Source organism: Synchiropus splendidus, chromosome 3, assembly GCF_027744825.2.
Source record: "Synchiropus splendidus isolate RoL2022-P1 chromosome 3, RoL_Sspl_1.0, whole genome shotgun sequence".
In the NCBI taxonomy this organism is placed as follows: domain Eukaryota; kingdom Metazoa; phylum Chordata; class Actinopteri; order Syngnathiformes; family Callionymidae; genus Synchiropus; species Synchiropus splendidus.
Window position 1 is genome coordinate 13,426,750 of NC_071336.1, and position 59,059 is coordinate 13,485,808.

The 59,059-nt window shown below is 41.6% G+C and overlaps 1 protein-coding gene across 1 annotated transcript; it reads left to right on the forward strand.

Annotated features, from left to right (window-relative positions):
- Nucleotides 1-339: 339 nt before the first annotated feature.
- Nucleotides 340-53,478, forward strand: tnfsf10l (TNF superfamily member 10, like). The gene is made up of 7 exons (XM_053860019.1): nt 340-793; nt 21,127-21,276; nt 47,258-47,294; nt 47,369-47,476; nt 48,594-48,742; nt 49,033-49,143; nt 50,279-53,478. Exons 1-7 carry the CDS (start codon nt 572-574, stop codon nt 50,462-50,464), a joined length of 963 nt encoding a protein of 320 aa, XP_053715994.1. The 5' UTR covers nt 340-571; the 3' UTR covers nt 50,465-53,478.
- Nucleotides 53,479-59,059: the final 5,581 nt, after the last annotated feature.

Consider the following 59,059-nt stretch of genomic DNA (forward strand, 5'->3'; position numbering starts at 1 on the left):
GAACACAAAGCCTCTAATTTGTGAGCTCTTGAAACTGAGGCACCGACGATGTTCCCCTCAACAACACCAGCGATCAATGGGCGAAATTAAAAATGTGCGATTTGACCCGTCAGAGGTCATAACGCGCCCCCTGCTGGGTCGCGTCGCAACTCTCCAACCACCAGGGATTAAGCATTAACGAATGCTCCCCAGAAACAAAGAAATGTCATCACCCACACGCCGAGCGTCTTCCCAGCGTGCGCCTTCATTGAGGACGCGGCGGTATTGGGCCGAAGCAGGAAGGAGAGTGAATGAGAGAGAAGGCGAGCGAGGGAACATTCCTGCTGCGCTCCAGGGTGATGAGGAGGTTAGGCCAGCCCCCTCCTCCTAAACTCGCTTTACATCAGTCTTCTCACAGAGCCGGCGCGCCTCACACTGTGCTGCACCGAGGCGGCATGGCCACATCCCAACTTTAACTCCAGTAACCGACCGAGAGTGGGAAGCCTGCGGGACGCATGGAAGTCTGAGTCTCTCCCGGACCGTCCACTGGCTGCTGTTTGTTCACTGGGGTTACTCATGCGTCGGGAATGCCATGGCCACTCCGAGCGCACACCAGCAGCAGCAGGATTATTTCCGATCCGTCAGCAGCGAGTCCACCACGTACATGATGGTACCGACCGCCGGACCGAGCGCCGTCGGACGCCGGGATGCGCCCTCCAAGATGTGGGTGGCGATGGTTGTGATTGTGGTGGTGGTCCTGCAGATCGCATCTACTACGGGGCTTTTTGTCTACCTGAACATGTCCATATCACAGGTAAGAGAGATGGTTCACTCCTCTGTAACTTTATGGAGTCGCTCCCACTTGACAGAAACCAGTAAATAAAAGCGTCTAAGCGGTAAACGCGAGCTGAGACGGGTTATTATTAAACTGGACACTGCGCTGAAGCGCATCTGGACGTTTTGGCAACGAACATTCACCCACGCTTTTTGTTGTTAACTAGGGCAAACTCGTTTTCCTGCTTGGACTTGTTGCTCACTGCGATCAGGAATTTACGAGCCCCGAATTAGAAGGTTTTAAAGCAGTCGAAAGAAAGCCAGTTTCCAACTAAATGGTTTCATTTGTGCGTGGAGTTGAGGAGGTGTTCGACGGTGGAGGTGAGTTAGTAAGTTTGGCTGAAGGTGGAGGAGGTGGGGGGGCCGCAGGAGGATCAGATAGAGTTCAGTCTGCCATGAAGGAAAACTAGAAAAGATTGTAAGAAAAGAGAAAAAAGCACATGAAGAAAAATAAGAAAATATTCTGAATTAAATTGAATTGATGCAACAAAAAAGCTAAACAGTGACTCACATTTTCTCTCATATTTAAAAGAAATTGTGATTATTGTGAATAATGTTTGTCAAACATTAATAATAGGGTACCACTGACACCTTCTTATTCACTGGTTCTAATTGATACCTATTTTTCACGTCCGATTTCAATACTGCAGCCTTGAGGATCGGTCGATTCTGATACGCTACCTTTTATTTGTCACTCACATAATTACTATATTGACACATGCAGCATTAAATCCAAAAGCCATGACGCAAATCGAGGGTCAGATCAGGCGGTTTCTGGGCTTCACAGTACCTGTAGCCCTCACTAGTTTATCATGTAAAACTTTTGTTGTCATTGCTCAGGTACACTGGACAAAAGTGCGGTCTTACACCAACAACGTAGCTTATTAACATAAAATGAATGCAATATAGAGAGAAAGAAAAGTGTGCGCTGAAATCTAAAAATCAAACATTCAATGTAGGCTATTAAGCCTTTGCTATAACATGAGTTTTTATGGCAGTGTTTGCACTGGGACAGAGAAATCTGCCGCGTGAGGTGAACGTCAAGGGTCAGATATCAAGCACACATAAATGTATTTGAAACAGGTACAGACATGAGGCTGATTTATGATGAGGCGGATGGCTCTGCCCAGCATGAAGCCCGTTGAAAGTGTAAAGCTGCTATTTCTCAGGAACAGGTCAAAAGGTTCTGAAGAACCCACAAATGTCTGGACAGGTAAAAGAGGATGAATGTGTCATATCGGCATGAAAGATGAGACGTAAAGTGATTCAAAGTGCTAGTGTCTCAGGCTGGATGAACTTTTCACGGCACATTTCTCTCCTGTGCGGTCCCTCTTCCACTGTACTTCATCTTTAGGACACTGCTATTTAAACGGCATCAAGTTTTTGTTTCACTCTGCTGTGATTATATTGTTTACATGGTTTTTGACTAGAAAGCTGTCTTTGACTTCAAAAATGAGATATTTGTGAAAACAAATTATTATTATGAAACCATCGAACCATTTTCCTCTTGATTTCTCCAAAACTTCTATCTTCTTTCAAAACTCTTTTTTTTTGTTTATTTATTTGAAATAAAACTTTATGAACCGGTTGTCAGAAACAATCCAGGAAATATCTTCATATATAATAGGAAGATAAAAAGGAGGAAATAAATCAGATTTTGATCTGGACCTGGTGCAGACTTGCAGCTGATTCACGGCCGTGCATGTTCCTTTGGCACTCATCTCCTCTGCAGACTTCAGAAAGGTGGTTTTTGCTCACTGAATGTCCTGCGATCAAACATGTGCAACATTTGTTGACCAGAGATTTTTCGAGTAACTGTTTTCCATGACTTGAGTGGCACTGGACTGTTGACCCGACATGCATTCTGTATCTTTTATTTCCCCCTTCCGCTGGTTCCCCTCGGGGGTTGCCACAGCGAGTGAGCCTCCTCCACTTGAACCTGACTCGTGCATCCTCCCTAGTCACTCTTATCCTCCTCATGTCCACTTTTATCACATCCATGAACCATCATGGCTGTCTGCTGCTTCATTTTCCTTGGATTTTCATATCTATTCATGTTCCCCATCTCTCCTGTTCACATGTCCAAACCACCCGAGCCTCCCTAACTTTGTCTCCATACTTCTTCCCATAACTGTTCCACTGATATATTTGTCCTTCCTAGTTACTCCCAACCAAAACCCAAGCATCTTCAACTCTGCTACTTCCAGCTCAGCTTCTTTGTGTCAGACTTAAACACGACTTGTAGACTTTTACACGTTTCTCCATTCATTCATACATGATCTTCCGCTTCAAACACCACAACAGAATCTGAATATTGCTCTGCAAGCATTTCATTAGTTCTCGTCTGAAAAGGGCAGCAACTCACATACGGAATAGTTTAGGGATGACTGTGGACACAGAGGCAGAGTGGAAAACATGGAGCTATCTATCACCATGTGGGGAATCCCCTGTTCTCATGTGAAGGACGGCTATTTTTAATCTAGAAACAGGGTTTTTTTTTTCTTACAACGGCACCCGTTGCTAATGCATTTAAGACAAAAGATGAGTGAAACAATACCACAGAACTGTGCTGGCTCAGCACTGCCGTATTGCTACACAAACAAACACGGTGGATAACGTACAAGCTTCTAGAGGGAGACCTGATGAAAGCCTTTTGAGGCAAAGCTGAAACAGATCTTGTTCTTCCTGATGCGTGCTGTTACTTTCAGTTGGAAAAAAGAATCAGTATCAAATGAACTGGCGAATGAATGAATGGGTAATTTATTATAAGAATAATAATAATTATTATTATTATGATTGCCATTATTATTAGTAGTAGTAGCAGGAATAGTATTATAGTGTTTTTGTAAAAATCACTAAAGTGCTGGGGAGAGTTACCTGAATGTAACTTCAGTTCTATGAATACTTTGCCACTTCCTCATCCGTGAGATTAAAAAAAAAATGGTTGGATCTTGCTTCAAGGAAGTGAAGTGTGGTTGGTCTGGGTCACGCCTGGATGCCAGCAATATCACAGGGTGAGGGCCTATCAGCTCAGTATTTGATTCCCTCTACACAACACAACCAACCATACATCCACATTTCTGAAGTTGCATTAGATACAGCAACGAAAAGCAGAGGGATCCCTCTCTAGAAAATGGCCAAAGTGAGAGGACTACGGTGAGAAGTGTTGGCAGTGTCAGGAGGAATTCCAGGCCGACAACAAACAGCTAGGGTGGTGATAATGTGGATGATGTCTGAGGTCACATCTTGTCTGAATAACTGGGGGTCTCAGTGTGGATGTTTTGTTTCGATGGCTACATATTTCCCTTGGCACAGGCGCAGACATCTGCTGTAACCAGTTGCTGGATATCTTACATTTACAGTTAAACAACTCCAGGTGTTGGAGTTTGTCCTCTCAATCCAGTCAACACGGTTGGACGGGAGCCACGGACAGGGCTGCAGTGAGCCACCACGTTAATTACAAACACCGGTTTTTGCTCTTATTGTTGTTCAGATTACATTTTTTCATTTTCCTTCTATCATGCTCAGACTCTCCGTGTGGTCTCAGGCATAACTGTGTCTGTACGTGTACGTGTTTGTATTGTCACACGATCGTGATCATGGTGAGGAATGGACTCATCAGATAAAATAGGAACATTCTCAGTTTTAATGAAATTTGGAGTCAAAGTTCTCCTTTTGAAACCATGCAGGAAAGTGCCCAGGAGGAGGAGAATATGGTTTGGACAGAGGACACCCACCAACCTGCTCCTTCACTGGTGCAACTTGGTGGGCAACGTCTCAGTGTTTCACTTTAAAATGCATCCACAGTTTAATGTTGAAGACATATAGAAATCCTACACCCCCCCCAGCGCTAATAAAAAGATTATTAGGGATTCTCCTTGTCATCATACTAAAACCGTCTTTGCCATCTCCAGCTGCAGATCCATCCAAAACCTCAGCGGTTTGGCCCAACTGCTCAGGAAGTCTGGCTTTTCTCTTAATCTTCGCATAGTCAATGCCCTTGTAAAGATGTGGAATTACAGACAGAAATCTAAAGCTGCGTGCAAAACAAAGGAAACTTACAAGACCCATTAATGACCCTGAAAGCCAAATCCAAATTTCAGGCGACGTCACTTGAAGCGTCAGTTGAAAGAGTAGGAAACATGATTAACATGATATTCAATTTCCCCTATCGCGTAACTCAGCATGACAACAAAAAATGTTTTGCAGCACAACCATTTTGCATGTTTCAAACAGTGTTTTTCCAGTGTTCAGCATTTTCCTGACAAGACTTTTGTAGACACTTGATCTGTACAAATGGGTCATTTGGTCTTATTTTTCCACCTTTGAATCAGTGATGGTGCCATATCATCATTGTCAGCATCTACCAGTGCTTGAACAGGACCACGGGAAGTCTTTGTTATTTATGTGTGGGAAAGGAAACTGGAACACCTGGTGCCCACAGGCACAACTACCAAACTTCACAGACAAGGCCCAAAACAAGAAACCTGTTGTTGTTCAGAGTCTTGACATTTAACTGACCCGGCTACTGAAATCATTCAGCTCACGCTGTTACAGTTTACCAATGTTACACCTCTACCATGTTTTAAGAACCGGAAAAAAATGCAGTTTTACGATGTGAGAGGAAAATCCTGTCGATTGATGACAGCTCCTAACCCCAGGGATGTGACCTCACTTGTCACACCAGTTACATAGCATTTCCAACATATGTCAACTATATATTTAATTAAAAAACAAATCTGAGACCAACTCGGAGTCACACCCTTCTTTCGCAGTGTTTGCCTCCCACAGTCTTTGTTATGCTCCACATAAGAGAATCAAGTTACTGTTTTAAGCTTGAGGGGGGTCTCCAAGATTTTTTCACAGTGACACAATCCTCCTCCTCCTCCTCTAGATGGGAGTTGTTAATTGTAATGATGTGTGTTTTGAGTGCCTCAGGCTTGTCACTAGTGTTGCATAAGGTGGTGAACGTTCCCAATTGTGGCATAATACCGAGCACAAACAAGAGGTTTTAATGCTCTCATTTATAAGATCACACTTTGTAAAGAGGCCTGGCTGTCTGCAATCTTTACTTTTTTCAACTGTTAAAATACTCGTCTAAAGACTCTTTTAGACTTTAGAAATGTTGCAAAAGTTGTCCAGAGGCAGGCTCAAAGCAGATGCTTGTGTATTTTATAATGATGGATTTATTCTGCGTTAACGATGCTGCTTCTCACTTGGCACTCATTATTCTATTTAGTTTTACTAAGCAAATAGCGTGTTCTGTTGACTCCAATCTTTTTATTTCACTCTCCTTTATGGTTATCACCCACTTTGTTTATTAAACACGATGTGATCTATGACCATTTACTCCATCATAACTCCATCATAAATGCATGCATAAAGACTAAACTCTGCACTCTGACAAAATGAGCGATCAATCCAGAGGATCAGTAGGTCCACGGCTGCTGTCTGGAGAGACACGACTCTTCACGCGCTGACGTGCGTCGCCTCTCTTCAACAGCCTGACACATGAAAACAGGATATTTGTGTTCCCACGTTGGAATGCTCATTAAGATGTGGCTACAGCTGTATGTGTGTGTGGCAGCAGCTGGTGCTGTGTGTTATCAGTGTGTTTGCTCGGTCAACAAGGCTCTGAAGAGCTGATAAATGTAGTGAAGCTCTCGATTGTCTTCTGCCTCGTCCGCGGCGCCTCGTCCAACTCGTTCACCTGTCAGCGGGGATGTGATTTAAACCTTTACTGCCTTAGAATAACAATCAGAGTCCAAAACAAACACAGCGTTTGACAGTTTTATAAAGCGTTGGCAAGCAACGGTGCACGCTCTCTTGTTGCAAGATGTCGGGTCACACCTGATATAATTATCTCAAGGTGGACTTGCGAGCGAGGAATAAAGAATTTAGAAGAAACTGTGGCACCTACACAAAGTGTGAAGTGGGAAAGTGTGTGTGAACTATTCATTCTTAAAAAAAAACTAAGATATATGTGAGGCGTAGGTTTGTGTTGACCACCTACTGCTGCTCTCTGCACTTAGTGTGGGAGCCCCAGCGAAGGCCCCATATGGCCGACATCATACTGCAAGCTTGGTTTCCATAGTTTCTGTACATGCTTCATAACAAAGCTCGGAACTCCACCGTGTTTGGAATCAGTCAAACAAGAGCTAATAAACGCTTCATCACATGAACGCAATCGTGGTGTGGAGCTCAAATTTCAATTTTGGACTGTGATTTATTATAATCAAACTCGTGCAGCAACTGGCGACAGAACAGAGTTTGTAGATTGTTAAAATGTAAGAAGCTCACTTCAAAAAACAGGCAAGCTTCAGAGTTCCACGATGCTTGTCCGAAGTCCCTGGCCATGTGGCGTTCAGACGGGTGTTTATCTCCAACGCTGGATGACCTGGATGGAAAGTTCTGCTGGTCCACAATGAGCTCAGTCTGGGAACATTCTAGCTTTCCTCCGCTGGCACCGAACTCATGGGCTTGTTAGTGTCAGCTGAAATTCAGCCTAACCCAGAGTTTTCCCCCCGAACACACACTCGCACAGGCACACAAGCTGCCTGATATCAGGTTCTGACTATGCTGGTTGAACTCAATAAGTCACTCCTGTCACTCCCTACCTCTAATTCCTGCCCGGATTGAGCAATCATTGAAGTCTTTTGTGAGGATTTTCTTAGTCCTCACTCACATTAACAGGCACAATGGTTTTGGCTCTGTGTACAAGCTTGACTTGATTAGATTTAGTAGGTCAACGAAACACAAACAGCATGACTAATGGTCCACCTCATCGAGCTCACAGTGACTTACTGAGTGGAGACGGGTTCTAGACTGACCAGCTTTTATTTTGTCCAATACTATATCAACTGGTGCACTAGATTTGGCTCGGCTCTCCGGCAGTACAAGCTCATTCCTGACTCAGTTAAGCCACAAATGTGATTGCAATGACTTCTTTCCTTGTGTTAAGTCTAATGGAAATTACAAAAGACTTAGTGATATCTTCTTGTGCATGACCTTTCAAATCATGTAAAACTTTTATTTGTTTCAGGACCGTAGTGGTGAGTGTGGAGTTCTGTCAGCAGCTGTGGAGAAATTCTGCTTACTGACTAACACATTATAAGCAGTGGTTACTTGCTGAACAAGAGTGTTTACATCTGTTGTTTCATTTTGTTGTACTGTTTGAATCAGACATCTGTTTTTGCTTTATCTTTGACCTCTATCTGTGACTGAATCATTTCAAAGTAAAAGAAAAAAATGTCTGGAAGCTTGTTTTATTTGTCGAACAGAACTTTTTTGTTCAGCCATAATTACAAATCAACCAGTTAGAAATCACATAGCTCTCCACCGCCTGGCTGGAGTAAAAGTCACCGACCAGATTTAACTGAGGAAGCAGCTAGTTAACTCTTGGTTTATGATCCAAATAATGAGGTCTACTGCTATTTCTCCTACATGATGGTACAGGCGTATTCCAAAATTCACTGGGCCCAACAGTTAAAGAGCAGTGAATGACACCTCAGTTCTTTGGGTTGTGCTGGAGAAGGCATTGTGTATTGGTCGACTCGCCCACCATTAATGCAAGACCTTGTTAACACTGAACATAAATGGTGACATCACAAATCTTATCGAAACAATGCCACTGCTAATGTGCCGTCATCCAAGCTGAAGGCTAAAGGCCAACAAAATATAAGTGTGTGACTTGTTTTTTTGTGGTGACCGTTTCATTGACCCAATTGTTTATTTTTAAAACAAATGAACCTGATTTTTTTTACATGAAATTTGTGAGCAAATTCATACCCCTATGCAATTTGGGACTGATCCACAAAAGCGTATGAGTCTTTGTTTCAGCAAAACAAGCACAAAATTCAAGTGATTGGTCAACCAGTCACCTGTTTTTTTTCCACCCATCCATCTCATTTAGTCCCCTTTGTCATGGCTGTTTGGTCATGACATCACAGTCTGTCGTGTGTGGCACCTGGAATTGGTTCATTCCCTGTGAAAGAAAGAAACGAAAAAGATTCATGATTAATAATCTGCTATATTTTCTATTTATGTGACCTCCAGGCTCTAAAATATGTGAATACTTTCAGGGTTTGTCACAGTGCAATCAGTCTGAATGCGAGTGACAGCTGTGATAACCTCTGACCGGCACTGATAAGCGTTTTTCCTACATGAGTTGGATTGTATGCGCAGGTTGACCTTCTTTCACTGAAGGATAACAGCAGTGATTTATGTGTTCAATTGGAGGCGTGCACAAGTAAACAGTTCCAAATATTAAAACAGGCCAGCACGCCTTTGGCTGAGCATGTGGTTAAGGTCAATACGACGAATTGTGAGGGAGATATTAACAGCTTCTGTAAAACCCCAGACTCTCACTCAAGCATTCTTCTGGAGACAATGAGAACCCACCGGAGAGAGAGCAGCAGACAGTGTCACAACAATATCACTTGTCTCGCCCCCACTTGAGTCACTCCAACCACTCACCAGCGCCTCACAAAAACACACATTTGGAGAATCAGCTGCCCACCCATGCTGGCCTTGCCCACCCACAGACACTTGGAGACCTCACAGCAACACGCTGACCAAAACTGTTCACCTCCACTTGGATGTGTGTTGCTCTTTGATAACAAACTGGCTGTTCTAGTTTTTTCTACATCATCTTTTCATAACTAATACCAACTCATACGCAGACATATGTCATTATTATAGCTGTCCCAAGGAGTGCATCATTTTAAATCAAATAAAAAAAATCAAAACAAAAACTTCAACACATGCTAAACATGCCATGTCTTTTGATCAACGATGCTTGAAAAGAACGAATCATTCACAAACAACAGTGTCAATAACATTCAGTTTATAGTTATAGATCAAGAAAACCACACAACTATAAAATAAGTGATTATTGCAAAACCGCTGTTACACTATAAATGGAAATATGAAACTGTCCGCAAAGTATTTCGCACTTTTCAACTGCTCATAATAAAAAGAAACAACGTGCAGTCGGGTCTCCAACAGTTCCCCTGATAGTCACATCAACCAGGTCACCCGCTGTTGTGTCGAGGAAAGTACAACAGTCTCAGGTGTCATGACCTTCTCTTCCCCTCATTTTTATTTAATCACCGCCGCCCATTTTCTTGGTGCTCTCGCTCGTTGTTGGCCAGATGACAGAAAGCAGAAACCGAGGCAAGAAGGAAGGTTAATCGTGAGAGTAATACCTCACTGCCACCAGTTAGATAACAATGGTTTCTTCCCAAAGAAGCAGAAACCTCATGAACACAGTCCCTTTCATCTAGACAGTCATTTCAACAGGACCGATTTTACAATTTGTTGAAAGTTAGCGGAACCTCTTTGAATGCAAGTCCGCTCGAGTGCTGTTGAACTTCAAACTTTATTTAAACTGGATGCAATCCAAGGCAGCTTGACTAACAAAGAGAGGTCATAGGTGCACACGCGAGGTCTGGGAGCGGTTTGCTCTTGTTGTTCTGTGTACACAGTGGCAAACACTTGCAGGCCAGTCGAGCAACGCTCGCAGAACATGTGCACACGTCGGAATGACTGATGTGAAGTATAACAATCGTGCATCAGCTGGCGAAATGTTTTTCACTGAACAAACCTGTCAGCATTCCTCTGCACAAACATTTGTGAAAACAATGTGGGCTGCGCGGTACACCAGGAAGTAAAAGGCTTCCAGGAATAATGATCAGAGAATTGGATTATGAGAACCATACAAGAACCTGATTCAAACAAAACGTTTCCTTCGTGTTGCTGTTGGAAATGTGATCATCACACATGAGTCGACAGTGAAAGTCACCAGGGCAGAGGCACCGTCAGAAAGCATCCATTGTAGTGAAAACATTTGTGGTGCTGCAGCAAAACCAACTGCTTTGCGACTGAAACCATATCAAATCAGATTTGAATGTAGCATCCATTCATCGTAGAAGCAGCGTCACGCTCTTCATCATCTGTCATGCCTCTGTGACTGTGACTATCTCCCATGTTCCCCGCTCAATACTTTATGAATTAAAATGTCAGTCATTTGACGCTGAAATATCCTTCATATTTTTACATCCTCTGACTGGCATTTCAATGTATTCTAGCTGTTTTTTGTGCACCTCCAGGCTACACTGCTGTCTGGCAATAGAAGGTGCTGATCTGACGACAGTGGAATCTGACAATAATGGCAAAGACTTGTTTCTGCACTGTAGGCCTTTTGTCCAACTCAAGATCTGAGGGCCAAATCTGGCCGACCAAGTGGTTACATGCGGCCTTGCTGGAAATATTAGCTCAAAATCAAATTCAGTCGTCATTCAAAGTACACTGAAACATCAAATATCATTATCGAGGTCACAGTGTTCCAGTTATACTGTTTGACAGTAGCAATAGATTATGCAGTAGTATTTTGGTAATGTAGCTACCAATTCATCTGGAAGCAAAGATAGAATGCATGTAGAAGGGACAGATGTTGTTAAAAGATGGGAAATTATTTTTGTGCTTTTTTGTTTTGGTGTCGATGAGGTCCAGGAAGATGATTCATGCCAAAGTTAGCATCCAATAATTTGAAAAAAATGTTTCCTTGTGCCATGACACCTCTGCTTTTGGTGAAATTGTTTTGTCACCTCCCCTGTGACACTCTACCACTTTACCAGTGCGGAGACAGGAAAGGTTTTACACCGCAATATGAAGAAAGTAAATGTAGCTGTACGTCTGCATACAGAGGCTGTGTTACACACAATAACAAAGCACATTGTGAGTCAGCTGATCGGTCCGTGCACGTTATGTTTTTTCCGGCTTTTTTCGTCGGTGTTCGAGTTCTGGATTTTCGTTCGAAATCCGAAGCAAAAAAATCTGCACTCCCAGAGCACTCCCTGATCGGGTGTTAGAAAACCAGAGGCAGAAATGTCTCACTATAACATATTGATATGACAACTTAAAAAAAAAAGTCATTTTCTTTTGTCAATATTAACATGCTGTGAAGGTACATGAATCATGAAAATGCGACTTAATATGTTCTTACGTTACCCTTTCTGTTTGCCGTTTTTATATGCATTGTACGTTCTGATCTCAAAATCTGAGAGCTGGTCCAACTAAGTGCTGCGAAATGCAGCGTAAGCACTAACTCACACTGTAATAAAATAGAAATGGTTCACGAGCAGAGATTTATTCCAGCCCATTGTTAATGTTTTACAGTCTGTCTTCTCAGCATGTGAGCCTTGCTCAATGTATCATCAGTCGGCTTTTTGAAGTCTGTGGACTGTGTATGTCAAACTGTCAGTGTTGCTGGCTTAATACAGCATTAAATTGACTGGATTTTTCTGTTTAGCTTTTCAGAAGATAAACAACGCTCTTGTAAATTCTCGTGTTGATTCTGAAGTAGACTAATTTATTTGTTGTTAATTGTTAATTGTTTTTCTGATTTCATATAAGGATCTGACAGATTTTCATTTCAAACAAATGACGGTTGACTGTCCTAATGGAAGATCTGATGTACATGCTGTTGCAACATGGGTCTCAGTCACAAATGAGGTTTATTTAACAGATTGTTGTGTGGTGAACTTTCCTAAACTTGAATTGTGCTCAGACTCAGCTGTGGCAGAGACTCTGTGGGGGAGGGTCTGACAAAAGCTCGGCCTGGCTTGTTTTATGGTGGAGAAATCGAAGGCAAACGGTTATAGTGAATACGTTCATTTGTTTTCTTTGTACTCCAAGTCAGCAGTCACGAAACATCTGATTGTAGGAATTCCCACCCTGAACGCTCATTTACTGACCACTGAGCAGCACAGTTGTTAAACAGAGAGCATGAAGGAATCGGACTGTATAAATCAGTGTGGGCCCTGTTGTGGCTGTCTGCCAAACCTGTCCCGGCCTGGGGGGAACCTCAGACTCTGTGTAGCTTTGACTCAGAACTGCAGAGTCCAAATCTTCTTTTTCACCTGGGCAAACGTGCATCTGAAAGCAGTCAAACCTCTAACTAGATTGCTTTAATACTTTGTTTTTGTCAAAGCAGATTTTGTTTTTTTATGGCCGGTTTAGTGCCATTTTTCACATAGGGAGTAGGTATTGAAGTATACATAACCCTGTATGAGTGTTCGTGATCAAAAAGCTTGGATTTCAAAAGGTGACATCAAAGCTATGAGCCATACTGGTGTTTATTGCTCTTTAAGGATTATCTTTGAATTACAAAGCACAACACACAAGCTCTCCTACTATCCACTGGTCGTCTTGCACCAGTCACAATGAAGACCAAATTTAACGTGGTACTGTGTTCTCTCTGTTGCTATTTAAAAAGCTTTTATTATCTTTTGCTGATGAATGTGGGCCTTGAAGCTACAAGCAGTTTTTTTACGCGCCCATTATAGACATCCGTCCCAAATGTGCTTTTTGGCTGACAAATGTGTGAGTTTCCAAAACATGTAGATGGCAGACTTGAGACAAGAGCTGCAGAGCAAGCAGTCATTCAATAAAACCAATAATAACCTACATATGAAGTCAATGTGAGTGCAGCGTACTGACCAGTGTCAGAGCTCCCCAGTGCGGCCCAAGTGGGATGTCATAATACTCCAGTAGCTACCATATAAGCGTCTATATTTGTTTTTATCACCGGCAACATAGAAGCAGCCGATTTGACTTAAACACACAGGATATCAAAAATGGATGGTAAAGAGAAACCGTTCAGCCTGCGTGAAATAAATCAGAAAACATCTAGAAGACTCAAGAGGTAAAGACTCATAAGGTAAAATTAATTTCTGTCAGCTGTAAATTTGTAGCTGCCGATACAAAGCAATACCTGAAAACTACACCCATTACAAAGAATTAAAATATGAATGTAATAATAATGACGGGGAGAGATTTACAGGCATTCTGCAGTTTGTCCAACGGCAACCATGCAGTTTTACTGCTGCAAACTCTTATTTTAAGTCTTCCTTTTACGTACTGGATCCTAAACCCTGCCAGCATGAGGCCGGGCAGCTGTTGCTTTCCCATCCAGCTGTAACTCAACATGATCAGATTGGTTCTACCGCGTTATAAGCCCTGCATGCGGCATTTCAATCCTCCACTTGTGTTTTATTCCACATGTGAGTGGTTTTGGTCTCATGATTTATGTGCCACACCAGCGCGAGCCAGGTCCCAGCTGCTTTGCGTCTTGTGTGCCTCTACATTGGGGAGAAAATAGCCTTAAATTGTGGCCAACTCCGTCTCTGTTCACTGTGGATCCATCAACACACACACTATTGGTTCAGACCTCTGGCCTGCCGGACTGGAGTTCCGTTGCTTCCTTCTCCTCTTCCTAATCCCTTCAAATGAGAGTTTCGGACCGGCGAATAACTCACTGGTCTGGGCACACGGACACGCGCACATACACACACTTAGAGCCGGGGTTTCAAGAAGCCCCCTGAGATTCCTTTTAGGGGGTTGGTGTCCCGCACGAGCCGGGAGAAAACACACACACATACACTTGCTCTTGCATAAACACAGAAGCAAGGCCACACACAGCATGCACTTGAACAGACACACACTGACACACACAAATTGGAAGGAACAGTGAGGTATTGTTCCCGGCTTCCTGAGGGAGTCGGAATACGGATCACAGGAGCCCTGTCAGCCGGGCCTTTCCTCTTTCCCCCTCTCTCCATCTCTCTGGAGCCATATCATCCAATTGGACCTAACGGCTGAGAGACAGCAGGGCATCTGGCTAAACTTCTTTGGGAATAAAATGTGTTTTCAATTGTTGGAGTGTAAAGATTCTTCGAGACAAACACCCACAGCGATTGTTTAAAGTAATTCACTTTTCATTTGCATTGTTTCGCTTCGCTTTACGTTTTCAGTGAAAAATCTCCAGTGAAAAAACACCTCATGAAATGTATCAAAAAGATATGTATTTTGATACTGATTTACTGCGTACTACTGTAGTTTCCTACCAAAATGTATCCTTAAGTTGCATTATTAGCATCTTAGATAGATAGATAGATAGACAGATAGATAGATAGACAGACAGACAGACAGACAGACAGATAGATAGATAGATAGATAGATAGATAGATAGATAGATAGATAGATAGATAGATAGATAGATAGATAGATAGATAGATAGATAGATAGAAATGGGAAACGTTTTGTCCTTTGTTTAAATACTTTGAAAGGAGATCATTTTTCAGATGCCTCATTTAAGCCGTGCAGGTGCACCACACTAGTTTATGTGTAGCGGAAATCCTGCTGGTAACAAATGAATTGAGGGTTGGCATCAGTCTGTCCTGGTCAGTGTTAGTTGCAGCTGAATACCACTCAGTGATGCAAGATGTTGGGTGGTACATCTGCTCCAATATTGACTCAGTCAAGGGGAATTTTCTTCAGCTGTGGGGTGAGGAGTTTGTTTGTTTCTAGGCCTGAACTCAGCCCCTACACTAGGATTTTCCCGGGGTATGCATACGTTTTTGTTGTTTGTTTTTTTGTTGTCTCCCCCCACAAACATTGTCAACCACCTTCCCTCTGCACTGTGGACCCTGCCTAACTCATGCTGGTAGAACATCACTAGTAAGAACAGAATGAGAGTGAGGGACTTTATTTCTCTCTGGTGGTGGAGCCGTATCGCTTTGGTCAAAATTTTGACCAAATGTATGAAATATATGCGTGAGAGAGGAGCAGTCCTTGGAGTTTTCATGGCGTGACCCGCAAAAAAATTGGAGTCTGGAAACTCTGGGGCTTTTGTTATCGTGTAATGTACATTCCATGAGGTACCACATTATGTCTGGCAGGTGATGCAGCTGCAGATTCTTAGGTCACTTCATAATGTGTAACCGACATTTGTCATTTGGCAGCTTTGGCTGTGCATCTGTCTTAACTGTCCTCACTGAGAGGAGCAGGGAGACCTTCAGTGCCGTTTAACAAGCCAGCAGGGAGCGTGGTCGGGTCGAGAGTGGCTCGCAATGATTCTAGCATGTGTTTGTCTGACATGAAACGGTGGATGCTTTAAGGATGACAACAAAAGGATTTGGGATTTAGAACAAAACCATGAGTATGTTTTCATTTGATTTGCAATCAGGTGAAATTTTATCGCAGAAAGGATGTCGACCATTGATCAGAATTACAGTTGAAGCCAAGAAGACGTGTTTTTATGTCTTATTTACGCTGTCTTGCTGGGCAAGTCAGTTGTTGCTTAATGGTCTACATGAAACGCTTGGGTCGTTTAAAGTCAGCACTTCACACTAAATGAAGTGCTCGCACAGGAAACAGTCTCCCAAACATCTGCGAGGGAATAGTCTCTAAAATGTTTCTTTTTCTCTAAATGTCTCTTTAAACACTTTGCCTGGAGACCACGTTACATTTTAGTGTCTTCTTTTAAACTCGAAGAAATGTGGAGGAAGTTAAGTTTAGTGCTGTAGCTGGGAGGACAAGACTGACTGATCACAAACAAATGGGCAGTTATGATCACCTCAAATAGAAAAATACATTTTTGGAAGGGAGGAAGATGTAGTTATTCATCTTGACAAATAATTCAAACCATGCCCGTCACTTTGGAAAGTTGGATAATAACCACCACACAGAACACAGTCTTGGCTCGGAAATATTGTAAAGAGGACCCCAGAATGAGCCTCTATACTGCTGAGCTGTTCAGCAAGAGAGACAGCAACCAAGTTTTTGAAATGTCGAACATGTATGTAAAGAATATGGTGACAGAGCTTAGAGGGTGACAATGGGATTTTTTTGTCATAGTAGATGTGGGTCTTTGTTTTGACAGGTCTGCCTCTGCTTTTTGTTTGTTTGCTTGTATTCCACTTGCTTACAGCGCACCAGCCCACTCCAAAAAAAGCATATACATATATGTATATGCTTTTTTAGAGTATTATTATGATAATTATTATTTGTAAATCAGAGATTTTTAGGCCTAGCCTCTTGCAAGGTAATAGTCAGTCCCTTTCACGGCCATTTTATTACCATCACTCACTGTAGATCACCAGTTAGCCCACAGTGACGATTCCAAAACACGTACAACTTGTGTTTCATAGAAGAAGATGATTTCTTGCTCTTGTGGCTTTCTTTTTGAGCTGTAAATGTTACGTCTGTGCCATCATCCGTGTTTCCTGTGATCTCCATGTCAACACAGGTCAGACTTTATTCACTTGTTTCCTCTAATATTGCGTCGATGATCAACCCAAAGTGACTTTGTTTCCTGGAAGGAACAGTTTCCCATAACAGATCCTAGACTTGCCAGTTTCCTTGTGCGGGTTTATGGACACACACGTAGGTGTAACGACAGCTACAAAGATAAACCACGAGCCGCTCATTCTCAGCAGCGAGGCTGGCGCTTAATAACATTGAATCCGTCAACTAGAACCAGCAGTGTTGGGAGTGTGTTTTGGCAGAGGCGCCAGAAACAAACGGCGACCACTTCACTTCACTTCACTCCATTTGTTTCGCTCATGCGTGAGAGACCCTCCCTAACGCTTCAGTCACTGAAAGCTGTCATCGCACAGGTTCACAAAAGACTGTCTCCGTGCAGACTGCACTGTCAGCAGCTTTGTCTGTTTAGTTCTGGTTTTTGGCAAATGTTCTTCGATGACCTACTTCATTCCCTTTCATTGAATGTTGAAAGATGTTTGTGTGTTCCAAGGAGGCGAAGACATGGACCGCTGCAGCCTGTCTAAACATGTTGTCTGACTTGTGACTGGACTTGACCAAACCGTGCTATTGTCATTGATGCAGGTAGAGTTGTGTACATGAGTGTGGTTGAATTCATGTGAGGAGTAGCCTGTCGACTCCTGTGTAATGGGTTTGAGGTTTTCACTGCTGGGTAAGTTAGGTTATCCTTTTGTTGGCTAGGCATCCATCCATCCACCGAGAGTTGAGTGAAACATATTTGGATGATTGGGTTTGGCTCTCTTTTTAATGACAATGGAACCTTTTAGCTGGCGTTGGCATGCCACATCCGTCTCTTGGATTCTATGGACGGGATTTCTTGTTGCAGCCTCGGGGTTCAGTCAGCGAGTTCTTGCTTGAATTTGCTGGCATGTCAGATGCCTTGTTTGTGGGTGGCAATGATTTTCGATCGTAGCCAGGAGGCGGTGCTGTCCAGTATATTGGTAATAAACTCAACTCTACTAGTCAAAGGAATACAGCACAAAAAACAAGGCGCTGATTCAGAGCAACCAGGAAGTGGACTTTTACTGAAGGAAAGAATGAAGAAACTACACTAGACTCGACTTTCACATAAAACTCAAGTCACATTAGTGTATATTGATGTTGACATGCCGTAGGAAGTCTGTCCTCTGTGACGCCCAAAAAGACATTAAGAAAGCATCTATAAACAACAACAAAGGCATACTGGGAGAGGAAAAAAAACATCAAAGATATTGACCACTAGCCCTCTTGAGGGTTTAAACACTGGTGAAGTGTTCTGGGGCAGCAATATAAACAACTCTTCAATAAGTGCGTTCCTGTCAGTGCATCAAAGTAGTGTGTTATTCGCCGGAATGTTCCGCAATGGCCATCGCTGCCTGGCAGACTGGCGTTGAGACTATTGATGCACGCACATGTCTCAACACTTCTGAGTTCTATTGAAGCCTGCTTCTGCATAAGTTTGACCCAAATAAAGGATCTTCAAATGTAATCCCAAATGACATGTGCGTCTCATTAAAAGCCCTCATTAGTCCTGGAGTAGACGGTGAAGGTAATTTAAAACATGAGTCACTCCTCTGAGTCGTCAACATCAGAGCCTGGTGAGAAGATCCATTTCAGAGGAGTTGGATACTTGTAGGGTCACTAACAAGGATGATGTAGTAACCCAAAAGGAAGGAAATAATGAAAATGTGGATTGTATTGGCGTTTTTCTTAACTGAAACTGAAACTGAAAACTAACATTGCATTGTCTCTTCATGAAACTAACTGAAATGAAGCTAAATTATAGCAAAAAATGTCTGACGTTTTTGTTTTTCATTCACATCATACAGAAGCATTTTGAGATTATTTAAAATCTAGATGTTTGGCTCTGCTGGTTTTACGACCGCTGCCGGAAAGGTGCGACCCCAAGAGGTCACATGTTGACAGGCTGGCCTCGCAGAGTAGCATAATGGTGATGGTGTGAAGTTGGGGAAAAGTCCAATTTGGGATTTCTTCTTGACTATGACTGTGTCAAAGACAGAAGCAAGTGCCTCATGGTGGAAGTGGGTGACGGTGACACACATGCTGCTCACATCTTCTTCTTCTTCTTTTCCTTTCGGCTTCTCCCTTCACGGTTCGCCACAGCGGATCATCTTCCTCCATCCCACCCTGTCCTCTGCTTCCTCTTCTCTCAAACCTGTCCTCCTTCACCACCTCCATCAATCTCCTCTCCACCTTCTGCCTGGCAGTTCCAACCTCAACATCTTCCTACCAATGCACTGGCTATCTCTCCTCTGTGCAAGTCCAAACTGTCTCAATCTAGCCTCTCTGACTTTCTCTCCTAAACACTCATGCTCACATATGCAGCGGAAACCCTGAGCTGAGGTGGAGCCATCCAAGTGTTAAGAACATTTAGTAGTCCACTTCATAATATGGTTCATTTTGAGTTGTTTAATCTAAATTTATCACCTTTAGTGTGATCTGAGTTTTGGCAGTTGCTCATGTTTTTAGCATCCCAACAGTCCTAGTTTCCAAGCAGTTTCCACCATCTACACGTGACGGCAGAGGCAGTATTATACCCAGCACTTATTGCAATTGTTGCACTTTGAACACGTGAAACTTGCTGACTGTTAGGGGATGGTTGTTCTGTTTTTATTAGTAGGTGTCTCTTTTGACCCTTTTCATTACTACACGTGACAAATACTCCATATTTGAAAGAAATAATTAACATTTAATCGAGAAACAATAAATTATTTAAAAATTCTAAAAGAAAAGAAACTAAAGCAAACACTGAACTTAACTCTTTCCAAAATGAAAACAGAAATAGACTGGCAAAGCCATTCTTAAAAAACTAATTCAGACTAACTGAATTTGTAAGACAAACAAAATAAAAACTAAAGCTAGTGAAATATTTGAAACTACAATAACCTTGGTCAGTGACCGACATAGTTGCCTTCATTGAATTCCCATCTATGAAAGAGCCAAGAAGCTCAAAACATGAAGAACCAACAATATTCTCTCCTGCTTTTTGAGTCCACGAAGTCGAAGGGAATCATAATAAACCTCTCAAATTCAAAAACATATTTGAATGTTTGTGCAATGTGCAGCTGCTCCTCCGAGTGCAGGTTTGATATGATGAAATCTTTAATCTTTTCAAAAGGTTTCTCACATACTATCAGGTTTGAGTTTGTTGTTGCTGCAGCAGTCTTGTTTCAAAGTCATGCGGGCTGCCTCTTATGAAAACAAAGAGGAGGAGGAGGCGAAAGAGTGTAGCGCTGTAATCTCTTTCTCCTCATCTGAGCTTGTTAACAGTCATTAGTGGAGCCTTCAGACCGTGACGTTCGCAGCCTCCCTCAAGAGCACTGGTGCGCACACTCCAGTCTGAGAGCAGAGAGCCACTGTTCGGTTCCCAAAGATGCCTGGAGTGACCTGTGCCACCTAAAATGATGAGTAAACATGTATTGTTTTGGTAGGAAGCCCATGAGGAGCAGGAGGTGAGACAAAGGGGAAATCAAGCATTTGAGAGGCTGAGTGATCCTAACTCACGTGGAGGCGAAATTGTTGCGAACTGTGCTTGGAAAGGTGACTGGTGTCAGTCTGAGTGGGATTCTATTTGAAATTTTTACGTTATAACAAAAAGACGAGTCAACATTTGGGATATCTGTTGCAATATTCCTCAGTTTTCTGGATAGTGTTTGTCTTTTCATCATGAATTTAATAAATAACATGACACTGGATTTTTGTGATCTGAGTAAAGTTGTTTGAACAAATTAGGTAATTTTTATTAGTACATTTATTGCAATAGAGCAATAAATGCATTAACAGTATATGTGGTGGGAGTGCAAGTTTCCAAGTCAAAAATAAATAAATAAATAAACAAGTTTGCAAAAGTAAGCCGTAAACAATCCACCCAGTCTTGATGTGTCTGAATGAACTTACTCCAATGCTACCTTAAACTGAACCTTTGAACTTAAACTTAAACAAATAAAAGACATGTTTTTGATCTACATAAATTCAGAAAATCCATGCTTTAAGTAGTCATTAATATATATTGTTGAATTGTTAGTTTACTTTTATTATAAGCGCTGGTCAATGCCATTGAAATGTCATACCATCTTCTACTCTTTATTTCTTCCACTAGATCAAAACAGCAGCACCACAGCATTTATCTACTGATGTCTTTCTATTGTTGATTGTGTTTTAAATCTGCACTGTCTTTGTGTGTCTCAGGTGCGTAGTCAAGGCGTGACAGAGGAGCTAAAGTGTCTCAGTTTACTGAATCATCTGGACACTAACCAGCACATTCCAGACCAGTTGGCCGTGCTCTTCGGAGAACCCTGCATCAAACTGGCTGAAAGCATCAAAGAGTACATCTCCAAGGTAAATCTTTTTGTCAGGATCCACTCGGGCGGCACACTGGTGGAGCCATGCTGTAAGTGCTGCAGCTTCACACGAGAAGGCACCGGGTTCCAACATACTTCCAGTTTTCCTTGTTGAATGACAAAAAAATATTCAGCAATAGCAAGTCGTCTGGTGGCGTAAAGTGTAAACCCAAAAATCTAGGCTTTATATGGATTAAGATTTTATGACTATTGTCTTCACAATGAATGCCGTCAGTTAATAGAAATATTAATATCGGCAGTATAGATGAGGTTGATTTTGAGTTCATGAACTCTTTCCTCCTGTGTAAGAATAGCAACTCTGTCATGTGTGTGATCCATAGTGGGGTGCCAAAGTCAACAAATAACAAAGAATGTGTTCTAAACTGAACAAGAAATGAATAATATATAACAGCATTACATTGATATTGAGTAGTCATACCATTTGCACATATGAATAGGATATCTGAAAACTATTTCCAGCTCTATATATGCTGACACGGTTTCTTTGGTTGTGTGTTGTAAGGTGACAGCCTGTGAAGAGTTTCTCATGACTGCAAAATAGTTGAATGACAAAAAAGGTTCCAAACTGGTTGCACCAGCATCAGCCCCAGGCTTTGATTGGAAGTCTTATGTCAGCAGTGTCAGCTAGAAATGTCATCAGACCAGTGTTATCTAATACTAAAATTAAACATGAAGATAAAGTTGAGTTTTTGTTTCTGTGAAGTTGTTGAGTCTAACCAGGACAGTCAGCCGTAAACACACCGTCAATCTCTGCTGTCAGAACAAAAAACAAGGCGCTGATTCAGAGCAACCAGGAAGTGGACTTTTGTTAAAGGAAAGAATGAAGAAACATGGCAAATGTTGCATCGGCCACATTCTTTTAAATTAGATTTTTTAATGAAATTATTGTCAAGAGCTACACAGTATAACAAAGATTCCTTTAAAAAATAGTTTTCTCCTTTCAGTTTAATGTGTGACTTTTTCAAGAATTATTCTCCTCTCTGCTCCTTCTCGGTCCCTCAAACCATATTGAAAATGGGAGAGTTTTCAGTTTGATGTGGGACTGAAATAAACATCTTTTCTTCATGTCATGGTTTTAATACTCACATATAAAGGGATGAATTGAGCTACAAAAAGAGGATGTCACAGAGGAGATAAGTCAAGGTGGTGTCGGAAGTGGGATTGTCTGTAAACTTCTCTGGTGTTTTTTTGCTTTGGTGAATCAAAGATAATGTTAGAAGAAGGGCTATGTTAATGAAGGACAGCTAGGACAGGTGTAGAACTATGGCAGATAGCTGCGAAGCTGGCTCTTTGTTGTAGATGTCTATGTGCAGGATTTGACCTGAGATAATCTGGGATTCAGTCTCGGTCTGTCTCCTGTACTCAACTGAATAAACTGTGTTTTGGCTCCTGCCGAGTGGAGTCAGTGAGATGGAACCAGCCCATGTGTGTTGCGGCTGTTAATGTTGTAAGACTGCTCAAGTAAACCTGCACATGAACACACAGCTTGGAAGTTTCAATTACGTTTCGAATATCAACACATTTCATCTGTAATGTCAAACTGAGCCCTGTATCCCGCCTCATGGGGTCAGTTTATCTTGTGGTGGTGATGTTAGAGCAGTTTGGGCTCGTAAATTTTTTGTCGTGGAACTTATCCTTAACTCACAGTCAAAGGCACGAGACGCAGTGCAGGCTCATAAATATGCAACCACATTACTGCTTTGGATGCATGCCTTCGGTGGTCAACAGGACCACTGAGTCACACGAGAGCCAGACTCTCCTGTTGAATCAGCATGAAATTACTGCCACTCCAAGGGTTTCGCTTCCTGAAAACAGAACTTGTGTCTCTGCTTCACACCCACATACGCATCATTCATCGCCACAGGGACTTTTTAATCCACATGTTTGAACATTTACGGCACCATTATCAGTCTCCTCACACACACATTCATTGTTGCGTCTCGCGTCAACTTCTTTTACTTTTCCCCCCTCCACTCCTTCTCTGCTCCACGAGTACGATATAATCTGCGTGCAGCTCCACGCCGCTGCGCTCGCCACTGAACAAGAACAGGAATGTCTCGTTTTTTTTCTTTCTTTGGTGGAAGTGATTAACGCAGGAAATGCATGCTCTCGCCACTGACAGGACTTTAAACATTCTGAACATTCACACATGGCAACTTTGTTATTCAGACAGAAGCCTATAAAATTTGGATCACAGCTAAAATGCGTCATGGTTTTATTATTTTCTTTTTTACCTCGTAAACCAAAAATCTCATGTGTTCCTGCATGAAAGAACGTGAAGGGAAAATGAAGGTCATGTAGTTTTTTGTTGCTTTTTAATTAACATATGTGTATTACAGATGAGCCTTTTCCAGGCCTTTTAATGCAGTTTGTTATCTGTATTTTTTATGTCCAATCTCCTTCATATAGATTCTATTTTTTATTATTAATTGCTTAACAACTCCAAAAATTACCATTGTTCAGGTGATTGTGATCTCAGTTTGTTTAAATAATGTGGGTAAACAATGTCAGTGACAAATACTGAAAAATACTGAAGTATTCTACAACCCAAACTGATGGCAAAATTAGAATGTTCTCTGACCTGCTGCTCTTTCCCAAGTTTACACACTGTACAGTACCAGTGTTGTTTCAGTAACTGATAAGCCAAACTTCTCGGTTATTTTATCTCTTTCGCAGCAGATATGTTAAGCCTCCTGTCATGAAAGGTCTACTGGGTCCACTTCAAACTTACATTCCATAGCTGGTTCCTTACGCTGGCCCCACGCTCTATTTTGGGGTCTGATTCTCCCCTTCTGACAATTGTAGGTTTTTCTACGACTCCAAGTGCGAGTGCGCTTTTTCACGACTGTACACAAGTGAATACTTGTTGAATGCAGAAGATCTACTTCACACTGACCACTTTTTTTTCTGACTTACTTGTTGTTACAAGTGTGATGACTGAGGGGAAGGCCCAACATCTCTGCTAGTTGCTCCTTCCCCAATTTAGCGTATGTTAGAATAATAGTAATAGAGTAGAAATAGAGTTTTTGTTGTCAATGAAGGGCTGGCACGAAGAAATTGGCGGTAGTGATGGGCATGTGAGGCTTCATGAAACAGTGACCTCCTTTGATGTGCCCACGAGATGGCACTCTCTGCTGTAAAATCTTTGTGTTTGAACAGCCATTTTTAAACCAAGAGTGCCACCTACTGAGCTCTTAAAATGAGGACAATGTTTCATGAAGCCCCATCAGCCCATCACTAGCCTTCTCCAGTTCTGAAACACACTTCATGATAATAGTAGGTTACTTGTCATGAACCAAGCGCATCAGCGGTAAACAGATTCCCTGAGTGTCCTCACACAAAAAGGTGAGATTGAAATTCTTGCATCAGTCGGTCACGACTGATTTTTTTGTGAAACAGTATAATGTGAATGGGATTTTTTATTAACAATATAATCCCTGCGCTCACAACAATCACGAACTAGTGAGGCTGATTCAATGGCATTGTTTTTAACAATCCAAGATTTGCTTGGCCAGAGTTTGGTTTTTTTTTTTTTTCAAAAGCATTCTTGGCTTTGAGTTCAGAAAATGAGTGGAAAACTAATAAAACTACAAGAGCGGTGTTTGGCACAGGTCTGGTTACGGTTTATCTCATTGTTGACTTCATTTGAGCGTCTCCCCTTTAGGGCACAAACGCCAAGACTCTGAGCATGTAAATACTCAAGTTGCTCATAGTGTGAATCTCCTGCCATGACAGTGAAGCGGGATAAAAAGTATTTATGTGGAAATGAAACTGAAAATGTGAATTCATGTGTAGTTTTAGCTAAATTGATTATTGCATCATGTTCACTCATTTGTGCTTCACCTTTAAGGAATACAAGTTGGGAAGTCAGGAACATTCATTGTCTGTAACTGTGTTTTAATCGGGAATACAAATTTGATTTCACCCACTATCTCAAATATCTGCGTTCAAATACATAAGTAGTTAAATATTAAGTATTGTTTTTTTCTACTGATGCAGCAAAAAAAATATACAATTTTATATGTATTCATTTTATTATTCATAAAACCAAGGGTGTGATGAATAATATTGTAGCAAATCAATAAAACTTTACAGTACAGTATTTAAGTACTGTTTAAGTACTGCCCTGTGACCCACAAAGGGAAAAAAGCAAAGAAAACCCAAACAATGAAAAATGTTGATGAAATAGCGTTGAGATAAAATCCATCAAATCCGGCTTGGAAAGAACAGCTAAAAATGTTACCATTTTGTTTCTAATCCAAAAAAAAAAGATTTATATTTTCCTACAAATGTGCGAAAATCTGTTACAAATCTGAACCTTGTTGAATGTAACTATTTTCAACACTTCTAAGGCTCATATTGAAAGCATTCCTGCAGGTCTCAGCCATATGGCGAAAATTGAATCTGGCGGACGGGTACGAAAGACGTGATAAATGTTTAACAGTCGGAGGAGGACGAGTGAAGCATAAAGAACTGTTGTCCTGACGCAGCTATAGTGTTTGTCTCTTCAATTAATGGATCACAATGTGGAAAACAGTCAGATTTAACCCAGATGAATGTTCTACATGATCCTCCTAAACTGAAACACAGGGCTGTCATAGTGCTGCTGGCCTTGATGTGGTCAAGACGTTTACCGTCACATAGATTTTAACATTCAAAAACAGCCAGGTTGTGTCTCTGGGAGGTTTGGGAGGTGGAGATATTTTAGTTAGGCAATACACATGCAACAAGTTCCTAATGTGAGGTACAGTTCCTGACGAAAGTGTCTCCCTTGAATCAACATTCCTTCACTGCTCCTCAGCGGGCAGGACAGGGACCATGTAGCTTCTCTGGTGGGGAGGACGCTGATTTACTTGAAATAGAAGAGCTACAGGGAAGGTTTTAATGGAGCTTTTGAAGATACTGAGTGTAAGAATGGGACACAACTTAAACTACAGGATTTGAAATGTGCGGATGAGGCTTCTGGTCACGGTTCGGCGTCTTAAAAGTCACGACCGGTCATCCCAAAAGGGATTTCATGTAGTGAAGATGCAAGATATTTTTGTCAATAATTTTGTTCTAAATATGTCAAAATCCTCTTTTCTACTTTTGCCTTCTCACTGCAGTAAACTCAAATTCCACTCGTGTTCTGTGTTTTATTGCTACAACGCAAGGCTGGATTACGATTGGGTGCCTCTGGTCTCATTCTATCTAAAGCTAATAAACTGTATGTTTACCTGAGCTCAGACCACACAAAGACTTTTACTGCTGCAGCACTGGGTGTTTAAGCCAAAGCCCAAGTCCAGTACGTGTTTGCGAACAAACGTGTTTTGTGCGTGTTATATATGCCTGGTGTCGATACCTGAAGTGGGGCAGCACGTACAGTATGAGGTCCTTAAAACCTCTGTGCACAGTTTCGTGGCTGCAGTCAATGAAAAACGACGCCACTTATTTCAGAGAATAAGGAGCATTATCATTGATGAGATAAGTGCTATGTACAAATAAGATCCAGAGGATAAAGAGAAGTGCAGGAAGTTGGTAAAGCTTTGGTTTCCTGAGGCTTCAGCCTCACATACGGTACTTATGGTTTCTAATCTCTAACCTATTTGGATGACTGTCAGATGTGTGCAGTGGTTTGGTCTGTATCATTTTTAATGCTCAGGTTGAAATCCATAAAAGAGGAACCGTGCTAACAGATGCGGAACTCGAATATAGAGTTGGGCAAGCTTTGGAATTTTGTTCAAGTCCTGAGTGAAATGGATACTAGGCCGTCCACCCCCCCCCCCCTTCTTTGGGTTTGTAGGGTCTACACCTGCTGATACAATTGACAAATAAATCTGTTCACTTCCACTTTCTCTGATGGAGCCCGGCTGCCTTGTGAGGTCAGTTTACTGGACTCAGATGTCAGCTCATGGGACTGTGGTGATTTGGCTAATGTTTAGTCTTGTATCAGTGCCCCACAGGAGCATAGTAATTGAAGGTTAGCGACAGTATTGCCTTGAAGCCAAACTGGGCACACAGAGTCTTAAATCAGCTGACTAACTGCAAAATAATACTCACATGTTCAAAACTCAAACTCACTCCTATTTCTTTGATTCTTCACCGTGGCTTTGAGACATTAAATATATTTTGAAATTTGAGAATAATTTAACCTAAAATATGTCCTCTGGTTGAAAGTACTGCCAACTGTTGTCCACTGGATTTGGAATGATATATTAAATAGTGGGTGCATGTCAAACTCATGTGAACTATGGGTATTCTTAAGCACAGTTCAGGTTGTGAAATAAATAGATCAGCTGGTTTAAGCTAACTGTAGATGAAAATGAGATTTTTCTTTTCAGTATTTTGACTATGTTAAAACCAATTTTACAAACACATTAAATGCTGCCTGTTCCTGAAGAATGGAATATTGTCTGCAGGAAAGTGTCTTAGCTGGTGAAACAAACGGGCCAACAAAGTTTACCACCGAAACTGCCCTGTATAACCCGTCTGCCATTGCAGGTGATGCTGCTGCTGATCTCTTGTCTTTTATTGAGAAGGGTTGAGATGATTTGTCGCGTTTTATGGATGTTGCCACTGTAAAAACACCAGACCTCCGTCATGGGAAACTGCCATATGAAAACAAGCTTGATAGAAAATGTTTATCACGCGACTTAAGGATGGCAAAGGTTTTGGATGGATCAGAGAAAGTTAGATCTAAAAGTCTTCATGTCCTTGTGAGATCCATACTATTTTTTCTTGCTTGCAACCGTCTAGCAAGATGACATCAAGAACCAGAGACTGAACACCTTGCTGATGTCAGCTCATTGGCTTTGGGAAGAAAAAAATGCAAATATTTGTCCGACTGAAATGTTTTGATGTTGCTGCACAGAGCCGCCGAGCTATTGCAATTTCAACCTTCAGGATCGAGCAGCACCTAGTAAACCCAGTCATAAATTTAGATCCAGTGCTGAGTCAAAGTTGACTTGACGCGGGACATTTGCTCACCCACAGCCTGAGTGTTTACAACCAGGTGAGTCAAGTGATAAGTGAAAATGAGCTTTTAAACTAATCCCTTCCCTCTCAGGGATCAAGACATCCAGATGCTTTTCCACCATATGTGGTGTGCGTGTGCAAAAATAAAATGTATCATCACGACATTTAACAAAGCTCATGTCTGACGAGTTGCTTATCGTCTTTCTTTTTTTCTTTATTTTCCCGGGGGAGCACTTTAGGAGAGTCTTGGCAGCTTGTCACTGGACACATAGACAGCCATCTGTTACAGAGCGCTGTTAATTCTTACACAGTTTTGTTTTTCTCTGAATTCATGTTCTTTGTTAGTGTTTATAGCTGTTCATTCCCAGCCGTCAATTCAGTCCATCAAATATAACTATAGCAGACTCTGAAGCATCTGTATGTTAGAGAAGATTCAACTAGCTGTTTTTGCTTAAAAATAAATAAATATACACGTGAAACATTACTAGTAGTTTGCACAAATACAACAGGACCAGCTGAGTGCACTTCCGAACAATAACTGTCGATCATAACAAGGTGTCAAAAATAATTACTAGCAAATATTCGAAGATGAAGTGCTCTAAGTGATTTGTCGGAAGTTTCCGTCACAAAACTTGAGGTACCGTTTAAAGGAGATACTAGAGTGCTGATTGGCTGAATTTCTGCGCCATGTGACCGCCTCATCACTGTCATTGGCTGAGCTGCTGTCCTGAAGGGGCATTTCCAGTGCCCCACAAGCAGTAGGTAATGAGCAGGATGCTGTTTCCCACAAAATAGGATGAGTTATATTTTGTAGGTTACATTGGGGAGTTGGACTCCTTCTTCCAATGAGGCTGCAGCACGAGCCACTAGCATGCTGTCCCTGAAATGTTAGTGATGAAAGGGTTGCCAAGAGAAGATTGGAAGATTTCACTTTAAACTTTAAACTGGTTTCATCATGATGATGAGACACATTTCCACATGATCCATAGCAATTTTGTTTGTCACAAGGACACGCAAACATTCAACGGAAACATTAAACTTTGACCAAAATGGGGGGCGGACATCGTCTACTTACTGAAAGAGACCAGATGTTATGGAAGCAAGGGCACGATAAAGATCAGAGGCCCATTAGTCTTCAATTTTTAAAAGACCAGTCTGGCGTAAGTCAATATGAGGAAACATTTGTTTGTGGCGCTGCCGATCAATGTCTCCATCACAGTCCAGATGTTGTATTTAGAGGCCAAGATGTGGATATTTTATTTGATGATAAATGGTTCCTTTGTGGGTTTTTAAAAACAGTGCCACAGTGTTTTTTTCTGACGTTTTAATGTGTTTCATCTGTACGGACCGGCTTGGAATCGCACAATAGATGTTTTTGAATCACTGGCCTACTGCTGATAAACACAAGGCAGTGAGGAATAGAACAGTAGCAGAGTCAATTTCATTTCCTGTTGGCAAAGTTATTTTAAAAATATTTCTTATTTTTTTGGATCAAAGCAACTGACAATGATAAGATTTTTCCATGGCTGCGGTTTCGGATATCTGAAGTACAACTCAATTGGTCGTGCATTTGGGCCATTTCAGTCCATCAAAAGAAAGCCAAGTCACATATTCTCACTTTGCCGATGGTCAGATTCATTATTATTTGTTCATTGATTACAAAAAATATGTTTTCAAACGTGGGGAAAAGTCCCTTACCATGCAACTTAGGCAGCCCAAATGCCTCAGTTCTTTGAAGAGCTGCTTGCTTTTTAAAGATAAAACGTTTTATAGTGCCCCCCACCCTCAGTGATGTCAAACCATCTGCTTTGCGTCATTCAAAATCCAAAAATTCCCCACAATGTTACTTTCATACAGTGCACGTATTGTCCAAACTTTTGTTCAGACAATGACGCACGTAGCAAGTAACAAAGAGTGCCAGATAAACTAGAGTCCAAGCTAGAAATGGCTGCTCAGAGCTTGTGCGTTCATATGATTTTAAGTGAAAACATTTTAACTTTTCATGCTGCTCATGAAATGGATGTGATGACAGAAAGGCGGAGTGGATGTCAGCTGTGCACCCGACAGACATCTTGTGAGATCACAAACAGTGCGATGTTCTTGAGAACTATTTAACACCTAATGCATGACGTAGATGCCGAACTAAGGCCAGTTTCAAGACACATCATTAAAAGTCGTGAGGAAGGGTTCCACAAAAAATGCTCCTTTCATAGAGTTTGAATCACGAAAGCGGATGAAGAGCTTCCTTTTTTTGGCACGCAGCACCATTCTCCCATGGAGACGTTGTCGATCCAGATTTTTGTTTAAGAAACTCTGCCTTCTTGGAGGTTCATGGCCGTGGTAAAGGAGACCATAGAATGATTGATGGCGAGGCAATTGTGGATGCAAGTCATAGGTTAAAGTGGAGGAGAGTGAGTGAATGGCTGCAGCTGTCCCTCAAAAAAGGCCAAAAAAGGAAGAAAATCACTGAACCTGCTGAGTGGACTGTGTCTCTATATGTAGCTCTTATGTATGTAGCAGATATTTATACTGCACAGCTAAGAATCTTGCTCAGTCACAACTACCCCAGTCAGCAACTGTCTCCATCTCCACCTCAAACATTACATTATCCCCCAACAAATATATGCACGTAACGTAGTGCAATATCAAGTGGGATTTACTACAACACCACGGGCATGTGGCGCTCTGAAGTGAGTGAGGATGAAATCATTCAATCTCAGCAACTTGCTTGAGAGGAAAGGAACAAACACGTCTTCAAGCTGGCACGGCCTTATCTTCTTCTGCGCTATTCAAAAGCAAATGTCAGTCACTTACATGTTGTGTACACGCACATAAACTGGCAGGGCGGAGGGGTCGCGGTGTTGTTAGTGATTTTCAGCTGATACACAAACACAAAAGACCTCTGTGTCTGGCCTTTCCATTCATCCAGCAGAGCAATTCCTGTTTGGCAACCCCCGAGTAATTGTCCCTATCCTCTGTGTCCACGACCCGACCAGTTTTACACTTCTTTAGCTTCTTGTTGCACTGCTGAAGGGCACTTCGCTAGTCACTTGAAATGGATTAAAACGCTTGCCTGAAACGAATCATCTTGGACTTTCCAAAAGGCATAATGGTGGACTTGTTCTTCGGTCAATGGGATTTATGTTGATTCTGACTTTATACACACATATATTGAGGAATTCCATCTGCCCCATTGAAGTGTAAACAACTGTAACCCCGCTGTCAGATTTTGTTTTCCAAGTTGAAGACGAATGATGACGTATTGAATCCAGTTTTGCGTAGAACAGGAGAAACACTAGCATGTATTTTTATCCCCTTAAATTTAACTTCATCTTAATCTTTGATCTTAGTTGGTTCAGCAGTTCAAATATGCAACACAGAATACCGATGTTTTGGTGTTTCTTGCATGGAGAGTGGTGAGGCTTCATGAAACGAGCAGAGCTATCTGTCTTTCCATCCATCCATCTAGCTTAAAGCGGCATTGTGTAGTTTAAGAATATTTGTTTTTGGCGGCGCTGCTGGTAAAAGAGTGTCATGGCAAACTGTCGTAAAGCTCCCCAGTCCCCGCCCTCCCATCCCACCTTTATTTGTTCATGAGCAAGGACCACGGTGAAACAGTGAAATCATAATCATAATAATAATCACAATACACACGACACTGCCTTGCATACGCTTGCGAAGAGAGCTTCAGAAACATCTATCATTCAACATCAGGAACTAACTCCGTCATCCAGCCGGTGAAGCCTGGAGCAGCTGCAACACCAACCTCAGATGATAAAACAGAGTTTTGACGAGACATTACAGAACGCCATTCACAAATTCACAAATAAAAGAATCCATAGCATAGCGTCATAAAGACGAAGGTGCAGTTATTTTTCCTTGTCAACTTTATTGCATCACGAGCGTGTTTCAATAAGTAACATATGAACAACGGACAAAACGTGAGCATCAAAACATCTGCCACTCTCATGACTCTCATTGTCGGCTCACCCAGAGAAAGTTAGGTCTATAGCCTTGAAGTGTACAGCCATAGAGCCAGAAGCTGTGATGAACCTCCCGTCAAAGTAACAGCTTCTTCCCCTCAGCCATCAGACTGTTAAATTCGTGATCAGCTGTTCTTATTTTATTTTATTTTATTTATTGACAGCACTTTATTTTGAAGCACTTCCCTAGTTGGTGGGACCTGCACTGACTGTGGCAATAAGTTCTATTCTGATTCTGATTCTGAATAGCGGTCCACTATAAAGCCTACCATCACTGAAAACATGAAAATTATATAGTTGTGTCCAAATCTGACTTATTGTTGCTTTAAGTTTGAGTTGTTCTGTGGTGAGCAGGAGCAATGCATCCTCTCTGCTCCTCCCATTTTTCTTTTTTTTCCTTTTTTTTTTGTTCCATTCCACCTCCTAAGCTACGATTAAGCAGAGACTGAAGCAGTGATACTTGTGTTGCTTTCACTACAGATCTTTCACTTTAATTGGCTCGTGATGCGACAATCACCATGGGATACAAATAAAAGTGGGATAAATGGGATAAAAAAATAAAAGTTGATGATTAAATCGCTTCAGTTGGACTCTGCCAAGGACTTTCAAATAAGTCCCATCAAATACCCTATAATTCACGCCAACCCTCTCGACCACAATTAGATAACTGAACCCTGAACACTGATTTAATTCATGTTTTGCAGATGTAGCCATGTAACAAAATACCAGTAGCCATTTGGTATTTGTTCTGCCGACTTCATTGTGTTTGGTGAGGGGCATGAATTCAACGTGGAGCTCATGAACCCTAATATGGTTGTAAGTCAGATGTAGCTGTCGGCTAACTGTCGGGCCTCAAGTATACATATTTGCACAGGGAACATTTACAGACCAAACATTGTTCCCCCACTGATAAAATCTGTGGCTCCTGAGTTTAGTGATTAACTCTGTCAGAGGGAAATGTCTCTCCTCTAGCTGAAGGGTGGCATTTATTCTGGCCTTGGAAGCGTGTCACTTTCTTGCCTGTGTCACGACCTTGTCATCTTCATTGAAGATGTTGTCGTGGATTAATCAAGTCTTTTTCTAATGTTGAATTCATAGTCACTTTTATCCCGATTTCTCTGAGACCTCGAGTTGTTGAGTCTGATGTCCTCCTATGAACCCAAGGCTGGACTGGTTATCCTGTTTCCAGACAGTGCCTTGAAATGAATGTCCAAATACTCCGGAGTATAAGAGTGGAAAATAGAAATTTTATTTTTTTGTCACTTATCTGATCATCATCATCTAATCTGGATTTGTTTTTTATCTCAAAATGTATCATGGGGAATTGGTGTCCACTAGTGTTTATAAAATTATTTAAAATCATTCATTCATTTTGATATTTAAAAAAGAAAAGTTAAAAAAAATAAATAAATAAAATGTTTTAAAACGCTCTTAATGAAAACGGATATGCTATATATATATATATATATATATATATATATATATATATATATATATTGGTCAGTTTGACTGCAATTGCACATTTGTTTCACATCATTTTCTGTCATCATGGGTGACATAGGTCACACTGCATGGCTGACAAAGTCATCACACCTGGGTTTGGCAGTAAATTCGGATTTTCTTCAAATGTCAGTTACAGGTGTTTGTTGTTTCTCTTTGTCAATAACGGATTGATCGTATTCAACGAATGAATGAGAGCCGGGAGGAGGTGAAAAAATGCCGAAATACTCCGATTTAAACGTTATGTTAGAGTTTTGTAAACGATTGTTTAATGTTTGGAACTTATCTGCATTTTCCGCCTGTCGTCTGCGTCTGATATCCCATCAATCACAGATATAACCACTAACAGATATAACCACAAAACCCATGGTGGCTCAGCTACGGCCGCAAAAGGGTTGAGAATCGGCAAATTTCGATGATATTCACAAAATTACTGGGAGAAAACATCCATTTCATAGAAAAACCAGTGTGATGACACTACGACAAGGGCATTATACAGACATTAACCATCGGAAATGTATTTATCCTGCTGAGAAAACCAGGGCGTCCAATTTTTCATATTTCTCAGTTCAGACATCCCCTAGCTAAAAGCCTCTGATGTGGTTTATTTTGCTGCTGGTCCATTATTGTGTTGTGCTAAAGTTGCTATGTGTGGCTGCTGATAAAGTGGCTATTGTGCAAAACCTTCATGACCTACTTAACTCAATGATGTATACTTGAATTCTATTCAACAGCCGCTTAACTGGGTCAATATGTTGACGCAATTCGTCCAGTGTGATTCACTAAAACATGTCTGACCTGTGGGTGCGAAATAAAGCATGTGCTAGCTGGAAGTGCGTCTTGTTCAAAGGTGTGTCTCAGCCAGAATGGGGAGGTCAAAGTCACAAAAGCATGAAGATGGTTAACAGAAGTCAAATCACTGTGTTGACTAGAAGAGATTATTGTTAGAGCCGGGAACTGCCCTCACGTGACTGTGGTTCCACGTTTCCTGATAGTGGTTTCGAGAAAGTGAAAGCAAAGTAGTTGAGCAAATGCTTATGCATGCAGAAAGGTTACTGGTGTGGTGTGAAGGTTTCGGTGAGATGCATGAGAGTAGACCGCCTTCTGAGGAACAGATCATTCGGACTAGTTACTATCGGAGCCGAAAACCCGTAAACACGAAGTTATATCGCAAATATAACCCGGTTATTTACTGACTGTTTGCACTAAGAGCGATCGTCGGCGTGAAAGCGGCACATCTTGAAGCGTTCTGTTTTAATCACAGCTCATTTTATTGTCGTGTTGTGTTTTGCGTGATAAGTCTCAGGATAATTGGTGTCTCCGCTAACCGGTCACACTCGGCTATCATTCACTTTGTGATCTGTGTGACTGTGTTCTATCCCTTCTCATGATCCCGATCAGCATTTGGTCACATTCAGCCCTTTCTGACCAAACAATGGTTTCCTGTCCTTCATCTGCAGCCACACATGGTAAGACATGGTAATTGTGCTTCATGAGATCTCGGCTCACATGCAGGCATTATTTGTCGTTGCCGCCATTGTCTCTCTCATGACGTACTCTGAATGGTATTCCTATTGATTTAAGTATTTGCTCTCCTGAAACTAGGCACTACAGAGAGAAAGAAACACAAGACAGAGGCAGTAAATCGAACCCACCTCTGGCCTACTTTCACGCTGTTTGTGTCTTCAGCAGTAAAACCCATGTGGCGCAGGAGATTAAGGCAGACAGACACAAAGATAAAGACGTTAAGTTGAAGGAGTTGACGTTCTGTTCACCTGCGTGCTATAGCACATCCTGAAGGCTGCTGGCTGTTTATGTCTAAAGATGTGTGGAACAATGCAGTGGAAAAGAGAAAGGCGAGAATAAAGAGATGCGTATGAGGTCAGATCAAGATCTCCTTATCAAAGTCTTCGAAACCTTGGACGTCGATCAGAAACACTCGGGTTTATGTATCAACAGACACATGACCACATGCTTACGCGGAACTCAAGTTTGATTTCAATCTCCAGATTCTCATGTGTCGGACAAACTACTTCCTTGAAGCATGGGAAAAGCAGGAGTTGACAGCATCCATATCCAAACTTTCATCGCTGCGTTTCAACAATAAACCACTAATGGATAACTGGTGTTTGTTCACTGGAACCTGAAACCCCATCACATGGTCAAATACTGGCCACAATTGTGGTCGCCTGTCATGAACAAATACTGCGTTGCGTACAGCAAAATGTCCTTGTCAGGAGACATGTGTACACATCAGCTATCATCACACCTTGACCATGTTTGATTGGTGTCTTCAAATGTACAATGATACCATGGTTGGTCGATAACTGAACCCATGAGACCACGTGGAAACAGATGTGAGACACATTACTGACTTGTTGGAATAGAAAAAACTGTGGGCCTACGGAGGTGCAGGCAGTTTTGGACTGATGGGGCTTCATGAAACAATGCCCTAATTTTCAGAGCCCACAAGATGGCGCCATCTGTTACAAATCGTGTTTTTAAACAGCAATTTCAATAAAACGCCTCATCCTTTTTAAACCAAGGGCGCCACTTAAGTAAAATGGTTCTGAAAATGAAGACACTCTTTAATGATGCCTCATAAGCCCATCGCTATTTTTGACGATAAAAAAATGGAAGCTGGGTGACTAAAACTCAAACTACCAACCGCACTCCACCTTACTGATGGTGTCACCAGTCACCACGATTCTAACTTTATATTGAGGGGCTATATATCATTAACTGCTTTTGATGCAAAAAAAATAACAGTACGTCACCGTTTTAAAAAACTTTCTTGACTTTTTTAGAATTTCTGATCGGAAACAGTTCAGTCTTAGGTCCCCACTGGCTGGTTAAAGATCAGGAACAAGTACATGAGAAGGACAGCTCCTGGAGATGCTTCACAAAGGTTAGCCAGCCCACATGTCACATGGAGGTTGTTGAGATGGAGCCACCAGCAGACATGGGGTTAGGAAAACAACCATTGAGGATAATAGAAGGATGATAAAAATAGGTTGAGGTGGAGGAAGCTGAATTGCTGTGGTCCATGCTGCCTAATGCAGAGAAAGGCATCGTCTGATATAAGGGCTGGAGAGTTTGTCTATGCATTGTTTATATACTCGTTGCCTTTTTGGAGAAAGGATACAGTGCAATACAGAGCAAGCGAATACTTGAGCAGTGCAATACTCACTATGAGCAAAGCATAGAAATGAAGAGGCCTTACACACAACACAAATGCAGTGTCATTTTTAATCTACATATCACACTACTACATGTTACTAATAAAAATACATAGGTGATTTCCATGATACAAATTAATAAATACATGAATTAGTTAATAAAAAAAGGAAACTAACTGCTTTGAAAACAAGCTGTTGTCTAAGGGGGATTTTTAAAATAAAATAATACATAATGATAAAGATATTTGATGAACACAATTTTAGTGTCATAATGGAAAAGTCATAAATGAGGCATAGATATTATATTCTTGTCCGTCCCTCTCATGTGTTTGTTATGCTGTGCGGAATCACAGCTAATCCAGCATTAACAGAAATAAGGTGGGCACAGTGATGTCAAGCTAAATGAAGTCCATGTTTCCAAACTCTCAAAAATGCGAGCGTTCACCTGCTATATGAGATATAAGCAGTTGTTCAAGCACTTAACAGACGCCGGCATGTGAGCTTAATATAATATGAGCGTTGTTATTCCATCTCACCTCGTATCTCCACCACTCCATCTGTGATTCAGACCAGCCTGTGAGATGCAAGGCCGAACAATATTTTTCCCTCTATACACAGATTTGTGCAGCTGGTTAGAGGATTCAAATGGCAAACCTTTTTTTCTTTTTTTTTTTTTTTGTGAAAATGCCTTACTTTCCCATTTCATGAGGCCTCAAACCACAATTAGAGGAGCGATGGAATGTAACTTAAATGGTTTCAGTTATGTCACCCAGTCTAGATAATAGACTTTGTTTGAGGAGCCTAGACCCTGTTCAAGACGTAATTGGAACATCACGGCCCGTAAATGCCTTGCATAGTCAGGAAATCATATCATTTGGTAGAATTCAACTCTGTATTACACAAGCTAGCGATCGGCCAAGATGCGTCTAGGATTTCTCTTCTTAAAAAGGCCAGCAGTATCATACACAGAACGTTTCAAAGCATTTTTCCTTCTTAAAGATAAAGTTTTATTCTTATTTAATACGTCTAATGAAAGGAAGCATTTTAGTACCGCAATAACAATGAATTCATCGTCGACAACCTCCGACCATTATGAGACTCACATTCAGCAAACTTTGTTCTCATCTGCTTCTGCTATTGATTTCCCTGGTTTTCGTCATCCTCTTCTCATCGCGGACAGTTTTACTTGCTGGCTTTTACCGGCCGATTGTTCCAATCTGGATTATTTTTATATTCAGCTTTGCATTCCTGAGATCAAAAGGGCTTTGATTTAAAAAATAATCATCAGAATGGGTCGATGAAACACAGCGCGAGGGAGAAGATGTGAAAACAAGAACAGAGAAGCTCGACATTAAGTGACAAAAAAATTGGCATTATTTATTTGCCATGTAAAAAAAAAAACAGAAATGAAAATAAAAATGCTTGTGGCATGGAGGTCATATCTGTGTCAACGGACGAGATGTGAGTGAGATCCTTAGGACAACAACAGAACGAGAGCCTGCCTGAGCAACCTGACATGTTTATAGTTTTGTGTCAGCCTCTGAAAGGGGTGGTGATAATATCTCCAATAACATCAACACTGTGGGTTTTTTTTTTTTGCTTTGAGAGGGTATTTTTTGTCAAATCAGCCGCCTTAACTATGTGCTTTGGGAAAACCCTACATATGAATAATAATAACAGTAATTATTATTATTATTACTATTATTATAGCAGGACAGAAGATGGCTTTTAACTCCAGACCGATTTGGCTGTGTTGCCGGGTCTCAATGGTCTGATGGGACACATACTTTTGGAATCATTTCCTTCAGGGACCAACTCAAGGTTGTCTGGAGCAGTTTTCACACTGACTTCATCCTTTGATACCGAAACACAGTTGATGTCAGTGGCGCGCTGGTTTTTACAAAGAAGAAAGCAGTGAAACCGTGCCATTTTAAAGTGCTCCTTTAAACACTAAAATAAACGAACATTAAAATGTCTTCATGGCAGTTTGTTCTCGTGATTAATGGCATATTCTTGTGCCGGAGCGCTGATGCTTTTGTTTGTGGTGCCGCTGCTCGCCGGAGCTACGTGACCAGAAGGAACAGGGAGGCTAATATTAAAAACCCATTGTGTGCATTCCTGTCTGTGGCAAGCTCAGTGCGAGCCTGGATTCAAACAAAGTCTGAGTCACTTATTAAGCGTCCGCCCGAGCTCGAGGAGCAACCCCAGCCTTCAGTCACACACACCCTCTTGACAACACACCAACACATGAGCGTTCTCATTTCAGGGGTCACCACTGTGACTTGCTCTTCCTGGAGGTCTCACCCCAAACATTGGTCGGCTTAAACACAATTTTTCATGAGCAAGCGTACTTCTGTGTACGTCTGTTTGTGTTGGGTGGTGAGCTTTTACTTGGCTTTTTATTGAACTAGACCAAAGCACAAGTCGACTATTGCAATGAAAACAAATAAACAGATTTTTTCAGTTTTTATTATAAACAGATGACAATTTTGCCGAACACACACGCACCTACACACACTTGCAGCCGGTCCAGGCCTGCCGGGGTCGGGCAGCTTATTAAAGTATTGGGTTGCAGCTACTGCTAATCTGCAGAAGAAACACTCCTTCATGCGCATACTTGTCTCCCTTTCCCCGCTCAATCCGCTCTTTCAGGTTTTCTTCTTGACTGTTCCTGTCATAGTTTCTGTGTGTGTGCGTGCGTGCGTGTGACTTTAATCCTCATTCATCTTCTTCTCTTGTTTCAATAATTGCTGGTCATCATTCCCTCTGTGGTTTTTCTCTTCCTTCTCCACAACAACCTCACCAGCCACCAATCCTTCTCACTCAGACTGGCAAAGATGTGAGTTACGTTTGCTTCAAAGTCTGTACTTTTGGTGTGTGTTGCACCGTGGCCTTCCTCCTCACCATCCCGGGCGTCAAGCGCACATGCTCATAAAGTTTTAGAGTCCTGGAGTATTCATGTCCTTCCTCAGCTACATACCATGACTTCACGTGGCTGGCGCCTTCTAGAAACAAAAATCTGGCCGTCCCCTCATCAGGCACCACTTTCACTGTTGCATTGAGAGGCTGCAAAAGTGGGGACAATTGAGTTTGTATTTACCATTGATCTCATCTTTTCTACTGCTTCCTGTGGTCATCATGTTCATGTAACCTGCACAGGATCTTACGGTCAATGATGCACTGAGTTTTTAATCTTCGCATACTATTGTCTTGAAAGACGAAGAGTATATTTGGCTGTGAGAGAGGATGATGGATTATTTGTGTTTCAAGACGGCACAGATGTAGTCTCCCTTAGAAGCACTGTGGGCTGCTGCAAACGTTTGTCAATTTGACCAACATGACTTGCCACATTGCTGGCTTTTTGGGAGACCACTCACGCTCAAAGGTTGGACCTGGATCTGAACTTTGATGTCCGTCAGAATGAGGACGTGTAAACTGAGGGAGGAAGACAATGCGACACATATACGACATAGACGTCTCAAGCGATGCGGCCGACGTAATACTTAGAAAATACAAACATTAAAATGCTTATTTTGAAGCGAGTTTTTTTTTTTTTTTTTGGTTAAAGTCTCATTAAGCCATCTGTAGCAACACAGAGCAGGTGTTGAGGTGAGAATTTAATGAAGGGAGTTTTATCATCCGAGCTGTTTTCGTAGCTTTTCTGCATTTTGCATCTCCATCTATTGCCATTTGGTATCATTCTAAAGATTTCTGACTGAAAAAGGTTCATGAGCCGGCTTCTACTGTGAACTCAAGATCCGATTTTTTGGCTTGGTGATGTTGGGAGTCCCACAGCTCAATAATGCTGAAAGTATCGGGGCGTCACGTTGACTCGACACAGTGGGAGAGCCGCTGAGGTTTGACACATCAGAGCCTGTGGGCTGATTTGTGGAAGACAAAAGTGGTCTGAGAAAGAAACCATTTGGACGTCAGTAGTAAAACCACATGTGACAACTGTTCACACGCTTGTTCAGAACAAATTCGACTTGTGTCCAGACGGCTCTTCCAGCTCCTAGTTTTAAGAGGGTTGTCAGCCTCTGCTAATGAGTGTGGTTTGCACGTAGTTTGAGCCGTATCCAAATGTACTTTACTTGTGGAGTGTTTTATTCATGCTGCGCTACATTGGCAGTCTGAACCTTTCTTAGCTGAAGCCCTGTTCTCTTCAAAGCTCTTAGGAGACATTATACATGCACAGAGTTGCTCTTTTTTCCTGAATTTTAGTCCTTGGTGACACAGCAGTGGAGGTTAAGTGACTTGCAGACCAGGGGTCAAATGTCCCACCTGGAGATGTGTCCTTCTTGGGCAAGACTTGGGGTGCAGAACTGCTCTCGACAGCTTTTGCATTTTCGTGATGATATCAGTTTTGACTTTGGATTTTTGCAAGGAATGAAAAGTGTGTTTACACCTGGATCAAACTGACTCCAGATCATAGATTGTATTTTATCTTCATATTTATTAAAGGTATGTTGTCACGTGACCGATGGTTACTTATCATTTTAAGCAAAATTGCACGCTGTTACTTGGTATTTTTTACTTGTGAGTGGTGGTCTGCCTTCTGGGGTCCAGGGTGTCCCCTGCCTCCCCTCATAAGTAGTTGGAAAGGCTCCAGCCCTGCATTGTTTTTAAGTTCAAAGATTAAAAACAACATTCAACTTCAGATGTACAGAATTTTTGAAACCTAATAAACTTATTAAATGTTTTCACATAATCTTATTAGTAAGAATGGAAAGTTGACAAGGCGAGTCGAATGGGTCAAAGTGAAGCTGCAGTTCAGTGAAACACAGGCTCTCGCAGATATTTTCTGCAGATGATGTGGACTTTAAAATGTTACCTGTATAGAATGTTGTTTTGGGGGGTTAATGCAAGCCATTCAAACTACATTAGTTTTTATTATTTTTGTATTATTTAGATTTTCTTCCTGGTTGCAAACCAAACCTCCCAGTGCTACGTTGCACAGCCTTTAATAATATAACAGAATTACTATTAAAGTGAACACTGTGTGGCTTTGTCTGAAGGTTTTCGTGGAAGCCTGAATTCCAAATACACAAAAGGGTAATACGTCTTTAAGCTGCCAGTGTCGGGAAGTGATCCATGACTCTTTCTGTGGCCCTACATGCTCAGGAACGCTGTTGTCTGTCCCGAGGGCTTTTCCAGGTACTCAGAGGTTAAAAGGAAGCAAGATAAATATTCCTCTCAGACGCCTTTTAGTGGGCAGCAGCATTCGCTTCCTTTCAACTGAAGGAGCTGGACGGGGCTGTAAAGTCAAATTAGTCGTTTTTAGGGGATTCCACAGAAAACATCTGCTCTCTGCCTGGAACATCAGAAGAAATATTCAGATGGTTCCGTGTCAACCGATATGATTGATTATGATGGATCGCTGAAGACAGCTCATCAATTATTTTGTCGAGATGGAATCCCAGTAATGTTTTCATTGTATCCGTTCTCTCCTTAATTCCTGCAAATGTCAGCGTGCACACGCCGATGGTTACATTTGGAGCAAAGATAAGGGGCTGCGGAGATTGACAACTGATACAGAGGAAATCCTGCAGAATCACATTCCAACTCCTGGAGTTACCTGCAAGACTGGTGAAGAGAGACACACACTAATGAGAGGAAATTGGAGCCGGTCAAGTGATGGTGTTCTCAAAGTGTTCCTCAACGTGGGAAAAGAGTGAAACTAAATGTATGCTCATAGATGCAGCTGTACTGAGTGTGCAAGAAGAAGGGCCAACATGTCTTAATGCCAGCTGACAGACAGGAAGAGACAGCCCAAATAGGTGACCTGGCCAAAGGAGCTTCTTGGAAGAGCCGGAGCTCACAGCTGCTGTAACTAAACACCAGCCCTTTGAGGTACTCGACGGTTGTAAAATACTTTTTTATGGGGTGTTTTTCATGTTGCAACAAAGGCGCAAAAGCGTGCTCAATTTAATTAATAAAAGTTTTGCGTGTTACAGAGACACAAGGTTAAAGTCTTGCTGGTGTGGATGTTGCTGAATGACCCTTTTGGATAAAAGCTTTGGCTGAACGACGTGGTTCATTCACGTGTTGAAAAGTCTTTACCCTCAAACTCGTCTTCACCACATAAATAAGAATGATGTCACTAACTTTTTAATTGTTCTATTCCAGTTTGCTGCTCCCAAACTGATTTCTTTCCTGCCTGTTCTCATGCGTTCGATTTTTGGGGTTTGCTAGCGTCCACCTACAGTTGCAGCCAGGACAAGAATTGAGGCAAAAAAAAAAATCAACTCTCTGTAACTAGTCTTTATCTGAAGGAAATATTGTGTTTATCCACGTGCCGCCAACATGTTTAGATGAGACTTCTCATTAAGGAAGGGACTGCCTTTGCTCTTTGTTGTGGTCCTCCGGACATCTGGAGCTGCTTTCCTCCCTCCAGAAGAGGCCATTTGCAGTCATTTGCACTTGTCCACCGAGGAGGAAGAGTGCACACAATCCATCCCGGCTAACATGAAGACTCAATTTTTATCAATGTGTGTTCAATCTGGACTTCAGCGGAGGGTCAATGTCAGGGAGATGTCTCCCCTAAACTGTTCACCAAACTGCGCAAAAGACTAAAGATCTCAACACAGAACAGATGTAAACATGTAATGTGAAAACGTCTCGTTCCGAATCGCTTCTGAGACTTCACAGCCAGCACCTGGTCGGCCGCTAAAAGCTTCCACCGCTGTGCGGCACATAAATTAAGCGTGTAACCTCGACCGCTGTTCTCACTCCAGAGGCTTCCAAAAGTTTCCCTTGTGAGCTGTCAGCCGTTAAAACCTGTTATATTGGAAACATGCTGCTCTGTATTACCCATGACAGAAGCATGGACGCCCTCATTGGAGATGTGAGTTTTTATTCTCTCACACACACAGAAAACACCTGAAATATTTATTCATTTGGTTTGTTCATCTTGTTTAAGCGCAGCCACATGTTGCGATGAACATCGGAACACTTCGCAACTGTGAGCGGGCTGGTTAGTTGCGGTGGTTCGCTCTGTACTTTACCTCCTCAGCTGCAGACTATTCCAACAAAATCTGTGTTTACATTTATCCTCCCAATGACTCTTAAGAACACACAGTCGGCCTCAGAGCGATCATGTTCAATTTATAGGTCGGCCTGAACAGTCAGGGCTGGAGGCCTGCTGCCAAAAATAACACTGTAGTTAGAGGTGTTCAGCACTGAGGTGGCAGGTTAGTGATTTTATGGCATTTCAACAAACCAGTCAGAGGGATTTATTCCAGTCTTGGCTTGAATCCGTTGCCACAGAGGACGAACGCACCGTCAGTTTCGTTTGTTGCTTCATGGCACCTAATGGTGAAGCGAAACTGTTGTCGAGGTTTATGACACTGCTTCCTACTCATGTCCCTATACCAATGGGTAAACAGAGCGATGTGGTCTTTGGACTTGATAAAAACTTTTATTGCTTGGACTCCCTGCACACTGTCACATTAAATGAGGCCCAGTCACGTTGAGAAATTTGTTTGGGTCACGTTGCCATTTTATCTGAGGCTCTCTTGCTCTGTTCTTTGACAAATTCTAAAATTTTGTCCACAGCTTTGTGAAATGGTGTCTCACAAGATCGGTTTCTTGATGTTTCTTTCCTAAAGACCAGGTACAGCGCTCTATTGCACAATATCCCCAAGTCGAGAAAAGTCAACAATTTCACTGAAATTGTTTGGACAAAGAGCTGTTGGTGGAGTTCCAGCTGCATCCACAACTCCGTGAAATATTCATCTCTCATCATAGTGCGGAACAAGTTGTTCTTGTATGCTTATGCGTGGTGTCTCGCAAAAGTGAGTTTCAGAAGGCTGCTGCCACCTCCTGTCCTACTGAGGTCTCAACGTCATTTCAAGTATCGAATTATATTAATGCAATAGTGCAAGGCATTACCATGGGGTAAAGAGAAAATCACATTGCGGGTGTAAAGTGATGCAGTGGAGGTCTGCACTCTCTTGGGTGCCTTTGTTCAGTAGTGTACTTTTAACATCACTCACTGTAAATATTGGGGCAAATATAGTAGCTGACCACCACATAAAGTATGGGCAGTCAACACACTGTTCCACTGCCTTCAGTTGAGATAAAGTAGTGTCAGTCAATTGGACTTGAACATCACAATTTTTTTTCAATATTTTGTTTGTGTTTTGTGTTATTTGTTCTATGTTTTAAAGTTCTTTTTTTTAATTTTGTCTTTTTTTTTGTCCGGGGAAACAGGGGATATGGGCAGTATGGGGTGGCCTGCACTCATGGTGGCTGCATGCTTCATAACTACAAGTGTAACGCCACCTCTCCTTGCCTGAGTCAGAGGTGACCTCACATTAACTGCACTGACCTATTATTATGTATGTTATTTCCACCTTTCCATGTTGGTCAAACATTTCTATGTGCCCGACTTTTACGCTTGAATTTTGCTCTCCATTTTTACTCCACCAACGAAGTTGTGTTTCCAATGGTCTGTCTGTTTTTCTGCGGTCAGAATGAATTTTCATGAAATATGTGTAATGGGGCAAGGAACAAATAATTCAATTTTGGGAGAGATGCACTGCACCATCTGGCGCCAGGAGTATTCTTTAGCATTTGAGCCTGGCCCATGTGTGCCAGAGTGCTTCTCTAGTTGCACATGAAATGCTCTGTAGAACCATACAGGTTTTCCCAACATGTGCTTGTACTTGTTTCAGAATGACCTGTCAATAGTTTTATGTCTTAATCTTCTCTTCTCAACGTGTATATCCAATCATACTTATGTTTAGTTATATATGCTGACACGCTGTGATGTGCGTTTTGGCTGCACAAAGGATTTTGGTCGTCAACTTAGAATGAAGAATAGAACTGAGGAACAGATGAAAGAGTCGATGATTCATGACTGATGGCGGAGAAAGGGTCAGATGCTGCAGTCAGAAGAGGACGATGTGTTGGAGAGGAATAGAGATGTACAGAGCAATGCATCTGGATGAAAGACACATGATTTACAGTGTGGGAAAGATAAAAACAAGCAGTCTGAAAGTTGCCGCAGAAGATATGAGTGCGTAAAAGGGAGCGCCTGAGTAATTGCATCTGTGCGCGCACATACGTGCCGCCATGATCCTGAGATGAAACGCAGGCGAGAGAGGATGAGACAAAGCAGAAGCAGAAATGAGACAGAGAGAATTGGGAGAAGATGTGAGGCCTTTTCAGTTTATCGCAGCGATGATAGAGGGAGGCAGAAGAACAGAGGATGAGAGGAAAGCTGGGTCTTGCTCGTAAACCTAAAAACAAACTTTAAAAACACCAGAATCAGTTGACAGAAGCAGGTCATGCGACCACAAGAATGCATTCAAATGATTGATTTCGAAAGAACCAAAAGCTGAATGTCCTGTCACAAATTTTGTAAATGGAAAACATTATTTTCTGAAAGTGCAAATAAAAAAATAAAAAGATTTCCATTGAAATCTGATTTTTTTTTTCCCCCACAGAGAAGGGATATTATAAATAATCTTAAATCAACTAAGGTTGGTAGTTAAATTCCCAAGTAGCAACACTGCAACAAATATAAATAATAAAAATAGGAGGAAAAACACTGACAAGGAAATGTCTGAAAAGGAACAAAATGCAATCCTTACACCGACCCATTCATATTTGCTGATTAATAGGGTGAGTAAGGACATCGAAACGCGAGAAAAAGCAACAACCGACACATTCACTTAACTCATCACGAACAAGTAAATTAAATAACATTAAACATAAACTCAAATATTTGTTTTATTTCTAGATCTTCCATTTCAATCACGATATGTGTGGAGAAAAAAACAACTGCAGAACAACAAACAAATCTGCCAAAAAGTAAACACCAGTCTTCCAATGTTGATAGTAAACCACAGCGATGAGAAAAAGGAAACTGACATATATAAGTTGAAGCTGAGAAATGCAATTGTTTTTGGAAGTGAAGTTAAATTAAAAGAACCATTAAATGAGCAACACATGAGAAGAAAATAAAATATTGAACAAAAGAAATGCTACCTTTTTTCATACTGATGTCATAATTCATGTATGTAGTCTGTTTGGGTTGGGAGTCGTTTCGATTTTCGTGATCCACTTTCATTTGGGTCGGAGAACCCAGAGTGTGCAGATGTTTGCCTCTGAGAGGCACAACTCAGTTTGTCTGAGCTCAGTTTCACTGGACTATTGAAATAAATATTTTAGAATATTCAGCATGAATCACATTTGAACGACATACACACCCAAACATTGTACCAGAAACACGGTCTGGAGTTACAGGAAAACATGACGGAGGGCGGATGATTTACTTGGCCGTCACATCTTCAGACTGAATGATTAACAAACGTATTGTTTCCGCTTTGTCTTGCAGGTGACAGAGAACATTATCTCCAAACAGACACTTATGGGTGAGCAGCAGTCAAACACACACTCACAAATGCAAATGTGCACACGCTGACACGCTGATTTTCCCCTTCGGCAGAGGCCCGAACAATGCCGAGACAGTTCAACAATACGGGGTCAAAGTTCATGAATTCCGTGGCCCAGAGGCCGTCTGCCCACCTGACGCTCAGAGACACAAGCTCTCAACGTGAGTAGTCTGAGGCCCATCATCGAGCTTGAGCTCAGATCCATGGTGAAAGTGGTGGTTTAAATCCTGGGGGGAAATAACCAGCTCACGTAACTGCTATGCAGCAATGAATCATAGTCACAGACAAACCATGTTAAATCAGGATCTGCTGAGAAAAACCTTTGCCCTCTGGTCATGAATTAACAATCCTGAGTGTGTGTCTAAACCGATCGTAAAAGCAAAACAAAACTGATGTGGTTTCATTCTCTGTTTCTGTGAAACGTTATGTAATCTCAAGCGCTTCACGATCCGACTGTGACTGACACGTCGATGCCCAACCTTGATCTTGTGACTCTTGACAGCTGCTGACCAAGCTGATAGGAAGAAGGTGTGATGATGACTTGGGTAGTAACAGGCTGATGAAGTTTCATGATACAGTGTCGCTCTCCTTTTGAAAAGGTTGTGAGGCTTCATTGAAATGGTTGTTCAAATCCAAAGATTTTAGTGGGATCACAAAACTAGGAGACTTCTTTATGGAGCCTCATAAGCCCATCACTTTTGGTATGGTCCCCATAAATTCTGGCCCCATTTACACGTAGCGGCGTAAAGCATCCACTTGTTTATATGCAAATTGAGAATTCGCCTCTGGAATGGATGCTTTCCGAAAAAGCGAGTGGAGATCTTGAGCAGAATTGAGGAAAGGAGGCCGCTGATGTCATCATATGTGACAGAACTGACGTGTTTTATTTGGATCTTTTTGGATTCTTGTTTTGTAATGGAAAAATCCCTTGGCCTTGTTATTTTTAAGTTTGATATAAGTTTGTCTCTCTGTATGATGCATTCATTTAAATTGAAAAGTTATGCTGAAAAAGTGAAAACAGCCTTGTGAGTCATCTAACCACAATACTACCGCAAACTAACATGCATGGATGCTCAGTTTTCTGTGAGCAGTTACGAGATTTTTTTTTATATGGTGAGGTTGAGAAACATAGCATCAGATCCATTTTAAGACACTTTGGATGAAAGTGACCACTGTAAGTAGCATGTTATGTCGCGTCAGACACCATGAAACACATGTTACAGTCATGGCAATTCAACAGACTCTCATTTCTAAACCTAAAATGTTTTCTTGCCCCAGCATCTGCCAATCGGACCCTCCACCAATCCTGTCGCCATGTGATGCGTTCATGGGCCAATCAGAGCTTTGGAGCGCACCTGCACAACATGACCCTGTCCAATGGGAAGCTGCGGGTGCCCCAAGATGGGCGGTACTACCTGTACTCACAGGTGAGTAGCTTTGGACTGCCGATATCTATTTCTCTGATACATGTTAATAATAGGTATTACAGGTTATTCCTCAAAATACCAGTCAAATGTTTGGATCTCGATTAGTAATGTATGGGATTATTTTCAACTTTCCCATTAAAGCGTTTGGAAACTTAACATATCATTGTCAGATGAAATCATTTTTCCATCAAAATTTTGCCTTGTGTTACAAATGTGGCCTCTGTTCTGCAGTACATAAGCAGGGTGGTATTTTAGGTGGCACTTAATAGACTTGAATGTTTTATCTGCAGATATACTTTCGATACCCATCTCCTGCAGCCAGCGAGGCAGACCAGCGCAGCGTCAGCCACCAGCTGGTCCAGTGTGTCTACAAGAAAACCTCCTATCGGAGCCCAATACAGGTAGCGCCTGAAATCCCCCACAACAGAGCCTGGCAGCTATTATTTAGGACCGGCGCGATATGCTTTTGGTCTATGCCTACGATTCGTTCCGCTCTGCTCGGCTTTTGTTCTTCTTCCGAAAAACGTCTGTGGTAGTTTATTGTTCCCCAGGTCTATTTGACTAAGCATTTCCCTGAAGCCCACATTTTCCACTGCGCAGAGATCTATGCAGATAAAGTGTGCAAGTGAAATCGCGATTTGTCCCGATTTGTCAGAACCGCTTGTGACTTTATTCAAGAATCTCATCCAAGATCAGTTGCTTTGCTGCCGCAGATCATTTTGACCTCCCCAGGCAAGATGAGTGCTAATGTTGAGTGTCATATCGACTGTAGATCCTGTCTTCCTGGAAGCAAGCAAAACCAAAGGTCTGCCAGTATTTGTCTTGAAAATGCAAGGGCCCTCCTTCTATTTCCCAGAAATGAGTATTTGCATCATTGTCGTCCATGAAAGCATGAAAAATGAGTGAATAATATCTGGAGCTGTATCAATAAAAAACAACATATATACATGAATACATTATTTTTTTCCACCATAATAATATGAATGTTATCTTAATATTCATAAAGAATACAAGAGTGTGGCTCACCAATTTATCTGTCACTCAGACACAATGGCAGAAGCGTGTCAGTTTAATGGCAAAATAACTTCCTAATAAAAACATTTTAAATTGATAATGATGCAGAAAAGTAAATAATCCACTTTCAAACCACATCCAGACTGTGTATTTAACAAAGTGACCATGTGGCATCATTCATCCAGTGAGTCACGAGCATCATTCGATTCTCGCTGTTGCTGAGCTGAGAAGGTAACAACACTGAAAATGATGCCACTCTTATAGAGAGAATTTCCTCTGGCCATATCATCAGTTAGCTGTGGTCAAGTTCCCCTATCCAAGTCCTGCGCCGGCCCTGTGGTCTCCCCCTCCCTGCTAACCAGTTCGATTCTCTCAGATTGAGTATCTTTGGCAGCTTCATGTCTTCTCCAACGTGGCACGATAACAAGTGCAAATCTGTTCTCCAGAACTGTAGGATGGAGGGGATTGCGCTCTGAGACAAAAGCCTGACTTCTGTTTACCCTCCTGTGTTTCCCCCCGCAGCTTCTGAAAGGGGTGGGTACCAAGTGCTGGGCTCCAGATGCCGAGTATGCCCTCCACTCCGTCTACCAAGGAGGACTGTTTGAGCTGAGGGCAGGCGACGAGCTCTTTGTCTCCGTCTCCTCCCCGACCATGATAAACACAGATGAGTCCTCCAGCTATTTCGGGGCTTTCCGGCTGGATCTCTGAGTGGAGGTGACTGATGGAATGTTCAAGGGGGTGATGGATGTATCTATTGTTGAGTTGAAGAAATGAAAAGCTGGAAGTCTGTCCTGGAGGATATATCGTCTGTGTGGAGGAAAACACTGAAGGGGAGAGAAAAACATTTTCCTTGGAGGATGGAGAGCAAACGGTGGAGTGAATCCATCGTCCCTGAGCCTCGAGATCTGCACAGATGACACATGTGCAATCACGTAAAACCACATGTGAGGAATCTTTTTTGGGGATTCCTGACGAAGGAAATTGCTTTTAAAGAATAAATTCACTTTCAATTCCATTTGAAGCAAGAAGCCCAGTGAAAAAGCCAAACTAGCACATCAGTGTTTCATCCCAGGCTTTTTTTTTTCCTTGCAGCACAATTGGACCGTTAAATTTGAATCTCAGACCAAAGAATGTACAAACAGTCAAAGTAAACCAAAGCAAAGACAAATTACGTCTGTTTTTTTTTAAGGTGAAATGTACAGAAGAATGTCAAGAATGTTCCATATAAACTGTGGCGATGTATAAACCTAATTATTTTGTGAATATACGGTGAATGGACTTTAAACCACTTGTGGACGTGAACTCAGTCGGCAAAGGTTTGGATTTCCATTTGGACCTGAGCGCCTCTTACTGGACTAAGAGACTTTATGGAGAGACAGAGGCGTCTTGTAGAAGCCAATGAGATGGACGAGCAGAGAGAGAATGAGGGTGCACCTGGTATGCAGTGGAACCAGCCAGCGTTCGGAACTCTTCTGCGTCTCCCTCGTGCCTTTTATTCTGTATGTGCATTGTCTTTTTGGTAGAACCTGTGAAGCAGCATTCTGGTGTATTGTTTTTTGTTTTTTTCTGGGGCGTCTATAACCAATCACAGAGCAACAAACACTCAAACACTCGCTTGACTTGGCTGCATATGAACAAACCACTAGGCTGCAAGTGTGATTGCCATTTTTTACCACTAAGACCTTTTGAGTTTTTTTGTTTTTGTTTTTGTTTTAATAATAAATTCTGGTGTGTGCCGACATTATGACAAAGATTTCATTCCACTTTGCTCTTCTTGGTGTTTAAGTGACTTGAACTCCTGTTGAATGTGTTGCTTCACAAGAATTGGACTTTGATCAACAGGATTTTTGTTTATTCTGAGTCCAGTGTGATTTATAATACGAGCTGTTAAAGTAGCTTCAGCTGTTGCAGTGTATAATAGAGACCTGTGGTGGGAGTGCTTTTCACTTGTGGACCATTATAGGTTTAAGAATCAAGGTGGACCTGACTGCTGTGTTTGCTGATAATATTGAATTGCCATTATGCCACAGTCCTCGTGTCAAAATCATGAGGGTCAAATGCAGTTTAACACACCAGGTTTAAACCCAGTGGGCCTTTGTTCTCCTGCATGCTGGTTGTTCTTCAACCAAAACTAAGCAGGAGTAGCTTCTCGCATTGTAATAATAATTCAAACATTCCTTTGGTGCCATTAAGCTAGTTCAAATGACATTTTCAGATTTGTCTGATACCGTTTTCCGCTGCCCTTCATCTTTCCTATTTTCTTTGTAATGTCAGTGTCGTCATCCTGCAGTCATCTCAGTGTGATCTGTGATTTGAAAAATTCTTGCTGCTCCTTCTGAGAACTTATTTAAGAAAGAGAAGAGCAACAAAACGTGAGAAGAAGTGCCATCACAATTCACAAAATGTTTATCTCTGAGTCCACTAGATCTGACTATGTTCACACCAAAGTCTATCAATGCTACAAAAGCAACTGATTTACATTTGAGTGTGAGTTGTAGTATCAAATGGTTAAGTATTTTGCCTTTCATACTCTGTACTAGATGAAGGGCTGCGTCCCTGAAATACCACGTTGACTCTGCTCTAACTTTGGGGGGGTCAACACAACAAGTGTTGCCAAGTGGTGCTGGCTGTGAACGGTATAGTGACCTGGAGAGCAACCTGCCACCGAAAAACTCACCAATTTACCAACACATTTTTGTGTGTTTGCTGAGTAACTATAGCAAATATGTGCCCATTAAAAAGTTCCACTATTAGATACAGAGTGTAAACTGTTGAGCGGTTTCACATTTTCATATTGAATCGTGTGATTGATGCATTTCGGGAGAGAGTATAACACTTCTGCTTTCAAGAACTGAGTGCGTAAATCATGAGTCTGCATGTGCAAAAGAAGGTCAGCGCTAATAGGTGCCGTTTAAAAGCTCATCGCAGCTTAGAGGATTTAAATAGAGTGACCTCACTTCTTTAAAACCTTCCACATTGATTCAAAAAGGCTTCTTCAAGTGTCGTCGACGGATTCAAACACAAGCCCAGTTGGCTTTCTTAAACCCACCTGCCACTAATAATGATATTAATTCTATTTATTTTGGTTCGAGTGACACATTTCTAATGCTATTTGGAAACTGACCCATAATGCCATGAGCCTCTGAAAAATGTGAAAAAGCCACAAAAACATACACCAGTCTACCTGTGTTCCTCGGGAAGGTGTCAAATTGAGAGGCACTTGAGGCAACGTCAACCATTTTCACACGGCATCTTCGCTCCATCGGTGTCCCAACTGCACACCTACACTGAGTGGTGCAGTCAATTAAAACCTTAGTGATGGAAAAGTTGAGTGCAGATTTAGTAAAAATAAATGCCTGGACAGTATCCATCCTTTGTAAGCAGATCACAACAGTTCAGATGTCAAAGTTCCAGTGCTGGAAAAGACTTTTTCCAATCCATGCTTTGGTTGCATGTGGCAAATAAAATAATGTTTTTTTTTGTTAAATCACTATTATTCTTTCATCCAACATAATATCAAAATCCTGTTTTGTCTCGCTTGCACATGCAGACTCATATTTGCTCTCAGTTATTTGAGCACATCAAAAATCCAAGTCGGTTAGAAATGTTGGAGATTCTTTTTTATTTTATTTTTTTTATTAAATGTGAATCATGGTTTTAATTTTGTTTCTTTTTTTTCAGAAAGAGGTTTACTGCCAATAACACACCAATAAATGTAACGAAAAAACACATTTTGATAAGTTATTTTCCAATAAAATGTTGAATTCCAAACCTGTTGTGAAGTGTTTCAGTATTTGATGCACATGTCTGTGGCTGAAACCTTATCACGTCTTCACTGTTTTTTAAAATTCAAATTGAGCAAAGTTTTGCATTCTGTATTATGTTATTTATTGATTTATTTCAGTGTAAATATTTTGTTTTACTACTAGTTTCATTTAATTCAACAACTTAATGGTGCAGTATTTTAATTCAATTAAGCAAATGTTGTCATTTAATTTGTGTGTGGGGACTTGTTTTTCCTACCTTGTGAGCACCTATTCTTAACAAAATACTATCCCTGCGAGGACCTACTTTGGACATTTGGCTGAACCCCAAGAGGTTAAGCCTCCATTTGAGACTGCAAAATAACGGGGGCATATTGAGGTTGAGGTTTGGCGGCCTGGTAAAGGTGAGCCATGTGTTTTGGATGGCTAGGTTCAGAGGGAGAGGCTGGGGAAAGAGTTATGGCAATGAGAAACCTCACAATGTCCCAACAAGGATAGATAGTCGAACTTATGCGGGAGATCGCGAATGAGTGAATGGTTTATACATTTTATTATTTTTAAAATTTGACAATACTTTACCTTTAGATGAATATTACATTTCATAAGGGGCCAGGTTATAGATTGTGACCGTTGAAAAGGGCCATCAAACCCAAAGAAAGCAGGGTAAGAGAAACTTGAAAATAAAAATCAGGTGATGATATCATGTGTGATTATCAAATGACACTTTAAAAATGCACAGAAATTGTTGGCTTGTTATGTTTTATTTCATTTAAACCCCATTCCATTTAAAGATTGTCAATGTGTCTCACACATTTCACAAATATACAATTCTAACTCATACAATCTACTTTCAATTCTGATGTATTTTAAGGGACAAAAAATACTCCTAAAATAGCCAACAGAAAAGACGAACTATTAAGAAAACGAGAAAGTGATGTTTGAATGTGAATGAACAGAACACAAGGCACAAGACAAAAATGTCACAGGCAATGTCACTTTTATAGTTCTACTCTGACTCCAGGAGGGCCACATTAATACAGTCAGAGGGCCACACTTTGCTGAGCTCAGCTTTATCATGTCTACACGTTGTGTTTAGCTTTATCATGTCTACACGCTGACCTCCAGGTTTCCTGTGCTAAGGGAGGAAACCAGAGTGTCAGATTTGACCCATGTGGGAGGGAGGCTGCTGCGAGCCCAACTTCTTCACAGTGTTGCACATTGCACATGTAGAAGTTGCACATATAGAAGTACACAAATTCAATTTTGTACTGTCTTGTCAGTTTAATGAAGCATTCACCAGCTGGTCTGGATACAGGCATCTAAAAGAATGAGTGAACAAAAAGTCAATTTGTCAAATAACACAGACCACATAATCTTCACAGCCATCCCAAATAAAAAGTAATTCAGACCACTTCTCCTTGTTTTCTGCTCTCCCTGAGATCACGCTTCTTTGGTGTCTTTTCCCACAACGATCCTTCACGAACATTCAGACAGCATGTTGGGACACAGTGTCCCTCAGCAAGCCAAGATTTCTGTGCAAGGAAGTAACCAAACACACATGAAGGAACTGCAGACACACACCACGGGTGTCAAAACGGACTCACACCCTGACACTCTGCGTGTCTTGGATTATAAAAGGCAATTTATTCTGATGCTTCAAATGGGATGAACATTAAAGTTGCCATCAGATTTAGATTAAGAGTGAATTCCAGTTCCTTCCTTAATCCTCAACCACCGTCTTCAACCTCAAAAATGCACGCTGCCGTGAAGTAGGACTGTCCGAATTCTCAGGAAGTGAAGTTGAGGAGCAAGACTGAGGTATGAAGTATCTTCCTGAATTTTGAGATTCACCAGCACCTACCTGAGGGTTGAGGGATACCCAGAACGCTTCGCATTTGTATTTTCAGCCAATAAAAAATGGGGTTCAAAGTGGCAAAGAAAGCAAGCTACAAATGTCTTTTCTTTGTCAGCGGAGATATAAATATTACAAAAAGCATTGTAGTATTGTTAATCACTCATTGTTGCATTCATTTTTTGTTTTTTTGTGGAGGTTCCTCTGAATCGACAGACTGAACGCTGCTTTTGTGTAAATTCTGCCCCCACAGTCTGAGGAAGTAGCTGCATTTTAGGGGCGTCCCATTCTAACTCATGTGTAGGCCTGAACACTTTCTTGAGGGTGACTGAGCTGGAGGGTTATGGGTTGAGAAATAAGGGCGGAATTCACCCAAGCATTGATGATCACTTTCATATTAACATCGGAACACCTTACTTTTGGCGACAGAGACAGGAGGAAGCAAACGTGACAAAGCATGACGCAGCAAACCCTATTGACATCCAAGTGGTTATTGAAAAGGCAGGTCATAGCCGAGCGAAGATGTCAACATAGCTTTGTGTCGATGACACACCTCCTTTAAGTGCCACTCTGTTTTGAAGCATGAGCGTCACTAAGTTGTGTTCAACGTGGACTCTTGTCACTTTGAAGAAGGTGCAGCACTTGAAGAACATGAGAAGGCAATACATATTGAAGGCACACAGTTGAAAGGGCAGGAGTTAAGTGCCATTCAAGGTTACCATCCTGTTTTGAGATGCAGGAGACTCAAGTGCGTGGCTGGTTCAGTGAATGTACCCACGTGGAAGGGAAAGATGCTGTTAATTCTAACAGCGCACAGCAATTACAAAAGATCAACATTTACAACTGAACCGACAGCGACTCTCTCCTTCAAAGTCTCTTCAAGTCGAAGATGAACCTGTTGATCTCAAGCGTCTTCCAAAGGCATAACTGCGTCTTCAAGTAGTAGTTTATGACTCATGTCATGTATGGAATGCACAGTTTTAGTGTCACTTCCAAATATCACTGCGGGAACAGGGCGTAGCAACAATTGCTGCGCAGAAGAACTCCAGAGGGAATCAGGGAGATACACTGTTGGAAAACATGACGGATAAACAGTCTTAACATTTCACTAATGGAATTCAAATGTTTTGTTTTTAGCCCCAAAACTAGAGGGAAATGGAGAGCAAGAGAGTCAATCGCTGAGCTCGCTGAGCATTCATCTACAATGGAGTGGATCATATGGGGTTGAGACTAAAGTCACTAAGTTGCACACACCTTTCTATGCTTTACACGACCATCCACTTGGGAGCAGACGCAAACATCCATGTAAAGGGAAGCCAATGGAGTGCCATCTGAAATCCAAATAGTTGTTTAAATTCAAGTTCTCCCTTCAGTTACTAGGAGTTCAATGAGGGCCCTCGAAGGACTTCCAAAAGGGACACGTGAGCATCACAAGAGGGCAAATTTCAGCTCATTCTCTAACTGTTTCTATTGGAAGGACACTACTTTTATGTACGTTAGATCATTTTTTTTTATTTTTTTTTATCCGTCGCTACAGAGTTCAGTCCAAGGGCTTTTTGTGTTTGAAACACTAATACAGTTCAATTTGCGTTTAGAGGTCAATTCAAAACCCTATGCAATTTGTTACCTGTCCCCACACATTGAGATGAAGTCTACCGGTGATCGTTGTGTGTGTGTTGCGCGTTGTGATAGTTCCATAGCATGAGGTTTCTGCCTCACCGTGGATCAAGAATCACTTCCTCCTGGTCAGAAATCTTGTGGGATCACACGTGATAAAATGAGGTAGAACCACCTCAACGAAAACCCAACTCATAACATGAAATGTGATTTTATTTTTTTACAGGAAGACACATCATTACATAATGACAGTGTGACATTTGCCTCTCGCCCAGCCAGAATGTGCCTCCTGGACACTTTTTATCGCCATGAATTCAATAAACATCCTCCTCGGCTTCCTTGTTTCTCTGTCAGATCACTTCTTGAGTTGGTCCTGTTCCACTCTACATCACAGTACGCGTTGGGAATTCCGTAACTAATTTAACATGTTTAACATTTACGATTTTTGACCCAACCATTTTCAGAGCTGGACACATTCACTCGCAACACTCCCCATACACAAGGATTATCTCATCAGATAATCTATAACAGTTCCGTTCATTGGGGTTTACCTCCCATCCTTGGTTGAGAAGGAGCAATATTGGGCCAAAAAGCGTTGTAATGTGTGTGGCCGCCTTATATACCTTTCCCCACCTGAGACTTTTCATTCCCACCATCTGTTCCATGCAGTTGGCACTGGATGATTTTGGCCTTCCATCCGTGCAATAGCATTTTAATGGGACGTGTTTTATTCTGAGATTTCATGCTCTTGGCATATTTTGATCTGTAACCTCAAGGACTTTGTGATGGTTTGTCTTGTGTGTGGTCTGAGTGTCCTTCCTGTCGGTGCTTGTCGTTCTTTGCAGAGGCGCTGGTCATGTTTCTTCAATTTCCTGCCTTTTATTTCTCCTCTGTGCTGACGTTACCAGTGACATTTAAACCGCTTCAGTTCTGAGCGTTTGTCAAGTTTTCAATCATTTTAATCATTATTACCAAATGCTGTTATTAATAATAATATTATATTATAAGTAACATATGCCAGATTCTGCTGTCATATGAAGCTGGATCCATTATTCTATATATTGCAAGTACACTGGATTCATTCACAAAATCTAAATAGAACTTTTCATTTTGCACAAGTCTTGTGTGTAGGCACTTGTGTTCCTTCTAGACATTGTCATGTCTTCCTTTGTTTCCTCCCACTTCAAATCCAGCTGTGGTCCTCTGGACCTGGGTGGAATTTGCATGTTCTCCCTGTGTCTGTATGGGTTTACTCCAGGTACTCCGGTTTCCTACCACAGCCCAAAGGCCGCTGGGATAGGCTCCAGCACTCCGTTAACTGAAGATGTGCGTTGTGTGTGTAAAATGTACTGGTACTTGGTTCCTGTTTTACTCTTTCTCTCACCATCTGAGAGACTTCTGACCTCCACATTATCTTCTGTTTTATACTGTTGCTCCATGTGTTTTTTTGACCCGTTTCTTGAGCGAGTGCTTCCTACAATGTGTTTCTGTTCTTGTTTTATTTCTTACATGTTCTTGATTCTGCTGTTTGACTCCGTTTTCAGATTCCTGGTTCGGTGATGCCCTCGGCTCTCCTTATTGTCACTTTATTTGGATTCGCTAAACTGCTTAATTTTATTTCCTTGTGTCCTTGGAGTCTCTCTGAAGTCCACATAACCATATGCACTTGTTCCGCTTTGTTCAGTTCCTCACACAGTGTCCCTAGTTGATAGATCAACCTTTTGAAAACAAAGTACGTTGGTCAATCATCAGTTCTGCACTCAGAGGTGTAGGAATACAAAACAAAGGTGGCTCAAAGAGTTTTGTTCGACAAGCACTCATGTTTTCATCCATCTCAGGAAGTGAAGCAAAGCAATGTCCAATTTATACTTGCCAACTGTGTGGGGTTCATTCCCATCTGAGTGCAGTCTAGTTAAACTGGCTTCAATATTCCGAAATATTCTGGATACCATCCTCCCTGAAGACCAAACACATTCTCAGCTCCTCACACTCCCGAGGTAAAATGAGAGCTGTCCAAGTTGAGGCTCGACAGCTCCACTGGTCCAGACCACATTCGCCCTGGGGTACTGA

What these genes read in the sequence shown, in the direction of transcription:
- tnfsf10l (XM_053860019.1), top strand. Translation starts at nt 572, where the DNA reads ATGGCCACTCCGAGCGCACACCAGCAGCAGCAGGATTATTTCCGATCC. An exon ending in CAGAGACACAAGCTCTCAAC is followed by an intron (nt 47,477 to 48,593) that starts GTGAGTAGTCTG and finishes TTCTTGCCCCAG; the next exon opens with CATCTGCCAATCGGACCCTC. An exon ending in CCTATCGGAGCCCAATACAG is followed by an intron (nt 49,144 to 50,278) that starts GTAGCGCCTGAA and finishes TTCCCCCCGCAG; the next exon opens with CTTCTGAAAGGGGTGGGTAC.